Raw genomic sequence first — 72,089 nt, 5'->3', positions numbered from 1 at the left:
GTTGTCTGTCCTCTGTCTCTATCATCATGTCCTCCAGTGATTTTCTGTCCTCTGTCTCTATCATCATGTCCTCCAGTGATTGTCTGTCCATTGTCTCTATCATCATGTCCTCCAGTGATTGTCTGTCCTCTGTCTATCATCATGTCCTCCAGTGATTGTGTCCTCTGTCGCTATCATCATGTCCCCCAGTGATTGTCTGTCCTCTGTCTCTATCATCATGCCCTGCAGTAATTGTCTGTCCTCTGTCTCTATCATAATTTCCTCCAGTGATTATCTGTCTGCTGTCTCTATCATCATGTCCTCCAGTGATTATCTGTCTGCTGTCTCTATCATCATGTCCTCCAGTGGTTGTCTGTCCTCTGTCTCTATCATCATGTCCTCCAGTGATTGTCTGTCCTCTGTCTCTATCATCATGTCCTCCAGTTATTGTCTGTCCTCTGTCTCTATCATCATGTCCTCCAGTGATTGTCTGTCCATTGTCTCTATCATCATGTTCTCCAGTGGTTGTATGTCCTCTGTCTCTATCATCATGTCCTCCAGTGATTGTCTGTCCTCTGTCGCTATCATCATGTCCCCCAGTGGTTGTCTGTCCTCTGTCTCTATCATCATGTCCTCCAGTGATTTTTGTCCTCTGTCTATCATCATGTCCTCCAGTGATTGTCTGTCCATTGTCTCTATCATCATGTCCTCCAGTGATTGTCTGTCCTCTATCTCTATCATCATGTCCCCCAGTGATTTTATGGCCTCTCTCTATAATCATGTCCTCCAGTGATTGTCTGTCCATTGTCTCTATCATCATGTTCTCCAGTGGTTGTCTGTCCATTGTCTCTATCATCATGTTCTCCAGTGGTTGTCTGTCCTCTGTCTCTATCATCATGTCCTCCAGTGATTGTCTGTCCTCTGTCTCTATTTTCATGTCCTCCAGTGATTGTCTGTCCTCTGTCTCTATCATCATGTTCTCCAGTGGTTGTCTGTCCTCTCTCTATAATCATGTCCTCCAGTGGTTGTCCGTCCTGTCTCTATCATCATGTCCCCCAGTGATTGTCTGTCGTCTCTCTATCATCATGTCCTCCAGTGATTGTATGTCCATTGTTTCTATCATCATGTTCTCCAGTGGTTGTCTGTCTGCTGTCTCTATAATCATGTCCTCCAGTGTTTGTCTGTCCTCTGTCTCCATCATCATGTCCTCCAGTGATTGTCTGTCCTCTGTCTCTATCATCATGTCCTCCAGTGATTGTCTGTCCTCTGTCTATCATCATGTCCTCCAGTGATTGTCTGTCCTCTGTCGCTATCATCATGTCCCCCAGTAATTGTCAGTCCTCTGTCTCTATCATCATGTCTTGCAGTAATTGTCTGTCCTCTGTCTCTATCATCATTTCCTCCAGTGATTATCTGTCTGCTGTCTCTATCATCATGTTCTCCAGTGATTGTCTGTCCTCTGTCTCTATCATCATGTCCTCCAGTGATTGTCTGTCCATTGTCTCTATCATCATGTCCTCCAGTGATTGTCTGTCCTCTGTCTATCATCATGTCCTCCAGTGATTGTGTCCTCTGTCGCTATCATCATGTCCCCCAGTGATTGTCTGTCCTCTGTCTCTATCATCATGCCCTGCAGTAATTGTCTGTCCTCTGTCTCTATCATAATTTCCTCCAGTGATTATCTGTCTGCTGTCTCTATCATCATGTCCTCCAGTGATTATCTGTCTGCTGTCTCTATCATCATGTCCTCCAGTGGTTGTCTGTCCTCTGTCTCTATCATCATGTCCTCCAGTGATTGTCTGTCCTCTGTCTCTATCATCATGTCCTCCAGTTATTGTCTGTCCTCTGTCTCTATCATCATGTCCTCCAGTGATTGTCTGTCCATTGTCTCTATCATCATGTTCTCCAGTGGTTGTATGTCCTCTGTCTCTATCATCATGTCCTCCAGTGATTGTCTGTCCTCTGTCTCTATCATCAAGTCCTCCAGTGATTGTCTGTCCTCTGTCTATCATCATGTCCTCCAGTGATTGTCTGTCCTCTGTCGCTATCATCATGTCCCCCAGTAATTGTCAGTCCTCTGTCTCTATCATCATGTCCTGCAGTAATTGTCTGTCCTCTGTCTCTATCATCATTTCCTCCAGTGATTATCTGTCTGCTGTCTCTATCATCATGTTCTCCAGTGATTCTGTCCTCTGTCTCTATCATCATTTCCTCCAGTGATTGTCTGTCCATTGTCTATATCATCATGTCTTCCAGTAATTGTCTGTCCTCTGTATCTATCATCATGTCCTCCAGTGATTGTCTGTCCTCTGTCTCCATCATCATGTCCTCCAGTGATTGCCTGTCCTCTGTCTCTATCATCATGTCCTCCAGTGATTGTCTATCCTCTGTCTCTATCATCATGTCCTCCAGTGATTGTCTATCCTCTGTCTCTATCATCATGTCCTCCAGTGATTGTCTGTCCTCTGTCTCTATCATCATGTCTTCCAGTGATTGTCTGTCCACTGTCTCTATCATCATGTCCTCCAGTGATTGTCTGTCCTCTGTCTCCATCATCATGTCCTCCAGTGATTGTCTGTCCTCTGTCTATCATCATGTCCTCCAGTGATTGTCTGTCCATTGTCTCTATCATCAAGTCCTCGAGTGATTGTCTGTCCTCTATCTCTATCATCATGTCCCCAAGTGATTGTCTGTCCTCTCTCTATAATCATGTCCTCCAGTGATTGCCTGTCCATTGTCTCTATCATCATGTTCTCCAGTGGTTGTCTGTCCTCTGTCTCTATCATCATGTCCTCCAGTGATTGTCTTTCCTCTGTCTCTATTATCATGTCCTCCAGTGATTGTCTGTCCTCTGTCTCTATCATCATGTTCTCCAGTGGTTGTCTGTCCATTGTCTCTATCATCATGTTCTCCAGTGGTTTTGCTGTCCTCTGTCTCTATCATCATGTCCTCCAGTGATTGTCTGTCCTCTGTCTATCATCATGTCCTCCAGTGATTGTGTGTCCTTTGTCGCTATCATCATGTCCCCCAGTAATTGTCTGTCCTCTGTCTCTATCATCATGTCCTGCAGTAATTGTCTGTCCTCTGTCTTTATCATAATTTCCTCCAGTGATTATCTGTCTGCTGTCTCTATCATCATGTCCTCCAGTGATTATCTGTCTGCTGTCTCTTTCATCATGTCCTCCAGTGATTGTCTGTCCTCTGTCTCTATCATGTCCCCCAGTGATTGTATGTCCTCTGTCGCTATCATCATGTCCTCCAGTGATTGTCTGTCCTCTGTCTCTATCATCATGTCCTCCAGTGATTGTCTGTCCTCTGTCTCTATCACCATGTCCTCCAGTGATTGTCTGTCCATTGTCTCTATCATCATGTTCTCCAGTGGTTGTCTGTCCTCTGTCTCTATCATCATGTCCTCCAGTGATTGTCTGTCCATTGTCTCTATCATCATGTTCTCCAGTGGTTGTCTTTCCTCTGTCTCTATCATCATGTCCTCCAGTGATTGTCTGTCCTCTGTCTATCATCATGTCCTCCAGTGATTGTCTGTCCATTGTCTCTATCATCATGTCCCCCAGTGGTTGTCTGTCCTCTGTCTCTATCATCATGTCCTCCAGTGATTGTCTGTCCATTGTCTCTATCATCATGTTCTCCAGTGGTTGTCTGTCCTCTGTCTCTATCATCATGTCCTCCAGTGATTGTCTGTCCTCTGTCTCCATCATCATGTCCTCCAGTGATTGTCTGTCCTCTGTCTCTATCATCATGTTCTCCAGTGATTGTCTGTCCTCTGTCTCCATCATCATTTCCTCCAGTGATTGTCTGTCCATTGTCTCTATCATCATGTTCTCCAGTGGTTGTCTGTCCTCTGTCTCTATCATCATGTCCTCCAGTGATTGTCTGTCCTCTGTCTCCATCATCATGTCCTCCAGTGATTGTCTGTCCTCTGTCTCTATCATCATGTCCTCCAGTGATTGTCTGTCCTCTGTCTCCATCATCATTTCCTCCAGTGATTGTCTGTCCATTGTCTCTATCATCATGTTCTCCAGTGATTGTCTGTCCTCTGTCGCTATCATCATGTTCCCCAGTGGTTGTCTGTCCTCTGTCTCTATCATCATGTCCTCCAGTGATTGTTTGTCCTCTGTCTATCATCATGTCCTCCAGTGATTGTCTGTCCTCTGTCTCTATCATCATGTCCTGCAGTAATTGTCTGTCCTCTGTATCTATCATTATGTCCTCCAGTGATTGTCTGTCCTCTGTCTCCATCATCATGTCCTCCAGTGATTGCCTGTCCTCTGTCTCTATCATCATGTCCTCCAGTGATTGTCTATCCTCTGTCTTTATCATCATTTCCTCCAGTGATTGTCTGTCCTTTGTCTCTATCATCATGTCTTCCAGTAATTGTCTGTCCTCTGTATCTATCATCATGTCCTCCAGTGATTGTCTGTCCTCTGTCTCCATCATCATGTCCTCCAGTGATTGCCTGTCCTCTGTCTCTATCATCATGTCCTCCAGTGATTGTCTATCCTCTGTCTCTATCATCATGTCCTCCAGTGATTGTCTATCCTCTGTCTCTATCATCATGTCCTCCAGTGATTGTCTATCCTCTGTCTCTATCATCATGTCCTCCAGTGATTGTCTGTCCTCTGTCTCTATCATCATGTCTTCCAGTGATTGTCTGTCCACGGTCTCTATCATCATGTCCTCCAGTGATTGTCTGTCCTCTGTCTCCATCATCATGTCCTCCAGTGATTGTCTGTCCTCTGTCTATCATCATGTCCTCCAGTGATTGTCTGTCCATTGTCTCTATCATCATGTCCTCGAGTGATTGTCTGTCCTCTAGCTCTATCATCATGTCCCCAAGTGATTGTCTGTCCTCTCTCTATAATCATGTCCTCCAGTGATTGCCTGTCCATTGTCTCTATCATCATGTTCTCCAGTGGTTGTCTGTCCTCTGTCTCTATCATCATGTCCTCCAGTGATTGTCTTTCCTCTGTCTCTATTATCATGTCCTCCAGTGATTGTCTGTCCTCTGTCTCTATCATCATGTTCTCCAGTGGTTGTCTGTCCATTGTCTCTAACATCATGTTCTCCAGTGGTTGTCTGTCCTCTGTCTCTATCATCATGTCCTCCAGTGATTGTCTGTCCTCTGTCTATCATCATGTCCTCCAGTGATTGTGTGTCCTTTGTCGCTATCATCATGTCCCCCAGTAATTGTCTGTCCTCTGTCTCTATCATCATGTCCTGCAGTAATTGTCTGTCCTCTGTCTTTATCATAATTTCCTCCAGTGATTATCTGTCTGCTGTCTCTATCATCATGTCCTCCAGTGATTATCTGTCTGCTGTCTCTATCATCATGTCCTCCAGTGATTGTCTGTCCTCTGTCTCTATCATGTCCCCCAGTGATTGTATGTCCTCTGTCGCTATCATCATGTCCTCCAGTGATTTTTGTCCTCTGTCTATCATCATGTCCTCCAGTGATTGTCTGTCCATTGTCTCTATCATCATGTCCTCCAGTGATTGTCTGTCCCCTATCTCTATCATCATGTCCCCCAGTAATTGTCTGTCCTCTGTCTCTATCATCATGTCCTGCAGTAATTGTCTGTCCTCTGTCTTTATCATAATTTCCTCCAGTGATTATCTGTCTGCTGTCTCTATCATCATGTTCTCCAGTGGTTGTATGTCCTCTGTCTCTATCATCATGTCCTCCAGTGATTGTCTATCCTCTGTCGCTATCATCATGTCCCCCAGTGGTTGTCTGTCCTCTGTCTCTATCATCATGTCCTCCAGTGATTTTTGTCCTCTGTCTATCATCATGTCCTCCAGTGATTGTCTGTCCATTGTCTCTATCATCATGTCCTCCAGTGATTGTCTGTCCCCTATCTCTATCATCATGTCCCCCAGTGATTGTCTGTCCTCTCTCTATAATCATGTCCTCCAGTGATTGTCTGTCCATTGTCTCTATGATCATGTTCTCCAGTGGTTGTCTGTCCATTGTCTCTATCATCATGTTCTCCAGTGGTTGTCTGTCCTCTGTCTCTATCATCATGTCCTCCAGTGATTGTCTGTCCTCTGTCTCTATTTTCATGTCCTCCAGTGATTGTCTGTCCTCTGTCTCTATCATCATGTTCTCCAGTGGTTGTCTGTCCTCTCTCTATAATCATGTCCTCCAGTGGTTGTCCATCCTGTCTCTATCATCTTGTCCCCCAGTGATTGTCTGTCCTCTCTCTATCATCATGTCCTCCAGTGATTGTATGTCCATTGTCTCTATCATCATGTTCTCCAGTGGTTGTCTGTCTGCTGTCTCTATAATCATGTCCTCCAGTGTTTGTCTGTCCTCTGTCTCCATCATCATGTCCTCCAGTGATTGTCTGTCCATTGTCTCTATCATCATGTTCTCCAGTGGTTGTCTGTCCTCTGTCTCTATCATCATGTCCTCCAGTGATTGTCTGTCCTCAGTCTATCATCATGTCCTCCAGTGATTGTCTGTCCTCTGCCGCTATCATCATGTCCCCCAGTAATTGTCAGTCGTCTGTCTCTATCATCATGTCCTGCAGTAATTGTCTGTACTCTGTCTCTATCATCATTTCCAACAGTGATAATCTGTCTGCTGTCTCTATCATCATGTCCTCCAGTGATTGTCTGTCCTCTGTCTCTATCATCATTTCCAACAGTGATTATCTGTCTGCTGTCTCTATCATCATGTCCTCCAGTGATTGTCTGTTCATTGTCTCTATCATCATGTCCTCGAGTGATTGTCTGTCCTTTATCTCTATCATCATGTCCCCAAGTGATTGTCTGTCCTCTCTCTATAATCATGTCCTCCAGTGATTGCCTGTCCATTGTCTCTATCATCATGTTCTCCAGTGGTTGTCTGTCCTCTGTCTCTATCATAATGTCCTCCAGTGATTGTCTTTCCTCTGTCTCTATTATCATGTCCTCCAGTGATTGTCTGTCCTCTGTCTCTATCATCATGTTCTCCAGTGGTTGTCTGTCCATTGTCTCTATCATCATGTTCTCCAGTGGTTGTCTGTCCTCTGTCTCTATCATCATGTCCTCCAGTGATTGTCTGTCCTCTGTCTTTCATCATGTCCTCCAGTGATTGTGTGTCCTCTGTCGCTATCATCATGTCCCCAGTAATTGTCTGTCCTCTGTATCTATCATCATGTCCTGCAGTAATTGTCTGTCCTCTGTCTTTATCATAATTTCCTACAGTGATTATCTGTCTGCTGTCTCTATAATCATGTCCTCCAGTGATTATCTGTCTGCTGTCTCTATCATCATGTCCTCCAGTGATTGTCTGTCCTCTGTCTCTATCATGTCCCCCAGTGATTGTCTGTCCTCTCTCTATCATCATGCCCTCCAGTGATTGTCTGTCCATTGTCTCTATCATCATGTTCTCCAGTAGTTGTCTGTCTGCTGTCTCTATAATCATGTCCTCCAGTGATTGTCTGTCCTCTGTCTCTATCATCATTTCCTCCAGTGATTGTGTGTCCATTGTCTCTATCATCATGTTCTCCAGTGGTTGTCTGTCCTCTGTCTCTATCATCATGTCCTCCAGTGATTGTCTGTCCTCTGTCGCTATCATCATGTCCTCCAGTGATTGTCTGTCCTCTGTCTCTATCATCATGTCCTGCAGTAATTGTCTGTCCTCTGTCTCTATCATCATTTCCTCCGGTGATTATCTGTCTGCTGTCTCTATCATCATGTCCTCCAGTGATTATCTGTCTGCTGTCTCTATCATCATGTCCTCCAGTGATTATCTGTCCTCTGTCTCTATCATCATGTCCGGCAGTAATTGTCTGTCCTCTGTCTCTATCATCATGTCCTCCAGTGATTATCTGTCTGCTGTCTCTATCATCAAGTGCTCCAGTGATTATCTGTCTGATGTCTCTATCATCATGTCCTCCAGTGATTGTCTGTCCACTGTCTCTATCATGTCCTCCAGTGATTGTCTGTCCTCTGTATCTATCATCATGTCCTCCAGTGATTGTCTGTCCTCTGTCTCCATCATCATGTCCTCCAGTGATTGCCTGTCCTCTGTCTCTATCATCATGTCCTCCAGTGATAGTCTGTCCTCTGTATCTATCATCATGTCCTCCAGTGATTGTCTGTCCTCTCTCTATATTCATGTCCTCCAGTGGTTGTCCGTCCTGTCTCTATCATCATGTCCCCCAGTGATTGTCTGTCCTCTCTCTATCATCATGCCCTCCAGTGATTGTCTGTCCATTGTCTCTATCATCATGTTCTCCAGTAGTTGTCTGTCCTCTGTCTCTATCATCATTTCCTCCAGTGATTGTGTGTCCATTGTCTCTATCATCATGTTCTCCAGTGGTTGTCTGTCCTCTGTCTCTATCATCATGTCCTCCAGTGATTGTCTGTCCTCTGTCGCTATCATCATGTCCTCCAGTGATTGTCTGTCCTCTGTCTCTATCATCATGTCCTGCAGTAATTGTCTGTCCTCTGTCTCTATCATCATTTCCTCCGGTGATTATCTGTCTGCTGTCTCTATCATCATGTCCTCCAGTGATTATCTGTCTGCTGTCTCTATCATCATGTCCTCCAGTGATTATCTGTCCTCTGTCTCTATCATCATGTCCTCCAGTGATTATCTGTCTGCTGTCTCTATCATCATGTCCTCCAGTGATTATCTGTCCTCTGTCTCTATCATCATGTCCTCCAGTGATTATCTGTCTGCTGTCTCTATCATCAAGTGCTCCAGTGATTATCTGTCTGATGTCTCTATCATCATGTCCTCCAGTGATTGTCTGTCCACTGTCTCTATCATGTCCTCCAGTGATTGTCTGTCCTCTGTATCTATCATCATGTCCTCCAGTGATTGTCTGTCCTCTGTCTCCATCATCATGTCCTCCAGTGATTGCCTGTCCTCTGTCTCTATCATCATGTCCTCCAGTGATTGTCTGTCCTCTGTCTCTATTATCATGTCCTCCAGTGATTGTCTGTCCTCTGTCTCTATCATCATGTCTTCCAGTGATTGCCTGTCCTCTGTCTCTATCATCATGTCCTCCAGTGATTATCTGTCTGCTGTCTCTATCATCATGTCCTCCAGTGATTGTCTGTCCTCTGTCTCTATCATCATGTCCGGCAGTAATTGTCTGTCCTCTGTCTCTATCATCATGTCCTCCAGTGATTATCTGTCTGCTGTCTCTATCATCAAGTGCTCCAGTGATTGTCTGTCCACTGTCTCTATCATCATGTCCTCCAGTGATTGTCTGTCCTCTGTATCTATCATCATGTCCTCCAGTGATTGTCTGTCCTCTGTCTCCATCATCATGTCCTCCAGTGATTGCCTGTCCTCTGTCTCTATCATCATGTCCTCCAGTAATTGTCTGTCCTCTGTAGCTATCATCATGTCCCCCAGTAATTGTCTGTCCTCTGTCTCTATCATCATGTCCTCCAGTGATTATCTGTCTGCTGTCTCTATCATCATGTGCTTCAGTGATTATCTGTCTGATGTCTCTATTATCATGTCCTCCTGTGATCGTCTGTCCGCTGTCTCTATCATCATGTCTTCAAGTGATTGTCTGTCCACTGTCTCTATCATCATGTCCTCCAGTGTTAGTCTGTCCTCTGTATCTATCATCATGTCCTCCAGTGGTTGTCTGTCCTCTGTCTCCATCATCATGTCCTCCAGTGATTGCCTGTCCTCTGTCTCTATCATCCTGTCCCCCAGTGATTGTCTGTCCTCTCTCTATAATCATGTCCTCCAGTGATTGTCTGTCTATTGTCTCTATCATCATGTTCTCCAGTGGTTGTCTGTCCTCTGTCTCTATCATCATGTCCTCCAGTGATTGTCTGTCCTCTGTCTCTATTATCATGTCCTCCAGTGATTGTCTGTCCTTTGTCGCTATCATCATGTCCCCAAGTGGTTGTCTGTCCTCTGTCTCTATCATCATGCCCTCCAGTAATTGTCTGTCCTCTGTCTATCATCATGTCCTCCAGTGATTATCTGTCCTCTGTCGCTATCATCATGTCCCCAAGTGGTTGTCTGTCCTCTGTCTCTATCATCATGTCCTCCAGTGATTGTCTGTCCATTGTCTCTATCATCATGTCCTCCAGTGATTGTCTGTCCTCTATCTCTATCATCCTGTCCCCCAGTGATTGTCTGTCCTCTATCCATCATCATGTCCTCCAGTGATTGCCTGTCCTCTGTCTCTATCATCATGTCCTCCAGTGATTTTCTGTCCTCTGTCTCCATCATCATGTCCTCCAGTGATTGCCTGTCCTCTGTCTCTATCATCCTGTCCCCCAGTGATTGTCTGTCCTCTCTCTATAATCATGTCCTCCAGTGATTGTCTGTCTATTGTCTCTATCATCATGTTCTCCAGTGGTTGTCTGTCCTCTGTCTCTATCATCATGTCCTCCAGTGATTGTCTGTCCTCTGTCTCTATTATCATGTCCTCCAGTGATTGTCTGTCCTTTGTCGCTATCATCATGTCCCCAAGTGGTTGTCTGTCCTCTGTCTCTATCATCATGTCCTCCAGTAATTGTCTGTCCTCTGTCTATCATCATGTCCTCCAGTGATTATCTGTCCTCTGTCGCTATCATCATGTCCCCAAGTGGTTGTCTGTCCTCTGTCTCTATCATCATGTCCTCCAGTGATTGTCTGTCCATTGTCTCTATCATCATGTCCTCCAGTGATTGTCTGTCCTCTATCTCTATCATCCTGTCCCCCAGTGATTGTCTGTCCTCTATCCATCATCATGTCCTCCAGTGATTGCCTGTCCTCTGTCTCTATCATCATGTCCTCCAGTGATTTTCTGTCCTCTGCATCTATCATCATGTCCTCCAGTGATTGTCTGTCCTCTGTCTCTATTATCATGTCCTCCAGTGATTGTCTGTCCTCTGTCTCTATCATCATGTCTTCCAGTGATTGTCTGTGCACTGTCTCTATCATCATGTCCTCCAGTGATTGTCTGTCCTCTGTATCTATCATCAAGCCCTCCAGTGATTGTCTGTCCTCTATCTCTATTATCATGTCCACCAGTGATTGTCTGTCCTTTGTCTCTATCATCATGTTCTCCATTGGTTGTCTGTCCTCTCTCTATATTCATGTCCTCCAGTGGTTGTCCGTCCTGTCTCTATCATCATGTCCCCCAGTGATTGTCTGTCCTCTCTCTATCATCATGCCCTCCAGTGATTGTCTGTCCATTGTCTCTATCATCATGTTCTCCAGTGATTGTCTGTCCTCTGTCTCTATCATCATGTCCTCCAGTGATTGTGTGTCCATTGTCTCTATCATCATGTTCTCCAGTGGTTTTCTGTCCTCTGTCTCTATCATCATGTCCTCCAGTGATTGTCTGTCCTCTGTCGCTATCATCATGTCCTCCAGTGATTGTATGTCCTCTGTCTCTATCATCATGTCCTCCAGTAATTGTCTGTCCTCTGTCTCTATCATCATTTCCTGCAGTAATTGTCTGTCCTCTGTCTCTATCATCATTTCCTCCAGTGATTATCTGTCTGCTGTCTCTATCATCATGTCCTCCAGTCATTATCTTTCTGCTGTCTCTATCATCATGTCCTCCAGTGATTGTCTGTCCTCTGTCTCTATCATCATGTCCGGCAGTAATTGTCTGTCCTCTGTATCTATCATCATGTCCTCCAGTGATTGTCTGTCCTCTGTCTCCATCATCATGTCCTCCAATGATTTCCTGTCCTCTGTCTCTATCATCCTGTCCCCCAGTGATTGTCTGTCCTCTCTCTATAATCATGTCCTCCAGTGATTGTCTGTCCATTGTCTCTATCATCATGTTCTCCAGTGGTTGTCTGTCCTCTGTCTCTATCGTCATGTCCTCCAGTGATTGTCTGTCCTCTGTCTCTATTATCATGTCCTCCAGTGATTGTCTGTCCTTTGTCGCTATCATCATGTCCCCAAGTGGTTGTCTGTCCTCTGTCTCTATCATCATGTCCTCCAGTGATTGCCTGTCCTCTGTCTCTATCATCATGTCCTCCAGTGATTGTCTGTCCTCTGCATCTATCATCATGTCCTCCAATGATTGTCTGTCCTCTGTCTCTATCATCATGTCCTCCAGTAATTGTCTGTCCTCTGTAGCTATCATCATGTCCTCCAGTGATTGTCTGTCCTCTGTCTCCATCATCATGTCCTCCAGTGATTGCCTGTCCTCTGTCTCTATCATCATGTCCTCCAGTGATTGTCTGTCCTCTGTCTCTATTATCATGTCCTCCAGTGATTGTCTGTCCTTTGTCGCTATCATCATGTCCCCAAGTGGTTGTCTGTCCTCTGTCTCTATCATCATGTCCTCCAGTGATTGCCTGTCCTCTGTCTCTATCATCATGTCCTCCAGTGATTGTCTGTCCTCTGCATCTATCATCATGTCCTCCAATGATTGTCTGTCCTCTGTCTCTATCATCATGTCCTCCAGTAATTGTCTGTCCTCTGTAGCTATCATCATGTCCTCCAGTGATTGTCTGTCCTCTGTCTCCATCATCATGTCCTCCAGTGATTGCCTGTCCTCTGTCTCTATCATCATGTCCTCCAGTGATTGTCTGTCCTCTGTCTCTATTATCATGTCCTCCAGTAATTGTCTGTCCTCTGTCTCTATCATCATGTCTTCCAGTGATTGCCTGTCCTCTGTCTCTATCATCATGTCCTCCAGTGATTGTCTGTCCTCTGCATCTATCATCATGTCCTCCAGTGATTGTCTGTCCTCTGTCTCTATTATCATGTCCTCCGGTGATTGTCTGTCCTCTGTCTCTATCATCATGTCTTCCAGTGATTGTCTGTCCATTGTCTCTATCATCATGTTCTCCAGTGGTTGCCTGTCCTCTGTCTCTATCATCATGTCCTCCAGTGATTGTCTGTCCTCTGTCTCTATTATCATGTCCTCCAGTGATTGTCTGTCCTCTGTCTCTATCATCATGTCCTCCAGTGATTGTCTGTCCTCTGCATCTATCATCATGTCCTCCAATGATTGTCTGTCCTCTGTCTCTATCATCATGTCCTCCAGTAATTGTCTGTCCTCTGTAGCTATCATCATGTCCTCCAGTGATTGTCTGTCCTCTGTCTCTATCATCATGTCCTCCAGTGATTGTCTGTCCTCTGCATCTATCATCATGTCCTCCAATGATTGTCTGTCCTCTGTCTCTATCATCATGTCCTCCAGTAATTGTCTGTCCTCTGTAGCTATCATCATGTCCTCCAGTGATTGTCTGTCCTCTGTCTCCATCATCATGTCCTCCAGTGATTGCCTGTCCTCTGTCTCTATCATCATGTCCTCCAGTGATTGTCTGTCCTCTGTCTCTATTATCATGTCCTCCAGTAATTGTCTGTCCTCTGTCTCTATCATCATGTCTTCCAGTGATTGCCTGTCCTCTGTCTCTATCATCATGTCCTCCAGTGATTGTCTGTCCTCTGCATCTATCATCATGTCCTCCAGTGATTGTCTGTCCTCTGTCTCTATTATCATGTCCTCCGGTGATTGTCTGTCCTCTGTCTCTATCATCATGTCTTCCAGTGATTGTCTGTCCATTGTCTCTATCATCATGTTCTCCAGTGGTTGCCTGTCCTCTGTCTCTATCATCATGTCCTCCAGTGATTGTCTGTCCTCTGTCTCTATTATCATGTCCTCCAGTGATTGTCTGTCCTCTGTCTCTATCATCATGTCCTCCAGTGATTGTCTGTCCTCTGCATCTATCATCATGTCCTCCAATGATTGTCTGTCCTCTGTCTCTATCATCATGTCCTCCAGTAATTGTCTGTCCTCTGTAGCTATCATCATGTCCTCCAGTGATTGTCTGTCCTCTGTCTCCATCATCATGTCCTCCAGTGATTGCCTGTCCTCTGTCTCTATCATCATGTCCTCCAGTGATTGTCTGTCCTCTGTCTCTATTATCATGTCCTCCAGTGATTGTCTGTCCTCTGTCTCTATCATCATGTCTTCCAGTGATTGCCTGTCCTCTGTCTCTATCATCATGTCCTCCAGTGATTATCTGTCTGCTGTCTCTATCATCATGTCCTCCAGTGATTATCTGTCTGCTGTCTCTATCATCATGTCCTCCAGTGATTATCTGTCCTCTGTCTCTATCATCATGTCCGGCAGTAATTGTCTGTCCTCTGTCTCTATCATCATGTCCTCCAGTGATTATCTGTCTGCTGTCTCTATCATCAAGTGCTCCAGTGATTATCTGTCTGATGTCTCTATCATCATGTCCTCCAGTGATTGTCTGTCCACTGTCTCTATCATGTCCTCCAGTGATTGTCTGTCCTCTGTATCTATCATCATGTCCTCCAGTGATTGTCTGTCCTCTGTCTCCATCATCATGTCCTCCAGTGATTGCCTGTCCTCTGTCTCTATCATCATGTCCTCCAGTGATTGTCTGTCCTCTGTCTCTATTATCATGTCCTCCAGTGATTGTCTGTCCTCTGTCTCTATCATCATGTCTTCCAGTGATTGCCTGTCCTCTGTCTCTATCATCATGTCCTCCAGTGATTATCTGTCTGCTGTCTCTATCATCATGTCCTCCAGTGATTGTCTGTCCTCTGTCTCTATCATCATGTCCGGCAGTAATTGTCTGTCCTCTGTCTCTATCATCATGTCCTCCAGTGATTATCTGTCTGCTGTCTCTATCATCAAGTGCTCCAGTGATTGTCTGTCCACTGTCTCTATCATCATGTCCTCCAGTGATTGTCTGTCCTCTCTATCTATCATCATGTCCTCCAGTGATTGTCTGTCCTCTGTCTCCATCATCATGTCCTCCAGTGATTGCCTGTCCTCTGTCTCTATCATCATGTCCTCCAGTAATTGTCTGTCCTCTGTAGCTATCATCATGTCCCCCAGTAATTGTCTGTCCTCTGTCTCTATCATCATGTCCTCCAGTGATTATCTGTCTGCTGTCTCTATCATCATGTGCTTCAGTGATTATCTGTCTGATGTCTCTATTATCATGTCCTCCTGTGATCGTCTGTCCGCTGTCTCTATCATCATGTCTTCAAGTGATTGTCTGTCCACTGTCTCTATCATCATGTCCTCCAGTGATAGTCTGTCCTCTGTATCTATCATCATGTCCTCCAGTGGTTGTCTGTCCTCTGTCTCCATCATCATGTCCTCCAGTGATTGCCTGTCCTCTGTCTCTATCATCCTGTCCCCCAGTGATTGTCTGTCCTCTCTCTATAATCATGTCCTCCAGTGATTGTCTGTCCATTGTCTCTATCATCATGTTCTCCAGTGGTTGTCTGTCCTCTGTCTCTATCATCATGTCCTCCAGTGATTGTCTGTCCTCTGTCTCTATTATCATGTCCTCCAGTGATTGTCTGTCCTTTGTCGCTATCATCATGTCCCCAAGTGGTTGTCTGTCCTCTGTCTCTATCATCATGTCCTCCAGTAATTGTCTGTCCTCTGTCTATCATCATGTCCTCCAGTGATTATCTGTCCTCTGTCGCTATCATCATGTCCCCAAGTGGTTGTCTGTCCTCTGTCTCTATCATCATGTCCTCCGGTGATTGTCTGTCCTCTGTCTCTATCATCATGTCTTCCAGTGATTGTCTGTCCATTGTCTCTATCATCATGTTCTCCAGTGGTTGCCTGTCCTCTGTCTCTATCATCATGTCCTCCAGTGATTGTCTGTCCTCTGTCTCTATTATCATGTCCTCCAGTGATTGTCTGTCCTCTGTCTCTATCATCATGTCCTCCAGTGATTGTCTGTCCTCTGCATCTATCATCATGTCCTCCAATGATTGTCTGTCCTCTGTCTCTATCATCATGTCCTCCAGTAATTGTCTGTCCTCTGTAGCTATCATCATGTCCTCCAGTGATTGTCTGTCCTCTGTCTCTATCATCATGTCCTCCAGTGATTGTCTGTCCTCTGCATCTATCATCATGTCCTCCAATGATTGTCTGTCCTCTGTCTCTATCATCATGTCCTCCAGTAATTGTCTGTCCTCTGTAGCTATCATCATGTCCTCCAGTGATTGTCTGTCCTCTGTCTCCATCATCATGTCCTCCAGTGATTGCCTGTCCTCTGTCTCTATCATCCTGTCCCCCAGTGATTGTCTGTCCTCTCTCTATAATCATGTCCTCCAGTGATTGTCTGTCCATTGTCTCTATCATCATGTTCTCCAGTGGTTGTCTGTCCTCTGTCTCTATCATCATGTCCTCCAGTGATTGTCTGTCCTCTGTCTCTATTATCATGTCCTCCAGTGATTGTCTGTCCTTTGTCGCTATCATCATGTCCCCAAGTGGTTGTCTGTCCTCTGTCTCTATCATCATGTCCTCCAGTAATTGTCTGTCCTCTGTCTATCATCATGTCCTCCAGTGATTATCTGTCCTCTGTCGCTATCATCATGTCCCCAAGTGGTTGTCTGTCCTCTGTCTCTATCATCATGTCCTCCAGTGATTGTCTGTCCATTGTCTCTATCATCATGTCCTCCAGTGATTGTCTGTCCTCTATCTCTATCATCCTGTCCCCCAGTGATTGTCTGTCCTCTATCCATCATCATGTCCTCCAGTGATTGCCTGTCCTCTGTCTCTATCATCATGTCCTCCAGTGATTTTCTGTCCTCTGCATCTATCATCATGTCCTCCAGTGATTGTCTGTCCTCTGTCTCTATTATCATGTCCTCCAGTGATTGTCTGTCCTCTGTCTCTATCATCATGTCTTCCAGTGATTGTCTGTGCACTGTCTCTATCATCATGTCCTCCAGTGATTGTCTGTCCTCTGTATCTATCATCAAGCCCTCCAGTGATTGTCTGTCCTCTATCTCTATTATCATGTCCACCAGTGATTGTCTGTCCTTTGTCTCTATCATCATGTTCTCCATTGGTTGTCTGTCCTCTCTCTATATTCATGTCCTCCAGTGGTTGTCCGTCCTGTCTCTATCATCATGTCCCCCAGTGATTGTCTGTCCTCTCTCTATCATCATGCCCTCCAGTGATTGTCTGTCCATTGTCTCTATCATCATGTTCTCCAGTGATTGTCTGTCCTCTGTCTCTATCATCATGTCCTCCAGTGATTTTGTGTCCATTGTCTCTATCATCATGTTCTCCAGTGGTTTTCTGTCCTCTGTCTCTATCATCATGTCCTCCAGTGATTGTCTGTCCTCTGTCGCTATCATCATGTCCTCCAGTGATTGTATGTCCTCTGTCTCTATCATCATGTCCTGCAGTAATTGTCTGTCCTCTGTCTCTATCATCATTTCCTGCAGTAATTGTCTGTCCTCTGTCTCTATCATCATTTCCTCCAGTGATTATCTGTCTGCTGTCTCTATCATCATGTCCTCCAGTCATTATCTTTCTGCTGTCTCTATCATCATGTCCTCCAGTGATTGTCTGTCCTCTGTCTCTATCATCATGTCCGGCAGTAATTGTCTGTCCTCTGTATCTATCATCATGTCCTCCAGTGATTGTCTGTCCTTTGTCTCTATCATCATGTTCTCCATTGGTTGTCTGTCCTCTCTCTATATTCATGTCCTCCAGTGGTTGTCCGTCCTGTCTCTATCATCATGTCCCCCAGTGATTGTCTGTCCTCTCTCTATCATCATGCCCTCCAGTGATTGTCTGTCCATTGTCTCTATCATCATGTTCTCCAGTGATTGTCTGTCCTCTGTCTCTATCATCATGTCCTCCAGTGATTGTGTGTCCATTGTCTCTATCATCATGTTCTCCAGTGGTTTTCTGTCCTCTGTCTCTATCATCATGTCCTCCAGTGATTGTCTGTCCTCTGTCGCTATCATCATGTCCTCCAGTGATTGTATGTCCTCTGTCTCTATCGTCATGTCCTGCAGTAATTGTCTGTCCTCTGTCTCTATCATCATTTCCTGCAGTAATTGTCTGTCCTCTGTCTCTATCATCATTTCCTCCAGTGATTATCTGTCTGCTGTCTCTATCATCATGTCCTCCAGTCATTATCTTTCTGCTGTCTCTATCATCATGTCCTCCAGTGATTGTCTGTCCTCTGTCTCTATCATCATGTCCGGCAGTAATTGTCTGTCCTCTGTATCTATCATCATGTCCTCCAGTGATTGTCTGTCCTCTGTCTCCATCATCATGTCCTCCAATGATTTCCTGTCCTCTGTCTCCATCATCCTGTCCCCCAGTGATTGTCTGTCCTCTCTCTATAATCATGTCCTCCAGTGATTGTCTGTCCATTGTCTCTATCATCATGTTCTCCAGTGGTTGTCTGTCCTCTGTCTCTATCATCATGTCCTCCAGTGATTGTCTGTCCTCTGTCTCTATTATCATGTCCTCCAGTGATTGTCTGTCCTTTGTCGCTATCATCATGTCCCCAAGTGGTTGTCTGTCCTCTGTCTCTATCATCATGTCCTCCAGTGATTGCCTGTCCTCTGTCTCTATCATCATGTCCTCCAGTGATTGTCTGTCCTCTGCATCTATCATCATGTCCTCCAATGATTGTCTGTCCTCTGTCTCTATCATCATGTCCTCCAGTAATTGTCTGTCCTCTGTAGCTATCATCATGTCCTCCAGTGATTGTCTGTCCTCTGTCTCCATCATCATGTCCTCCAGTGATTGCCTGTCCTCTGTCTCTATCATCATGTCCTCCAGTGATTGTCTGTCCTCTGTCTCTATTATCATGTCCTCCAGTGATTGTCTGTCCTTTGTCGCTATCATCATGTCCCCAAGTGGTTGTCTGTCCTCTGTCTCTATCATCATGTCCTCCAGTGATTGCCTGTCCTCTGTCTCTATCATCATGTCCTCCAGTGATTGTCTGTCCTCTGCATCTATCATCATGTCCTCCAATGATTGTCTGTCCTCTGTCTCTATCATCATGTCCTCCAGTAATTGTCTGTCCTCTGTAGCTATCATCATGTCCTCCAGTGATTGTCTGTCCTCTGTCTCCATCATCATGTCCTCCAGTGATTGCCTGTCCTCTGTCTCTATCATCATGTCCTCCAGTGATTGTCTGTCCTCTGTCTCTATTATCATGTCCTCCAGTAATTGTCTGTCCTCTGTCTCTATCATCATGTCTTCCAGTGATTGCCTGTCCTCTGTCTCTATCATCATGTCCTCCAGTGATTGTCTGTCCTCTGCATCTATCATCATATCCTCCAGTGATTGTCTGTCCTCTGTCTCTATTATCATGTCCTCCGGTGATTGTCTGTCCTCTGTCTCTATCATCATGTCTTCCAGTGATTGTCTGTCCATTGTCTCTATCATCATGTTCTCCAGTGGTTGCCTGTCCTCTGTCTCTATCATCATGTCCTCCAGTGATTGTCTGTCCTCTGTCTCTATTATCATGTCCTCCAGTGATTGTCTGTCCTCTGTCTCTATCATCATGTCCTCCAGTGATTGTCTGTCCTCTGCATCTATCATCATGTCCTCCAATGATTGTCTGTCCTCTGTCTCTATCATCATGTCCTCCAGTAATTGTCTGTCCTCTGTAGCTATCATCATGTCCTCCAGTGATTGTCTGTCCTCTGTCTCCATCATCATGTCCTCCAGTGATTGCCTGTCCTCTGTCTCTATCATCATGTCCTCCAGTGATTGTCTGTCCTCTGTCTCTATTATCATGTCCTCCAGTGATTGTCTGTCCTCTGTCTCTATCATCATGTCTTCCAGTGATTGCCTGTCCTCTGTCTCTATCATCATGTCCTCCAGTGATTGTCTGTCCTCTGCATCTATCATCATGTCCTCCAGTGATTGTCTGTCCTCTGTCTCTATTATCATGTCCTCCGGTGATTGTCTGTCCTCTGTCTCTATCATCATGTCTACCAGTGATTGTCTGTCCATTGTCTCTATCATCATGTTCTCCAGTGGTTGTCTGTCCTCTGTCTCTATCATCATGTCCTCCAGTGATTGTCTGTCCTCTGTCTCTATTATCATGTCCTCCAGTGATTGTCTGTCCTTTGTCGCTATCATCATGTCCCCAAGTGGTTGTCTGTCCTCTGTCTCTATCATCATGTCCTCCAGTGATTGTCTGTCATCTGTCTATCATCATGTCCTCCAGTGATTGTCTGTCCTCTGTCTCTATTATCATGTCCTCCAGTGATTGTCTGTCCTCTGTCTCTATCATCATGTCTTCCAGTGATTGCCTGTCCTCTGTCTCTATCATCATGTCCTCCAGTGATTGTCTGTCCTCTGCATCTATCATCATGTCCTCCAGTGATTGTCTGTCCTCTGTCTCTATTATCATGTCCTCCGGTGATTGTCTGTCCTCTGTCTCTATCATCATGTCTTCCAGTGATTGTCTGTCCATTGTCTCTATCATCATGTTCTCCAGTGGTTGTCTGTCCTCTGTCTCTATCATCATGTCCTCCAGTGATTGTCTGTCCTTTGTCTCTATTATCATGTCCTCCAGTGATTGTCTGTCCTTTGTCGCTATCATCATGTCCCCAAGTGGTTGTCTGTCCTCTGTCTCTATCATCATGTCCTCCAGTGATTGTCTGTCCTCTGTCTATCATCATGTCCTCCAGTGATTATCTGTCCTCTGTCGCTATCATCATGTCCCCAAGTGGTTGTCTGTCCTCTGTCTCTATCATCTTGTCCTCCAGTGATTGTCTGTCCTCTGTCTATCATCATGTCCTCCAGTGATTGTCTGTCCATTGTCTCTATCATCATGTCCTACAGTGATTGTCTGTCCTCTATCTCTATCATTCTGTCCCCCAGTGATTGTATGTCCTCTATCCATCATCATGTCCTCCAGTGATTGCCTGTCCTCTGTCTCTATCATCATGTCCTCCAGTGATTTTCTGTCCTCTGCATCTATCATCATGTCCTCCAGTGATTGTCTGTCCTCTGTCTCTATTATCATGTCCTCAAGTGATTGTCTGTCCTCTGTCTCTATCATCATGTCTTCCAGTGATTGTCTGTCCACTGCCTCTATCATCATGTCCTCCAGTGATTGTCTGTCCTCTGTATCTATCATCATGTCCTCCAGTGATTGTCTGTCCTCTGTCTCTATTATCATGTCCTCCAGTGATTGTCTGTCCTTTGTCTCTATCATCATGTTCTCCATTGGTTGTCTGTCCTCTCTCTATATTCATGTCCTCCAGTGGTTGTCCGTCCTGTCTCTATCATCATGTCCCCCAGTGATTGTCTGTCCTCTCTCTATCATCATGCCCTCCAGTGATTGTCTGTCCATTGTCTCTATCATCATGTTCTCCAGTGGTTGTCTGTCTGCTGTCTCTATCATCATGTCCTCCAGTGATTGTCTATCCTCTGTCTCTATCATCATGTCCTCCAGTGATTGTGTGTCCATTGTCTCTATCATCATGTTCTCCAGTGGTTGTCTGTCCTCTGTCTCTATCATCATTTCCTCCAGTGATTATCTGTCTGCTGTCTCTATCATCATGTCCTCCAGTGATTATCTGTCTGCTGTCTCTATCATCATGTCCTCCAGTGATTGTTTGTCCTCTGTCTCTATCATCATGTCCGGCAGTAATTGTCTGTCCTCTGTCTCTATCATCATGTCCTCCAGTGATTATCTGTCTGCTGTCTCTATCATCAAGTGCTCCAGTGATTATCTGTCTGATGTCTCTATCATCATGTCCTCCAGTGATTGTCTGTCCACTGTCTCTATCATGTCCTCCAGTGATTGTCTGTCCTCTGTATCTATCATCATGTCCTCCAGTGATTGTCTGTCCTCTGTCTCCATCATCATGTCCTCCAGTGATTGCCTGTCCTCTGTCTCTATCATCATGTCCTCCAGTGATTGTCTGTCCTCTGCATCTATCATCATGTCCTCCAGTGATTTTCTGTCCTCTGTCTCTATTATCATGTCCTCCAGTGATTGTCTGTCCTCTGTCTCTATCATCATGTCTTCCAGTGATTGTCTGTCCACTGTCTCTATCATCATGTCCTCCAGTGATTGTCTGTCCTCTGTATCTATCATCATGTCCTCCAGTGATTATCTGTCTGCTGTCTCTATCATCATGTCCTCCAGTGATTGTTTGTCCTCTGTCTCTATCATCATGTCCGGCAGTAATTGTCTGTCCTCTGTCTCTATCATCATGTCCTCCAGTGATTATCTGTCTGCTGTCTCTATCATCAAGTGCTCCAGTGATTATCTGTCTGATGTCTCTATCATCATGTCCTCCAGTGATTGTCTGTCCACTGTCTCTATCATGTCCTCCAGTGATTGTCTGTCCTCTGTATCTATCATCATGTCCTCCAGTGATTGTCTGTCCTCTGTCTCCATCATCATGTCCTCCAGTGATTGCCTGTCCTCTGTCTCTATCATCATGTCCTCCAGTGATTGTCTGTCCTCTGCATCTATCATCATGTCCTCCAGTGATTTTCTGTCCTCTGTCTCTATTATCATGTCCTCCAGTGATTGTCTGTCCTCTGTCTCTATCATCATGTCTTCCAGTGATTGTCTGTCCACTGTCTCTATCATCATGTCCTCCAGTGATTGTCTGTCCTCTGTATCTATCATCATGTCCTCCAGTGATTGTCTGTCCTCTGTCTCCATCATCATGTCCTCCAGTGATTGCCTGTCCTCTGTCTCTATCATCATGTCCTCCAGTGATTGTCTGTCCTCTGCATCTATCATCATGTCCTCCAATGATTGTCTGTCCTCTGTCTCTATCATCATGTCCTCCAGTAATTGTCTGTCCTCTGCATCTATCATCATGTCCTCCAATGATTGTCTGTCCTCTGTCTCTATCATCATGTCCTCCAGTAATTGTCTGTCCTCTGTAGCTATCATCATGTCCTCCAGTGATTGTCTGTCCTCTGTCTCCATCATCATGTCCTCCAGTGATTGCCTGTCCTCTGTCTCTATCATCATGTCCTCCAGTGATTGTCTATCCTCTGTCTCTATCATCATGTCCTCCAGTGATTGTCTATCCTCTGTCTCTATCATCATGTCCTCCAGTGATTGTCTATCCTCTGTCTCTATCATCATGTCCTCCAGTGATTGTCTGTCCTCTGTCTCTATCATCATGTCTTCCAGTGATTGTCTGTCCATGGTCTCTATCATCATGTCCTCCAGTGATTGTCTGTCCTCTGTCTCCATCATCATGTCCTCCAGTGATTGTCTGTCCTCTGTCTATCATCATGTCCTCCAGTGATTGTCTGTCCATTGTCTCTATCACCATGTCCTCGAGTGATTGTCTGTCCTCTAGTTCTATCATCATGTCCCCAAGTGATTGTCTGTCCTCTCTCTATAATCATGTCCTCCAGTGATTGCCTGTCCATTGTCTCTATCATCATGTTCTCCAGTGGTTGTCTGTCCTCTGTCTCTATCATCATGTCCTCCAGTGATTGTCTGTCCATTGTCTCTATCATCATGTTCTCCAGTGGTTGTCTGTCCTCTGTCTCTATCATCATGTCCTCCAGTGATTGTCTGTCCTCTGTCTCCATCATCATGTCCTCCAGTGATTGTCTGTCCTCTGTCTCTATCATCATTTCCTCCAGTGATTGTCTGTCCATTGTCTCTATCATCATGTTCCCCAGTGGTTGTCTGTCCTCTGTCTCTATCATCATGTCCTCCAGTGATTGTTTGTCCTCTGTCTATCATCATGTCCTCCAGTGATTGTCTGTCCTCTGTCTCTATCATCATGTCCTGCAGTAATTGTCTGTCCTCTGTATCTATCATTATGTCCTCCAGTGATTGTCTGTCCTCTGTCTCCATCATCATGTCCTCCAGTGATTGCCTGTCCTCTGTCTCTATCATCATGTCCTCCAGTGATTGTCTATCCACTGTCTTTATCATCATGTCCTCCAGTGATTGTCTGTCCTTTGTCTCTATCATCATGTCTTCCAGTAATTGTCTGTCCTCTGTATCTATCATCATGTCCTCCAGTGATTGTCTGTCCTCTGTCTCCATCATCATGTCCTCCAGTGATTGCCTGTCCTCTGTCTCTATCATCATGTCCTCCAGTGATTGTCTATCCTCTGTCTCTATCATCATGTCCTCCAGTGATTGTCTATCCTCTGTCTCTATCATCATGTCCTCCAGTGATTGTCTGTCCTCTGTCTCTATCATCATGTCTTCCAGTGATTGTCTGTCCACGGTCTCTATCATCATGTCCTCCAGTGATTGTCTGTCCTCTGTATCCATCATCATGTCCTCCAGTGATTGTCTGTCCTCTGTCTATCATCATGTCCTCCAGTGATTGTCTGTCCATTGTCTCTATCATCATGTCCTCGAGTGATTGTCTGTCCTCTAGCTCTATCATCATGTCCCCAAGTGATTGTCTGTCCTCTCTCTATAATCATGTCCTCCAGTGATTGCCTGTCCATTGTCTCTATCATCATGTTCTCCAGTGGTTGTCTGTCCTCTGTCTCTATCATCATGTCCTCCAGTGATTGTCTTTCCTCTGTCTCTATTATCATGTCCTCCAGTGATTGTCTGTCCTCTGTCTCTATCATCATGTTCTCCAGTGGTTGTCTGTCCATTGTCTCTATCATCATGTTCTCCAGTGGTTGTCTGTCCTCTGTCTCTATCATCATGTCCTCCAGTGATTGTCTGTCCTCTGTCTATCATCATGTCCTCCAGTGATTGTGTGTCCTTTGTCGCTATCATCATGTCCCCCAGTAATTGTCTGTCCTCTGTCTCTATCATCATGTCCTGCAGTAATTGTCTGTCCTCTGTCTTTATCATAATTTCCTCCAGTGATTATCTGTCTGCTGTCTCTATCATCATGTCCTCCAGTGATTATCTGTCTGCTGTCTCTATCATCATGTCCTCCAGTGATTGTCTGTCCTCTGTCTCTATCATGTCCCCCAGTGATTGTATGTCCTCTGTCGCTATCATCATGTCCTCCAGTGATTGTCTGTCCTCTGTCTCTATCACCATGTCCTCCAGTGATTGTCTGTCCATTGTCTCTATCATCATGTTCTCCAGTGGTTGTCTGTCCTCTGTCTCTATCATCATGTCCTCCAGTGATTGTATGTCCTCTGTCGCTATCAACATGTCCCCCAGTGGTTGTCTCTCCTCTGTCTCTATCATCATGTCCTCCAGTGATTGTCTGTCCATTGTCTCTATCATCATGTTCTCCAGTGGTTGTCTGTCCTCTGTCTCTATCATCATGTCCTCCAGTGATTGTCTGTCCTCTGTTTATCATCATGTCCTCCAGTGATTGTCTGTCCTCTGTCGCTATCATCATGTCCCCCAGTGGTTGTCTGTCCTCTGTCTCTATCATCATGTCCTCCAGTGATTGTCTGTCCATTGTCTCTATCATCATGTACTCCAGTGGTTGTCTGTCCTCTGTCACTATCATCATGTCCTCCAGTGATTGTCTGTCCTCTGTCTCTATCATGTCCTCCAGTGATTGTCTATCCTCTGTCTCTATCATCATGTCCTCCAGTGATTGTCTATCCTCTGTCTCTATCATCATGTGCTCCAGTGATTGTCTATCCTCTGTCTCTATCATCATGTCCTCCAGTGATTGTCTGTCCTCTGTCTCTATCATCATGTCCTCCAGTGATTGTCTATCCTCTGTCTCTATCATCATGTCCTCCAGTGATTGTCTATCCTCTGTCTCTATCATCATGTCCTCCAGTGATTGTCTATCCTCTGTCTCTATCATCATGCCCTCCAGTGATTGTCTATCCTCTGTCTCTATCATCATGTCCTCCAGTGATTGTCTATCCTCTGTCTCTATCATCATGTCCTCCAGTGATTGTCTATCCTCTGTCTCTATCATCATGTCTTCCAGTGACTGTCTGTCCTCTGTCTCTATCATGTCCTCCAGTGATTGTCTGTCCACTGTCTCTATCATCATGTCCTCCAGTGATTGTCTATCCTCTGTTTCTATCATCATGTCCTCCAGTGATTGTCTATCCTCTGTCTCTATCATCATGTCCTCCAGTGATTGTCTATCCTCTGTCTCTATCATCATGTGCTCCAGTGATTGTCTATCCTCTGTCTCTATCACCATGTCCTCCAGTGATTGTCTGTCCTCTGTCTCTATCATCATGTCCTCCAGTGATTGTCTATCCTCTGTCTCTATCATCATGTCCTCCAGTGATTGTCTATCCTCTGTCTCTATCATCATGTCCTCCAGTGATTGTCTGTCCATTGTCTCTATCATCATGTTCTCCAGTGGTTGTATGTCCTCTGTCTCTATCATCATGTCCTCCAGTGATTGTCTATCCTCTGTCGCTATCATCATGTCCCCCAGTGGTTGTCTGTCCTCTGTCTCTATCATCATGTCCTCCAGTGATTTTTGTCCTCTGTCTATCATCATGTCCTCCAGTGATTGTCTGTCCATTGTCTCTATCATCATGTCCTCCAGTGATTGTCTGTCCCCTATCTCTATCATCATGTCCCCCAGTGATTGTCTGTCCTCTCTCTATAATCATGTCCTCCAGTGATTGTCTGTCCATTGTCTCTATCATCATGTTCTCCAGTGGTTGTCTGTCCATTGTCTCTATCATCATGTCCTCCAGTGATTGTCTGTCCTCTGTCTCTATTTTCATGTCCTCCAGTGATTGTCTGTCCTCTGTCTCTATCATCATGTTCTCCAGTGGTTGTCTGTCCTCTCTCTATAATCATGTCCTCCAGTGGTTGTCCATCCTGTCTCTATCATCTTGTCCCCCAGTGATTGTCTGTCCTCTCTCTATCATCATGTTCTCCAGTGGTTGTCTGTCTGCTGTCTCTATAATCATGTCCTCCAGTGTTTGTCTGTCCTCTGTCTCCATCATCATGTCCTCCAGTGATTGTCTGTCCATTGTCTCTATCATCATGTTCTCCAGTGGTTGTATGTCCTCTGTCTCTATCATCATGTCCTCCAGTGATTGTCTATCCTCTGTCGCTATCATCATGTCCCCCAGTGGTTGTCTGTCCTCTGTCTCTATCATCATGTCCTCCAGTGATTTTTGTCCTCTGTCTATCATCATGTCCTCCAGTGATTGTCTGTCCATTGTCTCTATCATCATGTCCTCCAGTGATTGTCTGTCCCCTATCTCTATCATCATGTCCCCCAGTGATTGTCTGTCCTCTCTCTATAATCATGTCCTCCAGTGATTGTCTGTCCATTGTCTCTATCATCATGTTCTCCAGTGGTTGTCTGTCCATTGTCTCTATCATCATGTCCTCCAGTGATTGTCTGTCCTCTGTCTCTATTTTCATGTCCTCCAGTGATTGTCTGTCCTCTGTCTCTATCATCATGTTCTCCAGTGGTTGTCTGTCCTCTCTCTATAATCATGTCCTCCAGTGGTTGTCCATCCTGTCTCTATCATCTTGTCCCCCAGTGATTGTCTGTCCTCTCTCTATCATCATGTTCTCCAGTGGTTGTCTGTCTGCTGTCTCTATAATCATGTCCTCCAGTGTTTGTCTGTCCTCTGTCTCCATCATCATGTCCTCCAGTGATTGTCTGTCCATTGTCTCTATCATCATGTTCTCCAGTGGTTGTCTGTCCTCTGTCTCTATCATCATGTCCTCCAGTGATTGTCTGTCCTCAGTCTATCATCATGTCCTCCAGTGATTGTCTGTCCTCTGCCGCTATCATCATGTCCCCCAGTAATTGTCAGTCCTCTGTCTCTATCATCATGTCCTGCAGTAATTGTCTGTACTCTGTCTCTATCATCATTTCCAACAGTGATTATCTGTCTGCTGTCTCTATCATCATGTCCTCCAGTGATTGTCTGTCCTCTGTCTCTATCATCATTTCCAACAGTGATTATCTGTCTGCTGTCTCTATCATCATGTCCTCCAGTGATTGTCTGTTCATTGTCTCTATCATCATGTCCTCGAGTGATTGTCTGTCCTTTATCTCTATCATCATGTCCCCAAGTGATTGTCTGTCCTCTCTCTATAATCATGTCCTCCAGTGATTGCCTGTCCATTGTCTCTATCATCATGTTCTCCAGTGGTTGTCTGTCCTCTATCATAATGTCCTCCAGTGATTGTCTTTCCTCTGTCTCTATTATCATGTCCTCCAGTGATTGTCTGTCCTCTGTCTCTATCATCATGTTCTCCAGTGGTTGTCTGTCCATTGTCTCTATCATCATGTTCTCCAGTGGTTGTCTGTCCTCTGTCTCTATCATCATGTCCTCCAGTGATTGTCTGTCCTCTGTCTTTCATCATGTCCTCCAGTAATTGTCTGTCCTCTGTATCTATCATCATGTCCTGCAGTAATTGTCTGTCCTCTGTCTTTATCATAATTTCCTACAGTGATTATCTGTCTGCTGTCTCTATAATCATGTCCTCCAGTGATTATCTGTCTGCTGTCTCTATCATCATGTCCTCCAGTGATTGTCTGTCCTCTGTCTCTATCATGTCCCCCAGTGATTGTCTGTCCTCTCTCTATCATCATGCCCTCCAGTGATTGTCTGTCCATTGTCTCTATCATCATGTTCTCCAGTAGTTGTCTGTCTGCTGTCTCTATAATCATGTCCTCCAGTGATTGTCTGTCCTCTGTCTCTATCATCATTTCCTCCAGTGATTGTGTGTCCATTGTCTCTATCATCATGTTCTCCAGTGGTTGTCTGTCCTCTGTCTCTATCATCATGTCCTCCAGTGATTGTCTGTCCTCTGTCGCTATCATCATGTCCTCCAGTGATTGTCTGTCCTCTGTCTCTATCATCATGTCCTGCAGTAATTGTCTGTCCTCTGTCTCTATCATCATTTCCTCCGGTGATTATCTGTCTGCTGTCTCTATCATCATGTCCTCCAGTGATTATCTGTCTGCTGTCTCTATCATCATGTCCTCCAGTGATTATCTGTCCTCTGTCTCTATCATCATGTCCGGCAGTAATTGTCTGTCCTCTGTCTCTATCATCATGTCCTCCAGTGATTATCTGTCTGCTGTCTCTATCATCAAGTGCTCCAGTGATTATCTGTCTGATGTCTCTATCATCATGTCCTCCAGTGATTGTCTGTCCACTGTCTCTATCATGTCCTCCAGTGATTGTCTGTCCTCTGTATCTATCATCATGTCCTCCAGTGATTGTCTGTCCTCTGTCTCCATCATCATGTCCTCCAGTGATTGCCTGTCCTCTGTCTCTATCATCATGTCCTCCAGTGATAGTCTGTCCTCTGTATCTATCATCATGTCCTCCAGTGATTGTCTGTCCTCTCTCTATATTCATGTCCTCTAGTGGTTGTCCGTCCTGTCTCTATCATCATGTCCCCCAGTGATTGTCTGTCCTCTCTCTATCATCATGCCCTCCAGTGATTGTCTGTCCATTGTCTCTATCATCATGTTCTCCAGTAGTTGTCTGTCCTCTGTCTCTATCATCATTTCCTCCAGTGATTAGGTGTCCATTGTCTCTATCATCATGTTCTCCAGTGGTTGTCTGTCCTCTGTCTCTATCATCATGTCCTCCAGTGATTGTCTGTCCTCTGTCGCTATCATCATGTCCTCCAGTGATTGTCTGTCCTCTGTCTCTATCATCATGTCCTGCAGTAATTGTCTGTCCTCTGTCTCTATCATCATTTCCTCCGGTGATTATCTGTCTGCTGTCTCTATCATCATGTCCTCCAGTGATTATCTGTCCTCTGTCTCTATCATCATGTCCTCCAGTGATTATCTGTCTGCTGTCTCTATCATCAAGTGCTCCAGTGATTATCTGTCTGATGTCTCTATCATCATGTCCTCCAGTGATTGTCTGTCCACTGTCTCTATCATGTCCTCCAGTGATTGTCTGTCCTCTGTATCTATCATCATGTCCTCCAGTGATTGTCTGTCCTCTGTCTCCATCATCATGTCCTCCAGTGATTGCCTGTCCTCTGTCTCTATCATCATGTCCTCCAGTGATTGTCTGTCCTCTGTCTCTATTATCATGTCCTCCAGTGATTGTCTGTCCTCTGTCTCTATCATCATGTCTTCCAGTGATTGCCTGTCCTCTGTCTCTATCATCATGTCCTCCAGTGATTATCTGTCTGCTGTCTCTATCATCATGTCCTCCAGTGATTGTCTGTCCTCTGTCTCTATCATCATGTCCGGCAGTAATTGTCTGTCCTCTGTCTCTATCATCATGTCCTCCAGTGATTATCTGTCTGCTGTCTCTATCAGTAAGTGCTCCAGTGATTGTCTGTCCACTGTCTCTATCATCATGTCCTCCAGTGATTGTCTGTCCTCTGTATCTATCATCATGTCCTCCAGTGATTGTCTGTCCTCTGTCTCCATCATCATGTCCTCCAGTGATTGCCTGTCCTCTGTCTCTATCATCATGTCCTCCAGTAATTGTCTGTCCTCTGTAGCTATCATCATGTCCCCCAGTAATTGTCTGTCCTCTGTCTCTATCATCATGTCCTCCAGTGATTATCTGTCTGCTGTCTCTATCATCATGTGGTTCAGTGATTATCTGTCTGATGTCTCTATTATCATGTCCTCCTGTGATCGTCTGTCCGCTGTCTCTATCATCATGTCTTCAAGTGATTGTCTGTCCACTGTCTCTATCATCATGTCCTCCAGTGATAGTCTGTCCTCTGTATCTATCATCATGTCCTCCAGTGGTTGTCTGTCCTCTGTCTCCATCATCATGTCCTCCAGTGATTGCCTGTCCTCTGTCTCTATCATCCTGTCCTCCAGTGATTGTCTGTCCATTGTCTCTATCATCATGTTCTCCAGTGGTTGTCTGTCCTCTGTCTCTATCATCATGTCCTCCAGTGATTGTCTGTCCTCTGTCTCTATTATCATGTCCTCCAGTGATTGTCTGTCCTTTGTCGCTATCATCATGTCCCCAAGTGGTTGTCTGTCCTCTGTCTCTATCATCATGTCCTCCAGTAATTGTCTGTCCTCTGTCTATCATCATGTCCTCCAGTGATTATCTGTCCTCTGTCGCTATCATCATGTCCCCAAGTGGTTGTCTGTCCTCTGTCTCTATCATCATGTCCTCCAGTGATTGTCTGTCCATTGTCTCTATCATCATGTCCTCCAGTGATTGTCTGTCCTCTATCTCTATCATCCTGTCCCCCAGTGATTGTCTGTCCTCTATCCATCATCATGTCCTCCAGTGATTGCCTGTCCTCTGTCTCTATCATCATGTCCTCCAGTGATTTTCTGTCCTCTGCATCTATCATCATGTCCTCCAGTGATTGTCTGTCCTCTGTCTCTATTATCATGTCCTCCAGTGATTGTCTGTCCTCTGTCTCTATCATCATGTCTTCCAGTGATTGTCTGTGCACTGTCTCTATCATCATGTCCTCCAGTGATTGTCTGTCCTCTGTATCTATCATCAAGTCCTCCAGTGATTGTCTGTCCTCTATCTCTATTATCATGTCCACCAGTGATTGTCTGTCCTTTGTCTCTATCATCATGTTCTCCATTGGTTGTCTGTCCTCTCTCTATATTCATGTCCTCCAGTGGTTGTCCGTCCTGTCTCTATCATCATGTCCCCCAGTGATTGTCTGTCCTCTCTCTATCATCATGCCCTCCAGTGATTGTCTGTCCATTGTCTCTATCATCATGTTCTCCAGTGATTGTCTGTCCTCTGTCTCTATCATCATGTCCTCCAGTGATTGTGTGTCCATTGTCTCTATCATCATGTTCTCCAGTGGTTTTCTGTCCTCTGTCTCTATCATCATGTCCTCCAGTGATTGTCTGTCCTCTGTCGCTATCATCATGTCCTCCAGTGATTGTATGTCCTCTGTCTCTATCATCATGTCCTGCAGTAATTGTCTGTCCTCTGTCTCTATCATCATTTCCTGCAGTAATTGTCTGTCCTCTGTCTCTATCATCATTTCCTCCAGTGATTATCTGTCTGCTGTCTCTATCATCATGTCCTCCAGTCATTATCTTTCTGCTGTCTCTATCATCATGTCCTCCAGTGATTGTCTGTCCTCTGTCTCTATCATCATGTCCGGCAGTAATTGTCTGTCCTCTGTATCTATCATCATGTCCTCCAGTGATTGTCTGTCCTCTGTCTCCATCATCATGTCCTCCAATGATTTCCTGTCCTCTGTCTCTATCATCCTGTCCCCCAGTGATTGTCTGTCCTCTCTCTATAATCATGTCCTCCAGTGATTGTCTGTCCATTGTCTCTATCATCATGTTCTCCAGTGGTTGTCTGTCCTCTGTCTCTATCATCATGTCCTCCAGTGATTGTCTGTCCTCTGTCTCTATTATCATGTCCTCCAGTGATTGTCTGTCCTTTGTCGCTATCATCATGTCCCCAAGTGGTTGTCTGTCCTCTGTCTCTATCATCATGTCCTCCAGTGATTGCCTGTCCTCTGTCTCTATCATCATGTCCTCCAGTGATTGTCTGTCCTCTGCATCTATCATCATGTCCTCCAATGATTGTCTGTCCTCTGTCTCTATCATCATGTCCTCCAGTAATTGTCTGTCCTCTGTAGCTATCATCATGTCCTCCAGTGATTGTCTGTCCTCTGTCTCCATCATCATGTCCTCCAGTGATTGCCTGTCCTCTGTCTCTATCATCATGTCCTCCAGTGATTGTCTGTCCTCTGTCTCTATTATCATGTCCTCCAGTGATTGTCTGTCCTTTGTCGCTATCATCATGTCCCCAAGTGGTTGTCTGTCCTCTGTCTCTATCATCATGTCCTCCAGTGATTGCCTGTCCTCTGTCTCTATCATCATGTCCTCCAGTGATTGTCTGTCCTCTGAATCTATCATCATGTCCTCCAATGATTGTCTGTCCTCTGTCTCTATCATCATGTCCTCCAGTAATTGTCTGTCCTCTGTAGCTATCATCATGTCCTCCAGTGATTGTCTGTCCTCTGTCTCCATCATCATGTCCTCCAGTGATTGCCTGTCCTCTGTCTCTATCATCATGTCCTCCAGTGATTGTCTGTCCTCTGTCTCTATTATCATGTCCTCCAGTAATTGTCTGTCCTCTGTCTCTATCATCATGTCTTCCAGTGATTGCCTGTCCTCTGTCTCTATCATCATGTCCTCCAGTGATTGTCTGTCCTCTGCATCTATCATCATGTCCTCCAGTGATTGTCTGTCCTCTGTCTCTATTATCATGTCCTCCGGTGATTGTCTGTCCTCTGTCTCTATCATCATGTCTTCCAGTGATTGTCTGTCCATTGTCTCTATCATCATGTTCTCCAGTGGTTGTCTGTCCTCTGTCTCTATCATCATGTCCTCCAGTGATTGTCTGTCCTCTGTCTCTATCATCATGTCCTCCAGTGATTGTCTGTCCTCTGCATCTATCATCATGTCCTCCAATGATTGTCTGTCCTCTGTCTCTATCATCATGTCCTCCAGTAATTGTCTGTCCTCTGTAGCTATCATCATGTCCTCCAGTGATTGTCTGTCCTCTGTCTCCATCATCATGTCCTCCAGTGATTGCCTGTCCTCTGTCTCTATCATCATGTCCTCCAGTGATTGTCTGTCCTCTGTCTCTATTATCATGTCCTCCAGTGATTGTCTGTCCTCTGTCTCTATCATCATGTCTTCCAGTGATTGCCTGTCCTCTGTCTCTATCATCATGTCCTCCAGTTTGTTTGTTTATCTCTGCATAGCTTTTCACCTCATGTGTCTAGTTGATTTGATTAATAGCTGAACGAGCTTAATTAGGCCTAGATCTGAGCATCTACTCCCCTATAAATTTAGATGTAGCATATGGGGAAGGCACTCGTGCAGGGGGGCACGACGGCAGAAGTCATCTCTGTCTAAGTGTCATACTGTCAAAGTGTCCTGGCAGTTATACATGGCAGTTGCACAGGGTCAGTGACAGGTAAGCTGCATTACCAAACCAGACAAACTAGCCCACGCTCTCAATATTAATTTCTAACTATCTGTAAACAAACATGTTTGCCACCGCTCTCATCATTATAGCTGCTCTTGGTTTTCAATCCTATCGCCCATTTAAGACTTGCCCAAACACAGTCCGCATCAGTCCTTCTATCCTGGCCTCACCCATGTACAGCTCCCATTCACTATTCACTTTCCTCAGTCAACTTAACCCATCTCATCCCACTGCCCAACATAAAAAACGCTCTCATAAATCACAGAACCATCTGCTGTCTCTCTCCATTCTCCTGCTACTAGCTGCAGGGGACATCTCTCCCAACCCTGGGCCTCCCTTTTCTTCTGCCAAGCTCAACCACTTACCTGCCACACATAGAAACCCTGCAAATCTTCTTGCCATTCCTTGTAGGTCTTCTCCTGTCTCTTTTAACTGTGCTCTCTGGAACTCTCGGTCCGTGTGCAACAAACTCACCTTTATTCATGACTTATTCCTTTCTAACTCTCTCAACCTTCTGGCTCTTACAGAAACATGGCTACACCTGTCTGACACTGCTTCCCCTGCTGCTCTATCTTATGGTGGTCTCCAGTTCTCTCATGCCCCCAGACCTGAGAACAGGCAGGGTGGAGGAGTAGGTATACTTCTTTCCCCACACTGCACTTTCCAGGTCATTCCCCCGGTCCCCTCACTCACATTTCCCTCTTTTGAAGTCCACACCCTCAGACTCTTTCACCCTTTTCCCCTCCGAGTGGCAGTTGTCTACCGCCCACCGGGCTCACCCCGCCAATTCCTGGACCATTTTGCTGCCTGGCTTCCACAATTTCTATCCTCTGAAACACCCACTCTCATCATGGGTGACTTCAACATCCCCATTGATAACCCAATCTCCTCATCTGCCTCCCAGTTTCTATCTTTAACCTCGTCCCTCGGTCTGTCACAACTTACTAACTCTCCTACACATGAAGACGGGCATTCACTTGACCTGGTCTTCTTCCGGCTCTGCTCAGTTTCTGACTTTATTAACTCTCCTCTCCCACTTTCTGACCACAATCTTCTCTGCTTTACTATCAAATATTCTCTGCCTCCTCAGGTCATCCCTACGTATCAGACATACAGAAATCTACATGCCATTAACACTGTGAAATTCATAGACAGTCTACAGTCCTCATTGTCCCCTATCTCTTCCCTCTCCTGTCCCAATCTGGCTGCCAAACTTCATAACAACACTCTCAAAAATGCATTGGATGAAGCAGCCCCCACTACACTCCGAACCACCCGACAAAGACGACGACAACCCTGGCACACGCCTCAATCCCGCTTTCTTCAGCGGTGCTTGAGATGTGCCGAACGACTGTGGAGAAAATCGCATTTGGATGCAGATTTCCTCCATTACAAATTTATGCTCAAAACTTACAACTCGGCCCTTCACCGCGCCAAACAAGTCTACTTCACTTCTCTCATCTCCACACTATCTAATAATCCAAAACGCCTCTTTGATACTTTTCACTCCCTCCTTAGTCCTAAAGTGCAGACACCAATCACAGATCTCAGTGCTGAAGACCTGGCCAATTATTTTAAAGTTAAAATTGACAACATCCGACATGATATTATCTCCCAGTCCCCTAGTAACATCGATCCCCTTCCCCCCCACACTCCCTCTTCTTCACTCTCAGCATTTGACCCAATAACTGAAGAAGAAGTCTCGAGGCTCCTCTCTTCTTCTCGTCCTACTACCTGCCCTAGTGATCCTGTCCCCTCACACCTCCTCCAGTCCCTCTCCCCAGCTGTCACTAGTCACCTCACTAAAATATTTAACCTCTCTCTTTCCTCTGGTATCTTTCCCTCCGCTTTTAAACATGCCATTATAAACCCATTATTGAAAAAACCAACACTTGACCCATCCAGCGCTGCCAACTACCGACCAGTCTCTAATCTGCCCTTCATCTCCAAACTCCTGGAACGCTTGGTCTACTCTCGCCTTATCCGCTATCTCTCTGCTAACTCCATTCTTGACCCCTTACAATCTGGTTTCCGCACTCACCACTCCACAGAAACTGCCCTTACTAAAGTCTCAAATGATCTCTTGGCGGCTAAATCGGACGGTAAATCCTCTCTCCTTATTCTTTTGGATCTCTCTGCAGCCTTTGACACTGTAGACCACAAACTCCTACTTAACATGCTCCAGTCTATTGGCCTCAAGGACGCGGCTCTCTCTTGGTTTTCCTCCTATCTCTCTGACCGCTCATTCAGTGTGTCATTTGCTGGTTCCACTTCTTCTCCTCTTCCCCTTGATATCGGGGTTCCTCAGGGATCAGTCCTAGGTCCACTCCTCTTTTCTCTCTACACAGCTCCTATTGGACAAACCATCAGCAGATTTGGCTTCCAGTACCATCTCTACGCTGATGACACCCAATTATATACCTCTTCCCGTGACATCACCCCTGCTCTAATACAGAACACCAGTGATTGTCTGTCCGCTGTCTCTAACATCATGTCCTCTCTCTATCTGAAACTGAATCTTTCTAAAACTGAGCTCCTTGTGTTCCAACCATCTACTAACCTCCCTAAACCTGATGTCTCTATCTCTGTGTGTGGCACTATCATAACTCCTAAGCAGCACGCCCGCTGTCTCGGGGTTATTTTTGACTCAGATCTTTCCTTTACTCCTCACATACAATCACTTTCACGCTCCTGTCATTTTCACCTAAAAAACATCTCCAGAATCCGCTCTTTTCTTACGGAGGAAACTGCCAAAACTCTCATTGTTGCTCTGATTCACTCTCGTCTTGACTACTGTAACTCATTACTAGTCGGTCTTCCCCTCACTAAACTCTCCCCTCTCCAATCTATCCTCAATGCAGCAGCCAGGCTCATCTTTATGACCAACCGCTACACCAACGCCTCTAATCTGTGCCAGTCACTGCACTGGTTGCCCATCCCCTTCCGAATAAAATTCAAACTTATTACTCTCACCCACAAAGCTCTCCACAGTGCTGCACCTCCTTACATCTCCTCCCTCATCTCTGTCTACCACCCTACTCGGGCTCTACGTTCTGCTAACGACCTTAGATTAAAATCCTCCATAATCCGAACCTCCCACTACCGTCTCCAGGATTTCTCTCGTGCTGCACCCGTCCTCTGGAATGTGCTACCCCAGACAATCAGATTAATTCCCAATATCCACAGTTTTAAACGTGCCCTGAAAACACATCTATTTAGACAGGCCTATAAAATTCCCTAATCTGACTCCTTTTCATGGCCCTCCATTTAGATTAGTCATCAGAATAAGATTCCCTCACACTCCTTCTCTTCATGTCCGTCATACACGGATACTGGCTGGTGACCGGCTCATGCAGCTTTATGTTACCACCGCATGTGTATAAAAATGGCCGGACCATTGTACAGAACAAACACTATTACACTTTGTGTCTCCCTTATGTCCTCATAGATTGTAAGCTCTTGCGAGCAGGGTCCTCACTCCCCAGGTTTGAATTGTAAATGAACTTTGTCACTATGTAATGTCTGATATTGTTTTCATGTTCCCTCTACATTGTAAAGTGCTGCGTAATATGTTGGCGCTATATAAATAAAGATTATTATTATTATTATTATTATTGTCTGTCCTCTGCATCTATCATCATGTCCTCCAGTGATTGTCTGTCCTCTGTCTCTATTATCATGTCCTCCAGTGATTGTCTGTCCTCTGTCTCTATCATCATGTCTTCCAGTGATTGTCTGTCCATTGTCTCTATCATCATGTTCTCCAGTGGTTGTCTGTCCTCTGTCTCTATCATCATGTCCTCCAGTGATTGTCTGTCCTCTGTCTCTATTATCATGTCCTCCAGTGATTGTCTGTCCTTTGTCGCTATCATCATGTCCCCAAGTGGTTGTCTGTCCTCTGTCTCTATCATCATGTCCTCCAGTGATTGTCTGTCCTCTGTCTATCATCATGTCCTCCAGTGATTGTCTGTCCTCTGTCTCTATTATCATGTCCTCCAGTGATTGTCTGTCCTCTGTCTCTATCATCATGTCTTCCAGTGATTGCCTGTCCTCTGTCTCTATCATCATGTCCTCCAGTGATTGTCTGTCCTCTGCATCTATCATCATGTCCTCCAGTGATTGTCTGTCCTCTGTCTCTATTATCATGTCCTCCGGTGATTGTCTGTCCTCTGTCTCTATCATCATGTCTTCCAGTGATTGTCTGTCCATTGTCTCTATCATCATGTTCTCCAGTGGTTGTCTGTCCTCTGTCTCTATCATCATGTCCTCCAGTGATTGTCTGTCCTCTGTCTCTATTATCATGTCCTCCAGTGATTGTCTGTCCTTTGTCGCTATCATCATGTCCCCAAGTGGTTGTCTGTCCTCTGTCTCTATCATCATGTCCTGCAGTGATTGTCTGTCCTCTGTCTATCATCATGTCCTCCAGTGATTATCTGTCCTCTGTCGCTATCATCATGTCCCCAAGTGGTTGTCTGTCCTCTGTCTCTGTCATCTTGTCCTCCAGTGATTGTCTGTCCTCTGTCTATCATCATGTCCTCCAGTGATTGTCTGTCCATTGTCTCTATCATCATGTCCTACAGTGATTGTCTGTCCTCTATCTCTATCATTCTGTCCCCCAGTGATTGTATGTCCTCTATCCATCATCATGTCCTCCAGTGATTGCCTGTCCTCTGTCTCTATCATCATGTCCTCCAGTGATTTTCTGTCCTCTGCATCTATCATCATGTCCTCCAGTGATTGTCTGTCCTCTGTCTCTATTATCATGTCCTCCAGTGATTGTCTGTCCTCTGTCTCTATCATCATGTCTTCCAGTGATTGTCTGTCCACTGTCTCTATCATCATGTCCTCCAGTGATTGTCTGTCCTCTGTATCTATCATCATGTCCTCCAGTGATTGTCTGTCCTCTGTCTCTATTATCATGTCCTCCAGTGATTGTCTGTCCTTTGTCTCTATCATCATGTTCTCCATTGGTTGTCTGTCCTCTCTCTATATTCATGTCCTCCAGTGGTTGTCCGTCCTGTCTCTATCATCATGTCCCCCAGTGATTGTCTGTCCTCTCTCTATCATCATGCCCTCCAGTGATTGTCTGTCCATTGTCTCTATCATCATGTTCTCCAGTGGTTGTCTGTCTGCTGTCTCTATCATCATGTCCTCCAGTGATTGTCTGTCCTCTGTCTCTATCATCATGTCCTCCAGTGATTGTGTGTCCATTGTCTCTATCATCATGTTCTCCAGTGGTTGTCTGTCCTCTGTCTCTATCATCATGTCCTCCAGTGATTGTCTGTCCTCTGTCGCTATCATCATGTCCTCCAGTGATTGTCTGTCCTCTGTCTCTATCATCATGTCCTGCAGTAATTGTCTGTCCTCTGTCTCTATTATCATGTCCTCCAGTGATTGTCTGTCCTCTGTCTCTATCATCATGTCTTCCAGTGATTGTCTGTCCACTGTCTCTATCATCATGTCCTCCAGTGATTGTCTGTCCTCTGTATCTATCATCATGTCCTCCAGTGATTGTCTGTCCTCTGTCTCTATTATCATGTCCTCCAGTGATTGTCTGTCCTTTGTCTCTATCATCATGTTCTCCATTGGTTGTCTGTCCTCTCTCTATATTCATGTCCTCCAGTGGTTGTCCGTCCTGTCTCTATCATCATGTCCCCCAGTGATTGTCTGTCCTCTCTCTATCATCATGCCCTCCAGTGATTGTCTGTCCATTGTCTCTATCATCATGTTCTCCAGTGGTTGTCTGTCTGCTGTCTCTATCATCATGTCCTCCAGTGATTGTCTGTCCTCTGTCTCTATCATCATGTCCTCCAGTGATTGTGTGTCCATTGTCTCTATCATCATGTTCTCCAGTGGTTGTCTGTCCTCTGTCTCTATCATCATGTCCTCCAGTGATTGTCTGTCCTCTGTCGCTATCATCATGTCCTCCAGTGATTGTCTGTCCTCTGTCTCTATCATCATGTCCTGCAGTAATTGTCTGTCCTCTGTCTCTATCATCATTTCCTCCAGTGATTATCTGTCTGCTGTCTCTATCATCATGTCCTCCAGTGATTATCTGTCTGCTGTCTCTATCATCATGTCCTCCAGTGATTGTTTGTCCTCTGTCTCTATCATCATGTCCGGCAGTAATTGTCTGTCCTCTGTCTCTATCATCATGTCCTCCAGTGATTATCTGTCTGCTGTCTCTATCATCAAGTGCTCCAGTGATTATCTGTCTGATGTCTCTATCATCATGTCCTCCAGTGATTGTCTGTCCACTGTCTCTATCATGTCCTCCAGTGATTGTCTGTCCTCTGTATCTATCATCATGTCCTCCAGTGATTGTCTGTCCTCTGTCTCCATCATCATGTCCTCCAGTGATTGCCTGTCCTCTGTCTCTATCATCATGTCCTCCAGTGATTGTCTGTCCTCTGCATCTATCATCATGTCCTCCAGTGATTTTCTGTCCTCTGTCTCTATTATCATGTCCTCCAGTGATTGTCTGTCCTCTGTCTCTATCATCATGTCTTCCAGTGATTGTCTGTCCACTGTCTCTATCATCATGTCCTCCAGTGATTGTCTGTCCTCTGTATCTATCATCATGTCCTCCAGTGATTGTCTGTCCTCTGTCTCCATCATCATGTCCTCCAGTGATTGCCTGTCCTCTGTCTCTATCATCATGTCCTCCAGTGATTGTCTGTCCTCTGCATCTATCATCATGTCCTCCAGTGATTGTCTGTCCTCTGTCTCTATTATCATGTCCTCCGGTGATTGTCTGTCCTCTGTCTCCATCATCATGTCCTCCAGTGATTGCCTGTCCTCTGTCTCTATCATCATGTCCTCCAGTAATTGTCTGTCCTCTGTAGCTATCATCATGTCCTCCAGTGATTGTCTGTCCTCTGTCTCCATCATCATGTCCTCCAGTGATTGCCTGTCCTCTGTCTCTATCATCATGTCCTCCAGTGATTGTCTGTCGTCTGTCTCTATTATCATGTCCTCCAGTGATTGTCTGTCCTCTGTCTCTATCATCATGTCTTCCAGTGATTGCCTGTCCTCTGTCTCTATCATCATGTCCTCCAGTGATTGTCTGTCCTCTGCATCTATCATCATGTCCTCCAGTGATTGTCTGTCCTCTGTCTCTATTATCATGTCCTCCGGTGATTGTCTGTCCTCTGTCTCTATCATCATGTCTTCCAGTGATTGTCTGTCCACTGTATCTATCATCATGTCCTCCAGTGATTGTCTGTCCTCTGTCTGTATTATCATGTCCTACAGTGATTGTCTGTCCTTTGTCTCTATCATCATGTTCTCCAGTGGTTGTCTGTCCTCTCTCTATATTCATGTCCTCCAGTGGTTGTCCGTCCTGTCTCTATCATCATGTCCCCCAGTGATTGTCTGTCCTCTCTCTATCATCATGCCCTCCAGTGATTGTCTTTCCATTGTCTCTATCATCATGTTCTCCAGTGGTTGTCTGTCTGCTGTCTCTATAATCATGTCCTCCAGTGATTGTCTGTCCTCTGTCTCTATCATCATGTCCTCCAGTGATTGTGTGTCCATTGTCTCTATCATCATGTCCTCCAGTGATTGTGTGTCCATTGTCTCTATCATCATGTTCTCCAGTGGTTGTCTGTCCTCTGTCTCTATCATCATGTCCTCCAGTGATTGTCTGTCCTCTGTCTCTATCATCATGTCCTGCAGTAATTGTATGTCCTCTGTCTCTATCATCATTTCCTTCAGTGATTATCTGTCTGCTGTCTCTATCATCATGTCCTCCAGTGATTATCTGTCTGCTGTCTCTATCATCATGTCCTCCAGTGATTGTCTGTCCCCTGTCTCTATCATCATGTCCGGCAGTCATTGTCTGTCCTCTGTCTCTATCATCATGTCATCCAGTGATTATCTGTCTGCTGTCTCTATCATCAAGTGCTCCAGTGATTATCTGTCTGATGTCTCTATCATCATGTCCTCCAGTGATTGTCTGTCCGCTGTCTCTATCATGTCCTCCAGTGATTGTCTGTCCTCTGTATCTATCATCATGTCCTCCAGTGATTGTCTGTCCTCTGTCTCCATCATCATGTCCTCCAGTGATTGCCTGTCCTCTGTCTCTATCATCATGTCCTCCAGTGATTGTCTGTCCTCTGCATCTATCATCATGTCCTCCAGTGATTGTCTGCCCTCTGTCTCTATCATCATGTCCTTCAGTGATTATCTGTCTGCTGTCTCTATCATCATGTGCTTCAGTGATTATCTGTCTGATGTCTCTATTATCATGTCCTCCAGTGATCGTCTGTCCGCTGTCTCTATCATCATGTCTTCAAGTGATTGTCTGTCCACTGTCTCTATCATCATGTCCTCCAGTGATAGTCTGTCCTCAGTATCTATCATCATGTCCTCCAGTGATTGTCTGTCCTCTGTCTCCATCATCCTGTCCCCAAGTGATTGTCTGTCCTCTCTCTATAATCATGTCCTCCAGTGGTTGTCTGTCCTCTGTCTCTATCATCATGTCCTCCAGTGATTGTCTGTCCTCTGTCTCTATTATCATGTCCTCCAGTGATTGTCTGTCCTTTGTCGCTATCGTCATGTCCCCAAGTGGTTGTCTGTCCTCTGTCTCTATCATCATGTCCTCCAGTGATTGTCTGTCCTCTGTCTATCATCATGTCCTCCAGTGATTATCTGTCCTCTGTCGCTATCATCATGTCCCCAAGTGGTTGTCTGTCCTCTGTCTCTATCATCATGTCCTCCAGTGATTGTCTGTCCATTGTCTCTATCATCATGTCCTCCAGTGATTGTCTGTCCTTTATCTCTATCATCCTGTCCCCCAGTGATTGTCTGTCCTCTATCCATCATCATGTCCTCCAGTGATTGCCTGTCCTCTGTCTCTATCATCATGTCCTCCAATGATTTTCTGTCCTCTGCATCTATCATCATGTCCTCCAGTGATTGTCTGTCCTCTGTCTCTATTATCATGTCCTCCAGTGATTGTCTGTCCTCTGTCTCTATCATCATGTCTTCCAGTGATTGTCTGAGCACTGTCTCTATCATCATGTCCTCCAGTGATTGTCTGTCCTCTGTATCTATCATCATGTCCTCCAGTGATTGTCTGTCCTCCATCTCTATTATCATGTCCACCAGTGATTGTCTGTCCTTTGTCTCTATCATCATGTTCTCCATTGGTTGTCTGTCCTCTCTCTATATTCATGTCCTCCAGTGGTTGTCCGTCCTGTCTCTATCATCATGTCCCCCAGTGATTGTCTGTCCTCTCTCTATCATCATGCCCTCCAGTGATTGTCTGTCCATTGTCTCTATCATCATGTTCTCCAGTGATTGTCTGTCCTCTGTCTCTATCATCATGTCCTCCAGTGATTGTGTGTCCATTGTCTCTATCATCATGTTCTCCAGTGGTTTTCTGTCCTCTGTCTCTATCATCATGTCCTCCAGTGATTGTCTGTCCTATGTCGCTATCATCATGTCCTCCAGTGATTGTCTGTCCTCTGTCTCTATCATCATTTCCTGCAGTAATTGTCTGTCCTCTGTCTCTATCATCATTTCCTCCAGTGATTATCTGTCTGCTGTCTCTATCATCATGTCCTCCAGTGATTATCTGTCTGCTGTCTCTATCATCATGTCCTCCAGTGATTGTCTGTCCTCTGTCTCTATCATCATGTCCGGCAGTAATTGTCTGTCCTCTGTATCTATCATCATGTCCTCCAGTGATTGTCTGTCCTCTGTCTCCATCATCATGTCCTCCAATGATTGCCTGTCCTCTGTCTCTATCATCCTGTCCCCCAGTGATTGTCTGTCCTCTCTCTATAATCATGTCCTCCAGTGATTGTCTGTCCATTGTCTCTATCATCATGTTCTCCAGTGGTTGTCTGTCCTCTGTCTCTATCATCATGTCCTCCAGTGATTGTCTGTCCTCTGTCTCTATTATCATGTCCTCCAGTGATTGTCTGTCCTTTGTCGCTATCATCATATCCCCAAGTGGTTGTGTGTCCTCTGTCTCTATCATCATGTCCTCCAGTGATTGTCTGTCCTCTGTCTATCATCATGTCCTCCAGTGATTATCTGTCCTCTGTCGCTATCATCATGTCCCCAAGTGGTTGTCTGTCCTCTGTCTCTATCATCTTGTCCTCCAGTGATTGTCTGTCCTCTGTCTATCATCATGTCCTCCAGTGATTGTCTGTCCATTGTCTCTATCATCATGTCCTACAGTGATTGTCTGTCCTCTATCCATCATCATGTCCTCCAGTGATTGCCTGTCCTCTGTCTCTATCATCATGTCCTCCAGTGATTTTCTGTCCTCTGCATCTATCATCATGTCCTCCAGTGATTGTCTGTCCTCTGTCTCTATTATCATGTCCTCCAGTGATTGTCTGTCCTCTGTCTCTATCATCATGTCTTCCAGTGATTGTCTGTCCACTGTCTCTATCATCATGTCCTCCAGTGATTGTCTGTCCTCTGTATCTATCATCATGTCCTCCAGTGATTGTCTGTCCTCTGTCTCTATTATCATGTCCTCCAGTGATTGTCTGTCCTTTGTCTCTATCATCATGTTCTCCATTGGTTGTCTGTCCTCTCTCTATATTCATGTCCTCCAGTGGTTGTCCGTCCTGTCTCTATCATCATGTCCCCCAGTGATTGTCTGTCCTCTCTCTATCATCATGCCCTCCAGTGATTGTCTGTCCATTGTCTCTATCATCATGTTCTCCAGTGGTTGTCTGTCTGCTGTCTCTATCATCATGTCCTTCAGTGATTGTCTGTCCTCTGTCTCTATCATCATGTCCTCCAGTGATTGTGTGTCCATTGTCTCTATCATCATGTTCTCCAGTGGTTGTCTGTCCTCTGTCTCTATCATCATGTCCTCCAGTGATTGTCTGTCCTCTGTCGCTATCATCATGTCCTCCAGTGATTGTCTGTCCTCCGTCTCTATCATCATGTCCTGCAGTAAATGTCTGTCCTCTGTCTCTATCATCATTTCCGCCAGTGATTATTTGTCTGCTGTCTCTATCATCATGTCCTCCAGTGATTATCTGTCTGCTGTCTCTATCATCATGTCCTCCAGTGATTGTCTGTCCTCTGTCTCTATCATCATGTCCGGCAGTAATTGTCTGTCCTCTGTCTCTATCATCATGTCCTCCAGTGATTATCTGTCTGCTGTTTCTATCATCAAGTGCTCCAGTGATTATCTGTCTGATGTCTCTATCATCATGTCCTCCAGTGATTATCTGTCCGCTGTCTCTATCATGTCCTCCAGTGATTGTCTGTCCTCTGTATCTATCATCATGTCCTCCAGTGATTGTCTGTCCTCTGTCTCCATCATCATGTCCTCCAGTGATTGCCTGTCCTCTGTCTCTATCATCATGTCCTCCAGTGATTGTCTGTCCTCTGCATCTATCATCATGTCCTCCAGTGATTGTCTGTCCTCTGTCTCTATTATCATGTCCTCCAGTGATTGTCTGTCCTCTGTCTCTATCATCATGTCTTCCAGTGATTGTCTGTCCACTGTCTCTATCATCATGTCCTCCAGTGATTGTCTGTCCCCTGTCTCTATCATCATGTCCGGCAGTCATTGTCTGTCCTCTGTCTCTATTATCATGTCCTCCAGTGATTGTCTGTCCTTTGTCGCTATCGTCATGTCCCCAAGTGGTTGTCTGTCCTCTGTCTCTATCATCATGTCCTCCAGTGATTGTCTGTCCTCTGTCTATCATCATGTCCTCCAGTGATTATCTGTCCTCTGTCGCTATCATCATGTCCCCAAGTGGTTGTCTGTCCTCTGTCTCTATCATCATGTCCTCCAGTGATTGTCTGTCCATTGTCTCTATCATCATGTCCTCCAGTGATTGTCTGTCCTTTATCTCTATCATCCTGTCCCCCAGTGATTGTCTGTCCTCTATCCATCATCATGTCCTCCAGTGATTGCCTGTCCTCTGTCTCTATCATCATGTCCTCCAATGATTTTCTGTCCTCTGCATCTATCATCATGTCCTCCAGTGATTGTCTGTCCTCTGTCTCTATTATCATGTCCTCCAGTGATTGTCTGTCCTCTGTCTCTATCATCATGTCTTCCAGTGATTGTCTGAGCACTGTCTCTATCATCATGTCCTCCAGTGATTGTCTGTCCTCTGTATCTATCATCATGTCCTCCAGTGATTGTCTGTCCTCCATCTCTATTATCATGTCCACCAGTGATTGTCTGTCCTTTGTCTCTATCATCATGTTCTCCATTGGTTGTCTGTCCTCTCTCTATATTCATGTCCTCCAGTGGTTGTCCGTCCTGTCTCTATCATCATGTCCCCCAGTGATTGTCTGTCCTCTCTCTATCATCATGCCCTCCAGTGATTGTCTGTCCATTGTCTCTATCATCATGTTCTCCAGTGATTGTCTGTCCTCTGTCTCTATCATCATGTCCTCCAGTGATTGTGTGTCCATTGTCTCTATCATCATGTTCTCCAGTGGTTTTCTGTCCTCTGTCTCTATCATCATGTCCTCCAGTGATTGTCTGTCCTATGTCGCTATCATCATGTCCTCCAGTGATTGTCTGTCCTCTGTCTCTATCATCATTTCCTGCAGTAATTGTCTGTCCTCTGTCTCTATCATCATTTCCTCCAGTGATTATCTGTCTGCTGTCTCTATCATCATGTCCTCCAGTGATTATCTGTCTGCTGTCTCTATCATCATGTCCTCCAGTGATTGTCTGTCCTCTGTCTCTATCATCATGTCCGGCAGTAATTGTCTGTCCTCTGTATCTATCATCATGTCCTCCAGTGATTGTCTGTCCTCTGTCTCCATCATCATGTCCTCCAATGATTGCCTGTCCTCTGTCTCTATCATCCTGTCCCCCAGTGATTGTCTGTCCTCTCTCTATAATCATGTCCTCCAGTGATTGTCTGTCCATTGTCTCTATCATCATGTTCTCCAGTGGTTGTCTGTCCTCTGTCTCTATCATCATGTCCTCCAGTGATTGTCTGTCCTCTGTCTCTATTATCATGTCCTCCAGTGATTGTCTGTCCTTTGTCGCTATCATCATATCCCCAAGTGGTTGTGTGTCCTCTGTCTCTATCATCATGTCCTCCAGTGATTGTCTGTCCTCTGTCTATCATCATGTCCTCCAGTGATTATCTGTCCTCTGTCGCTATCATCATGTCCCCAAGTGGTTGTCTGTCCTCTGTCTCTATCATCTTGTCCTCCAGTGATTGTCTGTCCTCTGTCTATCATCATGTCCTCCAGTGATTGTCTGTCCATTGTCTCTATCATCATGTCCTACAGTGATTGTCTGTCCTCTATCCATCATCATGTCCTCCAGTGATTGCCTGTCCTCTGTCTCTATCATCATGTCCTCCAGTGATTTTCTGTCCTCTGCATCTATCATCATGTCCTCCAGTGATTGTCTGTCCTCTGTCTCTATTATCATGTCCTCCAGTGATTGTCTGTCCTCTGTCTCTATCATCATGTCTTCCAGTGATTGTCTGTCCACTGTCTCTATCATCATGTCCTCCAGTGATTGTCTGTCCTCTGTATCTATCATCATGTCCTCCAGTGATTGTCTGTCCTCTGTCTCTATTATCATGTCCTCCAGTGATTGTCTGTCCTTTGTCTCTATCATCATGTTCTCCATTGGTTGTCTGTCCTCTCTCTATATTCATGTCCTCCAGTGGTTGTCCGTCCTGTCTCTATCATCATGTCCCCCAGTGATTGTCTGTCCTCTCTCTATCATCATGCCCTCCAGTGATTGTCTGTCCATTGTCTCTATCATCATGTTCTCCAGTGGTTGTCTGTCTGCTGTCTCTATCATCATGTCCTTCAGTGATTGTCTGTCCTCTGTCTCTATCATCATGTCCTCCAGTGATTGTGTGTCCATTGTCTCTATCATCATGTTCTCCAGTGGTTGTCTGTCCTCTGTCTCTATCATCATGTCCTCCAGTGATTGTCTGTCCTCTGTCGCTATCATCATGTCCTCCAGTGATTGTCTGTCCTCCGTCTCTATCATCATGTCCTGCAGTAAATGTCTGTCCTCTGTCTCTATCATCATTTCCGCCAGTGATTATTTGTCTGCTGTCTCTATCATCATGTCCTCCAGTGATTATCTGTCTGCTGTCTCTATCATCATGTCCTCCAGTGATTGTCTGTCCTCTGTCTCTATCATCATGTCCGGCAGTAATTGTCTGTCCTCTGTCTCTATCATCATGTCCTCCAGTGATTATCTGTCTGCTGTTTCTATCATCAAGTGCTCCAGTGATTATCTGTCTGATGTCTCTATCATCATGTCCTCCAGTGATTATCTGTCCGCTGTCTCTATCATGTCCTCCAGTGATTGTCTGTCCTCTGTATCTATCATCATGTCCTCCAGTGATTGTCTGTCCTCTGTCTCCATCATCATGTCCTCCAGTGATTGCCTGTCCTCTGTCTCTATCATCATGTCCTCCAGTGATTGTCTGTCCTCTGCATCTATCATCATGTCCTCCAGTGATTGTCTGTCCTCTGTCTCTATTATCATGTCCTCCAGTGATTGTCTGTCCTCTGTCTCTATCATCATGTCTTCCAGTGATTGTCTGTCCACTGTCTCTATCATCATGTCCTCCAGTGATTGTCTGTCCCCTGTCTCTATCATCATGTCCGGCAGTCATTGTCTGTCCTCTGTCTCTATCATCATGTCCTCCAGTGATTATCTGTCTGCTGTCTCTATCATCAAGTGCTCCAGTGATTATCTGTCTGATGACTCTATCATCATGTCCTCCAGTGATTGTCTGTCCGCTGTCTCTATCATGTCCTCCAGTGATTGTCTGTCCTCTGTATCTATCATCATGTCCTCCAGTGATTGTCTGTCCTCTGTCTCCATCATCATGTCCTCCAGTGATTGCCTGTCCTCTGTCTCTATTATCATGTCCTCCAGTGATTGTATGTCCTCTGCATCTATCATCATGTCCTCCAGTGATTGTCTGTCCTCTGTCTCTATCATCATGTCCTCCAGTGATTATCTGTCTGCTGTCTCTATCATCATGTGCTTCAGTGATTATCTGTCTGATGTCTCTATTATCATGTCCTCCAGTGATCGTCTGTCCGCTGTCTCTATCATCATGTCTTCAAGTGATTGTCTGTCCACTGTCTCTATCATCATGTCCTCCAGTGATAGTCTGTCCTCTGTATCTATCATCATGTCCTCCAGTGATTGTCTGTCCTCTGTCTCCATCATCATGTCCTCCAGTGATTGCCTGTCCTCTGTCTCTATCATCCTGTCCCCAAGTGATTGTCTGTCCTCTCTCTATAATCATGTCCTCCAGTGATTGTCTGTCCATTGTCTCTATCATCATGTTCTCCAGTGGTTGTCTGTCCTCTGTCTCTATCATCATGTCCTCCAGTGATTGTCTGTCCTCTGTCTCTATTATCATGTCCTCCAGTGATTGTCTGTCCTTTGTCGCTATCATCATGTCCCCAAGTGGTTGTCTGTCCTCTGTCTCTATCATCATGTCCTCCAGTGATTGTCTGTCCTCTGTCTATCATCATGTCCTCCAGTGATTATCTGTCCACTGTCGCTATCATCATGTCCCCAAGTGGTTGTCTGTCCTCTGTCTCTATCATCATGTCCTCCAGTGATTGTCTGTCCATTGTCTCTATCATCATGTCCTCCAGTGATTGTCTGTCCTCTATCTCAATCATCCTGTCCCCCAGTGATTGTCTGTCCTCTATCCATCATCATGTCCTCCAGTGATTGCCTGTCCTCTGTCTCTATCATCATGTCCTCCAGTGATTGTCTGTCCTATGTCGCTATCATCATGTCCTCCAGTGATTGTCTGTCCTCTGTCTCTATCATCATGTCCTGCAGTAATTGTCTGTCCTCTGTCTCTATCATCATTTCCTGCAGTAATTGTCTGTCCTCTGTCTCTATCATCATTTCCTCCAGTGATTATCTGTCTGCTGTCTCTATCATCATGTCCTCCAGTGATTATCTGTCTGCTGTCTCTATCATCATGTTCTCCAGTGATTGTCTGTCCTCTGTCTCTATCATCATGTCCGGCAGTGATTGTCTGTCCTCTGTCTCCATCATCATGTCCTCCAATGATTGCCTGTCCTCTGTCTCTATCATCCTGTCCCCCAGTGATTGTCTGTCCTCTCTCTATAATCATGTCCTCCAGTGATTGTCTGTCCATTGTCTCTATCATCATGTTCTCCAGTGGTTGTCTGTCCTCTGTCTCTATTATCATGTCCTCCAGTGATTGTCTGTCCTTTGTCGCTATCATCATATCCCCAAGTGGTTGTCTGTCCTCTGTCTCTATCATCATGTCCTCCAGTGATTGTCTGTCCTCTGTCTATTATCATGTCCTCCAGTGATTATCTGTCCTCTGTCGCTATCATCATGTCCCCAAGTGGTTGTCTGTCCTGTCTCTATCATCTTGTCCTCCAGTGATTGTCTGTCCTCTGTCTATCATCATGTCCTCCAGTGATTGTCTGTCCATTGTCTCTATCATCATGTCCTACAGTGATTGTCTGTCCTCTGTATCTATCATCATGTCCTCCAGTGATTGTCTGTCCTCTGTCTCTATTATCATGTCCTCCAGTGATTGTCTGTCCTTTGTCTCTATCATCATGTTCTCCATTGGTTGTCTGTCCTCTCTCTATATTCATGTCCTCCAGTGGTTGTCCGTCCTGTCTCTATCATCATGTCCCCCAGTGATTGTCTGTCCTCTCTCTATCATCATGCCCTCCAGTGATTGTCTGTCCATTGTCTCTATCATCATGTTCTCCAGTGGTTGTCTGTCTGCTGTCTCTATCATCATGTCCTCCAGTGATTGTCTGTCCTCTGTCTCTATCATCATGTCCTCCAGTGATTGTGTGTCCATTGTCTCTATCATCATGTTCTCCAGTGGTTGTCTGTCCTCTGTCTCTTTCATCATGTCCTCCAGTGATTGTCTGTCCTCTGTCGCTATCATCATGTCCTCCAGTGATTGTCTGTCTGCTGTCTCTATCATCATGTCCTCCAGTGATTATCTGTCTGCTGTCTCTATCATCATGTCCTCCAGTGATTGTCTGTCCTCTGTCTCTATCATCATTTCCGGCAGTAATTGTCTGTCCTCTGTCTCTATCATCATGTCCTCCAGTGATTATCTGTCTGCTGTTTCTATCATCAAGTGCTCCAGTGATTATCTGTCTGATGTCTCTATCATCATGTCCTCCAGTGATTGTCTGTCCGCTGTCTCTATCATGTCCTCCAGTGATTGTCTGTCCTCTGTATCTATCATCATGTCCTCCAGTGATTGTCTGTCCTCTGTCTCCATCATCATGTCCTCCAGTGATTGCCTGTCCTCTGTCTCTATCATCATGTCCTCCAGTGATTGTCTGTCCTCTGCATTTATCATCATGTCCTCCAGTGATTGTCTGTCCTCTGTCTCTATTATCATGTCCTCCAGTGATTGTCTGTCCTCTGTCTCTATCATCATGTCTTCCAGTGATTGTCTGTCCACTGTCTCTATCATCATGTCCTCCAGTGATTGTCTGTCCTCTGTATCTATCATCATGTCCTCCAGTGATTGTCTGTCCTCTGTCTCCATCATCATGTCCTCCAGTGATTGCCTGTCCTCTGTCTCTATCATCATGTCCTCCAGTGATTGTCTGTCCTCTGCATCTATCATCATGTCCTCCAATGATTGTCTGTCCTCTGTCTCTATCATCATGTCCTCCAGTAATTGTCTGTCCTCTGTAGCTATCATCATGTCCTCCAGTGATTGTCTGTCCTCTGTCTCCATCATCATGTCCTCCAGTGATTGCCTGTCCCCTGTCTCTATCATCATGTCCTCCAGTGATTGTCTGTCCTCTGTCTCTATTATCATGTCCTCCAGTGATTGTCTGTCCTCTGTCTCTATCATCATGTCTTCCAGTGATTGCCTGTCCTCTGTCTCTATCATCATGTCCTCCAGTGATTGTCTGTCCTCTGCATCTATCATCATGTCCTCCAGTGATTGTCTGTCCTCTGTCTCTATTATCATGTCCTCCGGTGATTTTCTGTCCTCTGTCTCTATCATCATGTCTTCCAGTGATTGTCTGTCCACTGTCTCTATCATCATGTCCTCCAGTGATTGTCTGTCCTCTGTATCTATCATCATGTCCTCCAGTGATTGTCTGTCCTCTGTCTGTATTATCATGTCCTACAGTGATTGTCTGTCCTTTGTCTCTATCATCATGTTCTCCAGTGGTTGTCTGTCCTCTCTCTAAATTCATGTCCTCCAGTGGTTGTCCGTCCTGTCTCTATCATCATGTCCCCCAGTGATTGTCTGTCCTCTCTCTATCATCATGCCCTCCAGTGATTGTCTTTCCATTGTCTCTATCATCATGTTCTCCAGTGGTTGTCTGTCTGCTGTCTCTATAATCATGTCCTCCAGTGATTGTCTGTCCTCTGTCTCTATCATCATGTCCTCCAGTGATTGTGTGTCCATTGTCTCTATAATCATGTTCTCCAGTGGTTGTCTGTCCTCTGTCTCTATCATCATGTCCTCCAGTGATTGTCTGTCCTCTGTCGCTATCATCATGTCCTCCAGTGATTGTCTGTCCTCTGTCTCTATCATCATGTCCTGCAGTAATTGTATGTCCTCTGTCTCTATCATCATGTCCTCCAGTGATTATCTGTCTGCTGTCTCTATCATCAAGTGCTCCAGTGATTATCTGTCTGATGTCTCTATCATCATGTCCTCCAGTGAATGTCTGTCCGCTGTCTCTATCATGTCCTCCAGTGATTGTATGTCCTCTGTATCTATCATCATGTCCTCCAGTGATTGTCTGTCCTCTGTCTCCATCATCATGTCCTCCAGTGATTGCCTGTCCTCTGTCTCTATCATCATGTCCTCCAGTGATTGTCTGTCCTCTGCATCTATCATCATGTCCTCCAGTGATTGTCTGTCCTCTGTCTCTATTATCATGTCCTCCAGTGATAGTCTGTCCTCTGTCTCTATCATCCTGTCTTCCAGTGATTGTCTGTCCACTGTCTCTATCATCATGTCCTCCAGTGATTGTCTGTCCTCTGTCTCCATCATCATGTCCTCCAGTGATTGCCTGTCCTCTGTCTCTATCATCATGTCCTCCAGTGATTGTCTGTCCTCTGCATCTATCATCATGTCCTCCAATGATTGTCTGTCCTCTGTCTCTATCATCATGTCCTCCAGTAATTGTCTGTCCTCTGTAGCTATCAACATATCCACCAGTAATTGTCTGTCCTCTGTCTCTATCATCATGTCCTCCAGTGATTATATGTCTGCTGTCTCTATCATCATGTCCTCCAGTGATTGTCTGTCTGATGTCTCTATTATCATGTCCTCCAGTGATCGTCTGTCCGCTGTCTCTATCATCATGTCCTCCAGTGATTGTCTGTCCACTGTATCTATCATCATGTCCTCCAGTGATTGTCTGTCCTCTGTCTCCATCATCATGTCCCCCAGTGATTGTCTGTCCTCTGCATCTATCATCATGTCTTCCAGTGATTGTCTGTCCTCTGTCTCTATCATCATGTCCTCCAGTGATTGTCTGTCCACAGTCTCTATCATCATGTCCTCCAGTGATAGTCTGTCCTCTGTATCTATCATCATGTCCTCCAGTGATTGTCTGTCCTCTGTCTCTATCATCATGTCCTCCAGTGATTGTCTGTCCTCTGTCTCTATCATCATGTCTTCCAGTAATTGTCTGTCATCTGTATCTATCATCATGTCCTCCAGTGATTGTCTGTCCTCTGTCGCTATCATCATGTCCCCCAGTGATTGTCTGTCCTCTGCATCTATCATCATGTCTTCCAGTGATTGTCTGTCCTCTGTCTCTATCATCATGTCCTCCAGTGATTGTCTGTCCTCTGTCTCTATCATCATGTCTTCCAGTGATTGTCTGTCCACTGTCTCTATCATCATGTCCTCCAGTGATAGTCTGTCTTCTGTATCTATCATCATGTCCTCCAGTGATTGTCTGTCCTCTGTCTCTATTATCATGTCCTCCAGTGATTGTCTGTCCTTTGTCTCTATCATCATGTTCTCCAGTGGTTGTCTGTCCTCTCTCTATATTCATGTCCTCCAGTGGTTGTCCGTCCTGTCTCTATCATCATGTCCCCCAGTGATTGTCTGTCCTCTCTCTATCATCATGCCCTCCAGTGATTGTCTGTCCATTGTCTCTATCATCATGTTCTCCAGTGGTTGTCTGTCTGCTGTCTCTATAATCATGTCCTCCAGTGATTGTCTGTCCTCTGTCTCTATCATCATTTCCTCCAGTGATTATCTGTCTGCTGTCTCTATTATCATGTCCTTCAGTGATTATCTGTCTGCTGTCTCTATCATCATGTCCTCCAGTGATTGTCTGTCCTCTGTCGCTATCATCATGTCCTCCAGTGATTGTCTGTCCTCTGTCTCTATCATCATGTCCTGCAGTAATTGTCTGTCCTCTGTCTCTATCATCATGTCCCCCAGTGATTGTCTGTCTGCTGTCTCTATCATCATGTCCTCCAGTGATTACCTGTCTGTTGTCTCTATCATGTCCTCCAGTGATTGTCTGTCCTCTGTATCTATCATCATGTCCTCCAGTGATTGTCTGTCCTCTGTCTCCATCATCATGTCCTCCAGTGATTGCCTGTCCTCTGTCTCTATCATCATGTCCTCCAGTGATTGTCTGTCCTCTGCATCTATCATCATGTCCTCCAGTGATTGTCTGTCCTCTGTCTCTATCATCATGTCCTCCAGTGATTGTCTGTCCTCTGTCTCTATCATCATGTCTTCCAGTGATTGTCTGTCCACTGTCTCTATCATCATGTCCTCCAGTGATTGTCTGTCCTCTGTCTCTATTATCATGTCCTCCAGTGGTTGTCTGTCCTCTCTCTATATTCATGTCCTCCAGTGGTTGTCCGTCCTGTCTCTATCATCATGTCCCCCAGTGATTGTCTGTCCTCTCTCTATCATCATGCCCTCCAGTTATTGTCTGTCCATTGTCTCTATAATCATGTCCTCCAGTGATTGTCTGTCCTCTGTCTCTATCATCATGTCCTCCAGTGATTGTGTGTCCATTGTCTCTATCATCATGTTCTCCAGTGGTTGTCTGTCCTCTGTCTCTATCATCATGTCCTCCTTTGATTGTCTGTCCTCTGTTGCTATCATCATGTCCTTCAGTGATTGTCTGTCCTCTGTCTCTATCATCATGTCCTGCAGTAATTGTCTGTCCTCTGTCTCTATCATCATGTCCTCCGTTGATTATCTGTCTGCTGTCTCTATCATCAAGTGCTCCAGTGATTATCTGTCTGCTGTCTCTATCATCATGTCCTCCAGTGATTGTCTGTCCACTGTCTCTATCATGTCCTCCAGTGATTGTCTGTCCTCTGTATCTATCATCATGTCCTCCAGTGATTGTCTGTCCTCTGTCTCCATCATCATGTCCTCCAGTGATTGCCTGTCCTCTGTCTCTATCATCATGTCCTCCAGTGATTGTCTGTCCTCTGCATCTATCATCATGTCCTCCAGTGATTGTCTGTCCTCTGTCTCTATCATCATGTCCTCCAGTGATTGTCTGTCCTCTGTCTCTATCATCATGTCTTCCAGTGATTGTCTGTCCACTGTCTCTATCATCATGTCCTCCAGTGATAGTCTGTCCTCTGTATCTATCATCATGTCCTCCAGTGATTGTCTTTCCTCTGTCTCTATTATCATGTCCTCCAGTGATTGTCTGTCCTTTGTCTCTATCATCATGTTCTCCAGTGGTTGTCTGTCCTCTCTCTATATTCATGTCCTCCAGTGGTTGTCCGTCCTGTCTCTATCATCATGTCCCCCAGTGATTGTCTGTCCTCTCTCTATCATCATGCCCTCCAGTGATTGTCTGTCCATTGTCTCTATCATCATGTTCTCCAGTGGTTGTCTGTCTGCTGTCTCTATCATCATGTCCTCCAGTGATTGTCTGTCCTCTGTCTCTATCATCATTTCCTCCGGTGATTATCTGTCTGCTGTCTCTATCATCATGTCCTCCAGTGATTATCTGTCTGCTGTCTCTATCATCATGTCCTCCAGTGATTGTCTGTCCTCTGTCTCTATCATCATGTCCTCCAGTGATTGTGTGTCCATTGTCTCTATCATCATGTTCTCCAGTGGTTGTCTGTCCTCTGTCTCTATCATCATGTCCTCCAGTGATTGTCTGTCCTCTGTCGCTATCATCATGTCCTCCAGTGATTGTCTGTCTTCTGTCTCTATCATCAAGTGCTCCAGTGATTATCTGTCTGATGTCTCTATCATCATGTCCTCCAGTGATTGTCTGTCCACTGTCTCTATCATGTCCTCCAGTGATTGTCTGTCCTCTGTATCTATCATCATGTCCTCCAGTGATTGTCTATCCTCTGTCTCCATCATCATGTCCTCCAGTGATTGCCTGTCCTCTGTCTCTATCATCATGTCCTCCAGTGATTGTCTGTCCTCTGCATCTATCATCATGTCCTCCAGTGATTGTCTGTCCTCTGTCTCTATCATCATGTCCTCCAGTGATTGTCTGTCCTCTGTCTCTATCATCATGTCTTCCAGTGATTGTCTGTCCACTGTCTCTATCATCATGTCCTCCAGTGATTGTCTGTCCTCTGTCTCTATTATCATGTCCTCCAGTGGTTGTCTGTCCTCTCTCTATATTCATGTCCTCCAGTGGTTGTCCGTCCTGTCTCTATCATCATGTCCCCCAGTGATTGTCTGTCCTCTCTATCATCATGCCCTCCAGTTATTGTCTGTCCATTGTCTCTATAATCATGTACTCCAGTGATTGTCTGTCCTCTGTCTCTATCATCATGTCCTCCAGTGATTGTGTGTCCATTGTCTCTATCATCATGTTCTCCAGTGGTTGTCTGTCCTCTGTCTCTATCATCATGTCCTCCTTTGATTGTCTGTCCTCTGTTGCTATCATCATGTCCTTCAGTGATTGTCTGTCCTCTGTCTCTATCATCATGTCCTGCAGTAATTGTCTGTCCTCTGTCTCTATCATCATGTCCTCCGTTGATTATCTGTCTGCTGTCTCTATCATCAAGTGCTCCAGTGATTATCTGTCTGCTGTCTCTATCATCATGTCCTCCAGTGATTGTCTGTCCACTGTCTCTATCATGTCCTCCAGTGATTGTCTGTCCTCTGTATCTATCATCATGTCCTCCAGTGATTGTCTGTCCTCTGTCTCCATCATCATGTCCTCCAGTGATTGCCTGTCCTCTGTCTCTATCATCATGTCCTCCAGTGATAGTCTGTCCTCTGTATCTATCATCATGTCCTCCAGTGATTGTCTTTCCTCTGTCTCTATTATCATGTCCTCCAGTGATTGTCTGTCCTTTGTCTCTATCATCATGTTCTCCAGTGGTTGTCTGTCCTCTCTCTATATTCATGTCCTCCAGTGGTTGTCCGTCCTGTCTCTATCATCATGTCCCCCAGTGATTGTCTGTCCTCTCTCTATCATCATGCCCTCCAGTGATTGTCTGTCCATTGTCTCTATCATCATGTTCTCCAGTGGTTGTCTGTCTGCTGTCTCTATAATCATGTCCTCCAGTGATTGTCTGTCCTCTGTCTCTATCATCATGTCCTCCAGTGATTGTGTGTCCATTGTCTCTATCATCATGTTATCCAGTGGTTGTCTGTCCTCTGTCTCTATCATCATGTCCTCCAGTGATTGTCTGTCCTCTGTCGCTATCATCATGTCCTCCAGTGATTGTCTGTCCTCTGTCTCTATCATCATGTCCTGCAGTAATTGTCTGTCCTCTGTCTCTATCATCATTTCCTCCGGTGATTATCTGTCTGCTGTCTCTATCATCATGTCCTCCAGTGATTATCTGTCTGCTGTCTCTATCATCATGTCCTCCAGTGATTGTCTGTCCTCTGTCTCTATCATCATGTCCTCCAGTGATTGTGTGTCCATTGTCTCTATCATCATGTTCTCCAGTGGTTGTCTGTCCTCTGTCTCCATCATCATGTCCTCCAGTGATTGCCTGTCCTCTGTCTCTATCATCATGTCCTCCAGTGATTGTCTGTCCTCTGCATCTATCATCATGTCCTCCAGTGATTGTCTGTCCACTGTCTCTATCATGTCCTCCAGTGATTGTCTGTCCTCTGTATCTATCATCATGTCTTCCAGTGATTGCCTGTCCTCTGTCTCTATCATCATGTCCTCCAGTGATTGTCTGTCCTCTGCATCTATCATCATGTCCTCCAGTGATTGTCTGTCCTCTGTCTCTATTATCATGTCCTCCAGTGATTGTCTGTCCTCTGTCTCTATCATCATGTCCTGCAGTAATTGTCTGTCCTCTGTATCTATCATCATGTCCTCCAGTGATTGTCTGTCCTCTGTCTCCATCATCATGTCCTCCAGTGATTTCCTGTCCTCTGTCTCTATTATCATGTCCTCCAGTGATTGTCTGTCCTCTGTCTCTATCATCATGTCTTCCAGTGACTGTCTGTCCACTGTCTCTATCATCATGTCCTCCAGTGATTGTCTGTCCTCTGTCTCTATTATCATGTCCTCCAGTGATTGTCTGTCCTTTGTCTCTATCATCATGTTCTCCAGTGGTTGTCTGTCCTCTCTCTATATTCATGTCCTCCAGTGGTTGTCCGTCCTGTCTCTATCATCATGTCCCCCAGTGATTGTCTGTCCTATCTCTATCATCATGCCCTCCAGTGATTGTCTGTCCTCTGTCTCCATCATCATGTCCTCCAGTGATTGCCTGTCCTCTGTCTCTATCATCATGTCCTCCAGTGATAGTCTGTCCTCTGTATCTATCATCATGTCCTCCAGTGATTGTCTTTCCTCTGTCTCTATTATCATGTCCTCCAGTGATTGTCTGTCCTTTGTCTCTATCATCATGTTCTCCAGTGGTTGTCTGTCCTCTCTCTATATTCATGTCCTCCAGTGGTTGTCCGTCCTGTCTCTATCATCATGTCCCCCAGTGATTGTCTGTCCTCTCTCTATCATCATGCCCTCCAGTGATTGTCTGTCCATTGTCTCTATCATCATGTTCTCCAGTGGTTGTCTGTCTGCTGTCTCTATAATCATGTCCTCCAGTGATTGTCTGTCCTCTGTCTCTATCATCATGTCCTCCAGTGATTGTGTGTCCATTGTCTCTATCATCATGTTATCCAGTGGTTGTCTGTCCTCTGTCTCTATCATCATGTCCTCCAGTGATTGTCTGTCCTCTGTCGCTATCATCATGTCCTCCAGTGATTGTCTGTCCTCTGTCTCTATCATCATGTCCTGCAGTAATTGTCTGTCCTCTGTCTCTATCATCATTTCCTCCGGTGATTATCTGTCTGCTGTCTCTATCATCATGTCCTCCAGTGATTATCTGTCTGCTGTCTCTATCATCATGTCCTCCAGTGATTGTCTGTCCTCTGTCTCTATCATCATGTCCTCCAGTGATTGTGTGTCCATTGTCTCTATCATCATGTTCTCCAGTGGTTGTCTGTCCTCTGTCTCCATCATCATGTCCTCCAGTGATTGCCTGTCCTCTGTCTCTATCATCATGTCCTCCAGTGATTGTCTGTCCTCTGCATCTATCATCATGTCCTCCAGTGATTGTCTGTCCACTGTCTCTATCATGTCCTCCAGTGATTGTCTGTCCTCTGTATCTATCATCATGTCTTCCAGTGATTGCCTGTCCTCTGTCTCTATCATCATGTCCTCCAGTGATTGTCTGTCCTCTGCATCTATCATCATGTCCTCCAGTGATTGTCTGTCCTCTGTCTCTATTATCATGTCCTCCAGTGATTGTCTGTCCTCTGTCTCTATCATCATGTCCTGCAGTAATTGTCTGTCCTCTGTATCTATCATCATGTCCTCCAGTGATTGTCTGTCCTCTGTCTCCATCATCATGTCCTCCAGTGATTTCCTGTCCTCTGTCTCTATTATCATGTCCTCCAGTGATTGTCTGTCCTCTGTCTCTATCATCATGTCTTCCAGTGACTGTCTGTCCACTGTCTCTATCATCATGTCCTCCAGTGATTGTCTGTCCTCTGTCTCTATTATCATGTCCTCCAGTGATTGTCTGTCCTTTGTCTCTATCATCATGTTCTCCAGTGGTTGTCTGTCCTCTCTCTATATTCATGTCCTCCAGTGGTTGTCCGTCCTGTCTCTATCATCATGTCCCCCAGTGATTGTCTGTCCTATCTCTATCATCATGCCCTCCAGTGATTGTCTTTCCATTGTCTCTATCATCATGTTCTCCAGTGGTTGTCTGTCCTCTGTCTCTATCATCATGTCCTCCAGTGATTGTGTGTCCATTGTCTCTATCATCATGTTCTCCAGTGGTTGTCTGTCCTCTGTCTCTATCATCATGTCCTCCAGTGATTGTCTGTCCTCTGTCGCTATCATCATGTCCTCCAGTGATTGTCTGTCTTCTGTCTCTATCATCATGTCCTGCAGTAATTGTCTGTCCTCTGTCTCTATCATCATTTCCTCCAGTGATTATCTGTCTGCTGTCTCTATCATCATGTCCTCCAGTGATTATCTGTCTGCTGTCTCTATCATCATGTCCTCCAGTGATTGTCTGTCCTCTGTCTCTATCATCATGTCCGGCAGTAATTGTCTGTCCTCTGTCTCTATCATCATGTCCTCCAGTGATTGTCTGTCCTCTGCATCTATCATCATGTCCTCCAATGATTGTCTGTCCTCTGTCTCTATCATCATGTCCTCCAGTAATTGTCTGTCCTCTGTAGCTATCATCATGTCCCCCAGTAATTGTCTGTCCTCTGTCTCTATCATCATGTCCTCCAGTGATTATCTGTCTGTTGTCTCTATCATCATGTCCTCCAGTGATTGTCTGTCCTTTGTCGCTATCATCATGTCCCCAAGTGGTTGTTTGTCCTCTGTCTCTATCATCATGTCCTCCAGTGATTGTCTGTCCTCTGTCTATCATCATGTCCTCCAGTGATTATCTGTCCTCTGTCGCTATCATCATGTCCCCAAGTGGTTGTCTGTCCTCTGTCTCCATCATCATGTCCTCCAGTGATTGCCTGTCCTCTGTCTCTATCATCATGTCCTCCAGTGATTGTCTATCCTCTGTCTCCATCATCATGTCCTCCAGTGATTGCCTGTCCTCTGTCTCTATCATCATGTCCTCCAGTGATTGTCTGTCCTCTGTCTCCATCATCATGTCCTCCAGTGATTGCCTGTCCTCTGTCTCTATCATCGTGTCCTCCAGTGATTGTCTATCCTCTGTCTCTATCATCATGTCCTCCAGTGATTGTCTGTCCTCTGTCTCTATCATAATGTCTTCCAGTGATTGTCTTTCCACTGTCTCTATCATCATGTCCTCCAGTGATTGTCTGTCCTCTGTCTCCATAATCATGTCCTCCAGTGATTGTCTGTCCTCTGTCTATCATCATTTCCTCCAGTGATTGTCTGTCCTCTGTCTCTATCATCATGTCCTCGAGTGATTGTCTGTCCTCTATCTCTATCATCATGTCCCCAAGTGATTGTCTGTCCTCTCTCTATAATCATGTCCTCCAGTGATTGCATGTCCATTGTCTCTATCATCATGTTCTCCAGTGGTTGTCTGTCCTCTGTCTCTATCATCATGTCTTCCAGTAATTGTCTGTCCTCTGTATCTATCATCATGTCCTCCAGTGATTGTCTGTCCTCTGTCTCCATCATCATGTCCTCCAGTGATTGTCTGTCCTCTGTTTATCATCATGTCCTCCAGTGATTGTCTGTCCATTGTCTCTATCATCATGTCCTCGAGTGATTGTCTGTCCTCTCTCTATAATCATGTCCTCCAGTAATTGCCTGTCCATTGTCTCTATCATCATGTCCTCCAGTGATTGTCTTTCCTCTGTCTCTATTATCATGTCCTGCAGTGATTGTCTGTCCTCTGTCTCTATCGTCATGTTCTCCAGTGGTTGTCTGTCCTCTCTCTATAATCATGTCCTCCAGTGATTGTCTGTCCTGTCTCTATCATTATGTCCCCCAGTGATTGTCTGTCCTCTCTCTATCATCTTGTCCTCCAGTGATTGTCTGTCCATTGTCTCTATCATCATGTTCTCCAGTGGTTGTCTGTCTGATGTCTCTATCATCATGTCCTCCAGTGATTGTCTGTCCTCTGTCTCTATCATCATGTACTCCAGTGATTGTCTGTCCATTGTCTCTATCATCATGTCCTCCAGTGATTGTCTGTCCTCTGTCTATCATCATGTCCTCCAGTGATTGTGTGTCCTCTGTCGCTATTATCATGTCCCCCAGTAATTGTCTGTCCTCTGTCTCTATCATCATGTCCTCCAGTGATTGTCTGTCCTCTGTCTCTATCATCATGTCTTCCAGTAATTGTCTGTCCTCTGTATCTATCATCATGTCCTCCAGTGATTGTCTGTCCTCTGTCTCCATCATCATGTACTCCAGTGATTGCCTGTCCTCTGTCTCTATCATCATGTCCTCCAGTGATTGTCTATCCTCTGTCTCTATCATCATGTCCTCCAGTGATTGTCTATCCTCTGTCTCTATCATAATGTCTTCCAGTGATTGTCTTTCCACTGTCTCTATCATCATGTCCTCCAGTGATTGTCTGTCCTCTGTCTCCATCATCATGTCCTCCAGTGATTGTCTGTCCTCTGTCTATCATCATGTCCTCCAGTGATTGTCTGTCCATTGTCTCTATCATCATGTTCTCCAGTGGTTGTCTGTCTGATGTCTCTATCATCATGTCCTCCAGTGATTGTCTGTCCTCTGTCTCTATCATCATGTACTCCAGTGATTGTCTGTCCTCTGTATCTATCATCATGTCCTCCAGTGATTGTCTGTCCACTGTCTCCATCATCATGTCCTCCAGTGATTGCCTGTCCTCTGTATCTATCATCATGTCCTCCAGTGATTGTCTGTCCTCTGTCTCCATCATCATGTCCTCCAGTTATTGCCTGTCCTCTGTCTCTATCATCATGTTTTCCAGTGATTGTCTATCCTCTGTCTCTATCATCATGTCCTCCAGTGATTGTCTGTTCTCTGTCTCTATCATAATGTCTTCCAGTAATTGTCTTTCCACTGTCTCTATCATCATGTCCTCCAGTGATTGTCTGTCCTCTGTCTCCATCATCATGTCCTCCAGTGATTGTCTGTCCTCTGTTTATCATCATGTCCTCCAGTGATTGTCTGTCCATTGTCTCTATCATCATGTCCTCGAGTGATTGTCTGTCCTCTCTCTATAATCATGTCCTCCAGTGATTGCCTGTCCTCTCTCTATAATCATGTCCTCCAGTAATTGCCTGTCCATTGTCTCTATCATCATGTCCTCCAGTGATTGTCTTTCCTCTGTCTCTATTATCATGTCCTGCAGTGATTGTCTGTCCTCTGTCTCTATCGTCATGTTCTCCAGTGGTTGTCTGTCCTCTCTCTATAATCATGTCCTCCAGTGATTGTCTGTCCTGTCTCTATCATTATGTCCCCCAGTGATTGTCTGTCCTCTCTCTATCATCATGTCCTCCAGTGATTGTCTGTCCATTGTCTCTATCATCATGTTCTCCAGTGGTTGTCTGTCTGATGTCTCTATCATCATGTCCTCCAGTGATTGTCTGTCCTCTGTCTCTATCATCATGTCCTCCAGTGATTGTCTGTCCTCTGTCTATCATCATGTCCTCCAGTGATTGTGTGTCCTCTGTCGCTATTATCATGTCCCCCAGTAATTGTCTGTCCTCTGTCTCTATCATCATGTCCTGCAGTAATTGTCTGTCCTCTGTCTCTATCATAATTTCCTCCAGTGATTATCTGTCTGCTGTCTCTATCATCATGTCCTCCAGTGATTATCTGTCTGCTGTCTCTATCAACATGTCCTCCAGTGATTGTCTGTCCTCTGTCTCTATCATTTCCCTAAGTGATTGTCTGTCCTCTGTCGCTATCATCATGTCCTCCAGTGATTGTCTGTCCTCTGTCTCTATCATCATGTCCTCCAGTGATTGTCTGTCCATTGTCTCTATCATCATGTTCTCCAGTGGTTGTCTGTCCTCTGTCTCTATCATCATGTCTTCCAGTGATTGTCTGTCCACTGTCTCTATCATCATGTCCTCCAGTGATTGTCTGTCCTCTGTCTCCATCATCATGTCCTCCAGTGATTGTCTGTCCATTGTCTCTATCATCATGTTCTCCAGTGGTTGTCTGTCCTCTGTCTCTATCACCATGTCCTCCAGTGATTCTCTGTCCTCTGTCTATCATCATGTCCTCCAGTGGTTGTTTGTCCTCTCTCTATAATCATGTCCCCCAGTGATTGTCTGTCCATTGTCTCTATCATCATGTTCTCCAGTGGTTGTCTGTCCTCTGTCTCTATCATCATGTCCTCCAGTGATTGTCTGTCCTCTGTCTCTATTATCATGTCCTCCAGTGATTGTCTGTCCTTTGTCTCTATCATCATGTTCTCCAGTCGTTGTCTGTCCTCTCTCTATAATCATGTCCTCCAGTGATTGTCCATCCTGTCTCTATCATCATGTCCCCCAGTGATTGTCTGTCCTCTCTCTGTCATCATGTCCTCCAGTGATTGTCTGTCCATTGTCTCTATCATCATGTTCTCCAGTGGTTGTCTGTCTGCTGTCTCTATCATCATGTCCTCCAGTGATTGTCTGTCCTCTGTCTCTATCATCATGTCCTCCAGTGATTGTCTGTCCTCTGTCTCTATCATCATGTCCTGCAGTAATTGTCTGTCCTCTGTCTCCATCATCATGTCCTCCAGTGATTGCCTGTCCTCTGTCTCTATCATCATGTCCTCCAGTGATTGTCTGTCCTCTGTCTCCATCATCATGTCCTCCAGTGATTGCCTGTCCTCTGTCTCTATCATCATGTCCTCCAGTGATTGTCTGTCCTCTGCATCTATCATCATGTCCTCCAGTGATTGTCTGTCCTCTGTCTCTATCATCATGTCCTCCAGTGATTGTCTGTCCTCTGTCTCTATCATCATGTCTTCCAGTGATTGTCTGCCCACTGTCTCTATCATCATGTCCTCCAGTGATTGTCTGTCCTCTGTATCTATCATCATGTCCTATAGTGATTATCTGTCTGCTGTCTCTATCATCATGTCCTCCAGTGATTATCTGTCTGCTGTCTCTATCATGTCCTCCAGTGATTGTCTGTCCTCTGTATCTATCATCATGTCCTCCAGTGATTGTCTGTCCTCTGTCTCCATCATCATGTCCTCCAGTGATTGCCTGTCCTCTGTCTCTATCATCATGTCCTCCAGTGATTGTCTGTCATCTGCATCTATCATCATGTCCTCCAGTGATTGTCTGTCCTCTGTCTCTATCATCATGTCCTCCAGTGATTGTCTGTCCTCTGTCTCTATCATCATGTCTTCCAGTGATTGTCTGCCCACTGTCTCTATCATCATGTCCTCCAGTGATTGTCTGTCCTCTGTATCTATCATCATGTCCTCCAGTGATTGTCTGTCCTCTGTCTCCATCATCATGTCCTCCAGTGATTGCCTGTCCTCTGTCTCTATCATCATGTCCTCCAGTGATTGTCTGTCCTCTGCATCTATCATCATGTCCTCCAGTGATTGTCTGTCCTCTGTCTATCATCATGTCCTCCAGTGATTGTCTGTCCTCTGTCTCTATCATAATGTCCTCCAGTGATTGTCTGTCCTCTGTCTCTATCATCATGTCCTCCAGTGATTGTCTGTCCTCTGTCTCCATCATGTCCTCCAGTGATTGCCTGTCCTCTGTGTCTATCATCATGTCCTCCAGTAATTGTCTGTCCTCTGTCTCTATCGTCATGTCCTCCAGTAATTGTCTGTCCTCTGTCTCTATCATCATGTCCTCCAGTGATTGTCTGTCCACTGTCTCTATCATCATGTCCTCCAGTGATTGTCTGTCCTCTGCATCTATCATCATGTCCTCCAGTGATTGTCTGTCCTCTGTCTATCATCATGTCCTCCAGTGATTGTCTGTCCTCTGTCTCTATCATCATGTCCTCCAGTAATTGTCTGTCCTCTGTCTCTATCATCATGTCCTCCAGTAATTGTCTGTCCTCTGTCTCTATCATCATGTCCTCCAGTGATTGTCTGTCCACTGTCTCTATCATCATGTCCTCCAGTGATTCTCTTCTGTCTCTATCATAACTCCTAGGCAGCACGCCCGCTGTCTCCATCACTACCATAACTTCTAGGCAGCACTCCCGCTGTCTCTATCACTACCATCACTCCTGGGCAGCACGCCCGCTGTCTCTATCACAACCATAACTCCTGAGCAGCACGCCCGCTGTCTCTATCACTACCATAACTCCTGAGCAGCACACCCGCTGTCTCTATCACTACCATAACTCCTAGGCAGCACGCCCGCTGTCTCTATCACTACCATAACTCCTAAGCAGCACGCCCGCTGTCTCTATCACTACCATAACTCCTAGGCAGCACGCCCGCTGTCTCTATCACTACCATAACTCCTAGGCAGCACGCCCGCTGTCTCTATCACTACCATAACTCCTGGACAACACGCCCGCTGTCTCTATCACTACCATAACTCCTGGGCAGCACGCCCATTGTTTCTATCACTACCATAACTCCTAAGCAGCACGCCCACTGTCTCTATCACTACCATAACTCCTAGGCAGCACGCCTGCTGTCTCTATCACTACCATCACTCCTGGGCAGCACGCCCGCTGTCTCCGTCACTACCATCACTCATGGGCAGCACGCCCGCTGTCTCCATCACTCCTGGGCAGCACGCCCGCTGTCTCTATCACTACCATCACTCCTGGGCAGCACGCCCGCTGTCTCCATCACTACTATCACTCCTTGGCAGCACGCCTGCTGTCTCCATCATTACCATCACTTCTGGGCAGCATGCCCGCTGTCTCTATCACTATCATCACTCCTAAGCAGCACGCCCGCTGTCTCTATCACTACCATCACTCCAGGGCAGCACGCCCGCTGTCTCTATTACTACCATCACTCCTGGGCAGCACGCCCGCTGTCTCTATCACTACAATCACTCAAGGATAGCACGCCCGCTGTCTCTATCACTACCATCACTCCTGGGCAGCACGCCCGCTGTCTCCATCACTACCATCACTCCTGAGCAGCACCTGTCTGGAGTCGGGAGCGGAGCGGGGTGTCGTCATGGCGTCCGCGGCTGTCAGGCGCTCGTGCATGCGCTGGGAGGGAAGTGACGCGCGACAGGAACTGGTCAGAAGGGCGCAAAGGCGGAGGAGGAGGGTGGAGAGTGAAGCGGCGGGAGAGTTGAGCGGCGGCGGAGAGAATCGGCGGAGAGACCTGTGCAGGACGAGTTTGTACAGAGAAGAGGCCGCAGTGAGTACTCCAGACCCCAACCCCGCAGCCACCAGCCGTGAAGAGCCGTGCAGGTGTCCAGCCGTGAGGAGCTGTGCAGGTGTCCAGCCGTGAGGAGCCGTGCAGGTGTCCAGCCGTGCCAGGTGTCCAGCCGGGCAAAGGTCCAGCGTTGCAGAGGTCCAGCGTTGCAGAGGTCCAGCGCTGCAGAGGTCCAGCGCTGCAGAGGTCCAGCCGGGCAGAGGTGCAGCGTTGCAGAGGTCCAGCGTTGCAGAGGTGCAGCAGCCAGACTTTGGAAGCAGCCCCAAGGACGAGGGAGACGACGCTGAGGAGCACAGGTACTGGATTTGTTTTCCCCTGGGCGAGGACAAGGAAGCCTAAATCCCGTAGTCGTGCACCAGAGACTTGCCCACACGGAAAAGACAAAACAGACATTGAGCCGCGCACTTCCACGTCCCAACCTCCCGCCCGTGGCTACCTCATGCCCGGGCACCGGCACCCATTTATGAAGACCTGTGTTATCTTAAGTCAATGTTTCATCCCAAGGAAGAGATCCGATTCTGATTGTCTACAGTAAAATAAAAGTTAACCCAACATCGGTGTCGTATCTACTGTTTACTACTACAACAGCCACCTACACCCCCAATCCCTGCACCCCCCCCACTCCCTGCACCCCCACACTCCCTACACCACCACTCCCTGCACCCCCACTCTAAGCTCTTGTGATCAGTGTCCTCACTCTTCTCCTCATAGATTGTAAGCTCTTGTGATCAGCGTCCTCCTCTCCAAATAGATTGTAAGCTCTTGTGATCAGCGTCCTCACTCCTCTCCTCATAGATTGTAAGCTCTTGTGATCAGTGTCCTCACTCCTCTCCTCCTCATAGATTGTAAGCTCTTGTGATCAGCGTCCTCACTCCTCCTCGCCTCATAGATTGTAAGCTCTTGTGATCAGTGTCCTCACTCCTCTCCTCCTCATAAATTGTAAGCTCTTGTGATCAGTGTCCTCACTCCTCTCCTCGTAGATTGTAAGCTCTTGTGATCAGCGTCCTCACTCCCCCTCTCCTCATAGATTGTAAGCTCTTGTGATCAGCGTCCTCACTCCTCCTCTCCTCATGGATTGTAAGCTCTTGTGATCAGTGTCCTCACTCCTCCTCTCCTCATGGATTGTAAGCTCTTGTGATCAGCGTCTTCACTCCTCTCTCCTCATAGATTGTAAGCTCTTGTGATCAGTGTCCTCACTCCTCCTCTCCTCATAGATTGTAAGCTCTTGTGATCAGCGTCCTCACTCCTCTCCTCATAGATTGTAAGCTCTTGTGATCAGCGTCCTCACTCCTCTCTCCTCATAGATTGTAAGCTCTTGTGATCAGCGTCCTCACTCCTCTCCACCTCATAGATTGTAAGATCTTGTGATCAGTGTCCTCACTCCTCCTCTCCTCATAGATTGTAAGCTCTTGTGAACAGCGTCCTCACTCCTCAGATTGTAAGCTCTTGTGATCAGTGTCCTCACTCCTCTCCTGCTCATAGATTGTAAGCTCTTGTGATCAGTGTCCTCACTCCTCCTCTCCTCATAGATTGTAAGCTCTTGTGATCAGCGTCCTCACTCCTCAGATTGTAAGCTCTTGTGATCAGTGTCCTCACTCCTCTCCTCCTCATAGATTGTAAGCTCTTGTGATCAGTGTCCTCACTCCTCTCCTCATAGATTGTAAGCTCTTGTGATCAGTGTCCTCACTCCTCCTCATAGAGTGTAAGCTCTTGTGAACAGCGTCCTCACTCCTCAGATTGTAAGCTCTTGTGATCACTGTGTCCTCACTCCTCCTCTCCTCATAGATTGTAAGCTCTTGTGATCAGCGTCCTCACTCCTCAGATTGTAAGCTCTTGTGATCAGTGTCCTCACTCCTCTCCTCCTCATAGATTGTAAGCTCTTGTGATCAGTGTCCTCACTCCTCTCCTCATAGATTGGAAGCTCTTGTGATCAGTGTCCTCACTCCTCCTCATAGATTGTAAGCTCTTGTGATCAGCGTCCTCACTCCTCTCCTCATAGATTGTAAGCTCTTGTGATCAGCGTCCTCACTCCTCTCTCCTCAGATTGTAAGCTCTTGTGATCAGTGTCCTCACTCCTCTCCTCCTCATAGATTGTAAGCTCTTGTGATCAGTGTCCTCACTCCTCTCCTCCTCATAGATTGTAAACTCTTGTGATCAGTGTCCTCACTCCTCCTCTCCTCATAGATTGTAAACTCTTGTGATCAGTGTCCTCACTCCTCTCCTCATAGATTGTAAGCTCTTGTGATCAGTGTCCTCACTCCTCCTCTCCTCATAGATTGTAAGCTCTTGTGATCAGCGTCCTCACTCCTCTCCTCATAGATTGTAAGCTCTTGTGATCAGTGTCCTCACTACTCTCCTCATAGATTGTAAGCTCTTGGGATCAGCGTCCTCACTCCTCATAGATTGTAAGCTCTTGTGATCAGCGTCCTCACTCCTCTCTCCTCATAGATTGTAAACTCTTGTGATCAGCGTCCTCACTCCTCTCTCCTCATAGATTGTAAGCTCTTGTGATCAATGTCCTCACTCCTCCTCTCCTCATAGATTGTAAGCTCTTGTGATCAGTGTCCTCACTCCTCCTCTCCTCATAGATTGTAAGCTCTTGTGATCAGTGTCTTCACTCCTCCTCTCCTCATAGATTGTAAGCTCTTGTGATCAGCGTCCTCACTTCTCTCCCTCTCATAGATTGTAAGCTCTTGTGATCAGCGTCCTCACTCCTCTCCTCATAGATTGTAAGCTCTTGTGATCAGTGTCCTCACTCCTCTCCTCCTCATAGATTGTAAGCTCTTATGATCAGTGTCCTCACTCCTCTCCTCATAGATTGTAAGCTCTTGTGATCAGTGTCCTCACTCCTCCTCTCCTCATAGATTGTAAGCTCTTGTGATCAGTATCCTCACTCCTCTCCTCATAGATTGTAAGCTCTTGTGATCAGCGTCCTCACTCCTCTCCTCATAGATTGTAAGCTCTTGTGATCAGTGTCCTCACTACTCTTCTCATAGATTGTAAGCTCTTGTGATCAGCGTCCTCACTCCTCTCCTCATAGATTGTAAGCTCTTGTGATCAGCGTCCTCACTCCTCTCCTCATAGTTTGTAAGCTCTTGTGATCAGTGTCCTCACTCCTCTTCTCCTCATAGATTGTAAGCTCTTGTGATCAGCGTCCTCACTCCTCCTCTCCTCATAGATTGTAAGCTCTTGTGATCAGCGTCCTCACTACTCTCCTCATAGATTGTAAGCTCTTGTGATCAGCGTCCTCACTCCTCATAGATTGTAAGCTCTTGTGATCAGTGTCCTCACTCCTCTCCTCCTCATAGATTGTAAGCTCTTGTGATCAGTGTCCTCACTCCTCTCCTCATAGATTGTAAGCTCTTGTGATCAGTGTCCTCACTCCTCCTCATAGATTGTAAGCTCTTGTGATCAGCGTCCTCACTCCTCTCCTCATAGATTGTAAGCTCTTGTGATCAGCGTCCTCACTCCTCTATCCTCAGATTGTAAGCTCTTGTGATCAGCGTCCTCACTCCTCTCCTCCTCATAGATTGTAAGCTCTTGTGATCAGCGTCCTCACTCCTCTATCCTCAGATTGTAAGCTCTTGTGATCAGCGTCCTCACTCCTCTCCTCCTCATAGATTGTAAGCTCTTGTGATCAGTGTCCTCACTCCTCCTCTCCTCATAGATTGTAAACTCTTGTGATCAGTGTCCTCACTCCTCTCCTCATAGATTGTAAGCTCTTGTGATCAGTGTCCTCACTCCTCCTCGATTGTAAGCTCTTGTGATCAGTGTCCTAACTCCTCCTCTCCTCATAGATTGTAAGCTCTTGTGATCAGCGTCCTCACTCCTCTCCTCATAGATTGTAAGCTCTTGTGATCAGTGTCCTCACTACTCTCCTCATAGATTGTAAGCTCTTGTGATCAGCGTCCTCACTCCTCTCTCCTCATAGATTGTAAGCTCTTGTGATCAATGTCCTCACTCCTCCTCTCCTCATGGATTGTAAGCGCTTGTGATCAGCGTCCTCACTCCTCTCCTCATAGATTGTAAGCTCTTGTGATCAGTGTCCTCACTCCTCTCCTCCTCATAGATTGTAAGCTCTTGTGATCAGTGTCTTCACTCCTCCTCTCCTCATAGATTGTAAGCTCTTGTGATCAGCGTCCTCACTCCTCTCCCTCTCATAGATTGTAAGCTCTTGTGATCAGCGTCCTCACTCCTCTCCTCATAGATTGTAAGCTCTTGTGATCAGTGTCCTCACTCCTCTCCTCCTCATAGATTGTAAGCTCTTATGATCAGTGTCCTCACTCCTCTCCTCATAGATTGTAAGCTCTTGTGATCAGCGTCCTCACTCCTCTCTCCTCATAGATTGTAAGCTCTTGTGATCAGCGTCCTCACTCCTCTCCACCTCATAGATTGTAAGCTCTTGTGATCAGTGTCCTCACTCCTCTCCTCCTCATAGATTGTAAGCTCTTGTGATCAGTGTCCTCACTCCTCCTCTCCTCATAGATTGTAAGCTCTTGTGATCAGCGTCCTCACTCCTCAGATTGTAAGCTCTTGTGATCAGTGTCCTCACTCCTCCTCTCCTCATAGATTGTAAGCTCTTGTGATCAGCGTCTTCACTCCTCTCTCCTCATAGATTGTAAGCTCTTGTGATCAGTGTCCTCACTCCTCCTCTCCTCATAGATTGTAAGCTCTTGTGATCAGCGTCCTCACTCCTCTTCTCCTCATATATTGTAAGCTCTTGTGTTCAGTGTCCTCACTCCTCCTCTCCTCATAGATTGTAAGCTCTTGTGATCAGCGTCCTCACTCCTCTCCTCATAGATTGTAAGCTCTTGTGATCAGTGTCCTCACTCCTCTCCTCCTCATAGATTGTAAGCTCTTGTGATCAGTGTCCTCACTCCTCTCCTCCTCGTAGATAGTAAGCTCTTGTGATCAGCGTCCTCACTCCTCAGATTGTAAGCTCTTGTGATCAGCGTCCTCACTCCTCCTCTCCTCATAGATTGTAAGCTCTTGTGATCAGCGTCCTCACTCCTCTCCACCTCATAGATTGTAAGCTCTTGTGATCAGTGTCCTCACTCCTCTCCTCATAGATTGTATGCTCTTGTGAACAGCGTCCTCACTCCTCAGATTGTAAGCTCTTGTGATCAGTGTCCTCACTCCTCTCCTCCTCATAGATTGTAAGCTCTTGTGATCAGTGTCCTCACTCCTCCTCTCCTCATAGATTGTAAGCTCTTGTGATCAGCGTCCTCACTCCTCAGATTGTAAGCTCTTGTGATCAGCGTCCTCACTCCTCCTCTCCTCATAGATTGTAAGCTCTTGTGATCAGCGTCCTCACTACTCTCCTCATAGATTGTAAGCTCTTGTGATCAGCGTCCTCA

The sequence above is a fragment of the Rhinoderma darwinii genome, chromosome 7 (assembly GCF_050947455.1).
Source record: "Rhinoderma darwinii isolate aRhiDar2 chromosome 7, aRhiDar2.hap1, whole genome shotgun sequence".
Classification (NCBI taxonomy): domain Eukaryota; kingdom Metazoa; phylum Chordata; class Amphibia; order Anura; family Rhinodermatidae; genus Rhinoderma; species Rhinoderma darwinii.
The sequence above is the reverse complement of the archived record's forward strand: the minus strand, read 5'-3'. Positions refer to the sequence as shown.